Consider the following 72,089-nt stretch of genomic DNA (forward strand, 5'->3'; position numbering starts at 1 on the left):
TCTTAGAAACCGTATTTGAAGGAAACTCCAGTGAAAAGGAAGCTAGGCTTCAAAACCTTGATTTTGATTGGGAGAACCTTCGTATGGTAGATGAAGAAACATTTGATGAGTTTAATCACAAAGTCTCTGAAATTGTTAATGCATCTTTTGCATTGGGTAAAACTATTCCTGAAAATGACATTGTGATGAAAATTCTCAGATCGCTTCCATCTAGATACGAGTCTAAGAAGCATGCCATCGTTGAGGGGAATAACCTCAATAATCTTTCCAGAAACACCTAGGTTGGGAAGCTAAAGATCTTTGACCATGAGCATACATCCAAAGTCGGTAAGGATGTTGCCTTTAAAGCACAGAAGAGCATTAAATTACTTGCCAAAGGTAAAATTGTTCATGTCTCTGAGGATGATCAGTCTGAGAATGATTTTTCAGATGAAGACCTTGACAAGTCGGTCTCCTTGATCACAAGACAGTTTAGGGATCTTCTGTTGAAGAGAAGTAAACGGTTTTCAGGAGACAAACCTAGGTCATCAAACAAACCTCACGGTCGCGTACCTCCTAAAAACAGGGATGCTGACGAGGCTGATGACGAGGACATGCCTCAGTGCTTTAAGTGTAAGGGTTTTGGCCATTTTGCCAACGAATTCCCAAATTGTAGAAAATACACTTGGAACAAAGGTCTAGCTGTAACTCTTGATGAAATGTCTGAAACCTATGTTTCCGATGTAGATAGGAAATCAAGTGTAGGGCTCCTTGGTGAAAACATCGATTTTGATACTTGTAGCAATACATATATCAACCTCAATGGGTTCAGAGAAGACGGAAACCCAATCAATCTGTAAGATTCTCTAACTGGAAACCCTGTCAGTAATATTTCAGGATCTACTGTATGTCTAGCTGCTTGCACATCTCAGATGCCTGAATACTATCCAAGTTTGACGTGCTCATTTTGTTCGATGAAGGGACACAAACTATCAAGGTGTTACAAGTACAAGCACCAAATAAGGCATGCCAGCAAACTTCAACGAAGAGTATATCGATTAGCAAGGAAGCTGAAACTTGCTCAGAAGACCGCCGAGGTATGTAGGATCTTATGTTCGTCTAAGAAGTTGGTTTCCAGGGATAGAGTAAGACCATTTGAAAAGAAAGTATGGTCGAATCGTTTTGATAGACATAAGTCTGAAGATTCCTCCCTTGAGGAAAAAGATGGACAAATCGTTGTTCATCGCCACCCAACTTGATTGTGTTGTTGGGAAAATCTTGTCTCATGTGCCTGATCGAAAAGAGACAAGATTGAGTGTTGATTCAGGCTTCAGTAAAGTTTTTCCTTCTTTTCTTAGATTTGTTATTTTTTGTCTATCAAATAAAATAAAGGGTTATTATCGACAATTCTACTCTTTATAGGGTTTTAGAGTTGGGTGTATACGAACCTGTCAATAGGTTTCGAACCCTACATTCCTTTTTCCTTTTTGACATCCTATATAAGATTGCTTGTTGAGTTAAGTGATTCAATCACACAAATCCAGTTGTTTATAATTATTCTCAAAGCACCATGTCAGATGGAAAGGATGTCAACATGATTGTTAAATCTTCAATCAAGGAAAAATAAAAATCTTCTGTTTCTAAGTCCCTGAAAAGAAAAAGAAGGAATACAAGAAATCCCAGGGCTGTGCCTTCTAACTCTCAGAAGTTTTCCGATGTTCTTGATGAGTTGAAGGAAGTAAGAAAGGAGATTCGTGAAATAAAGGCTTAAATAGAATAGATCCTTGTATGTTATCCACGATATTGATCTTCATTGATCCATTTTATTATGTTTTACCGTGAAGGCTCCACTATGTGTCTTATGTTGAGCACCTTACAACTAAGTCGATTTACCTTGGCTTTGTTGGTTGTTCCATAAGATGCTATATGTCGAGCATTAGGAACTAAATTAATCAACCAGTTTGGTTATTTAGTTTGTACTCCATAAGTTTTCTTTCTTATGTCGAGTACATGTACGGTTAAGGTTGTCATATTCTATGATGAACTTAGTCGGGGTTCCATAAGTTCTCTTATGTTGATCCCAAAATAATTAAATTGATTATTTCGCTGATTAGTTTGGGTGTTTGTGTTCCAATTAGATTAATTATAGGTTCTCTTGTATTAATCTAGTTGATTTTTCATATATCCCACAAATTCTTGTGTTGAGTATATGAACGGCTATACTAATCATGTTCTATTGGTTAATGTAGTCGTATATTCCGTAAGGTTTTCCTTATGTTGAGTATGTGAACGATTAAGTTAGTCATCTCCGTATGATTACCTTAGTCGTAGCTCCGTAAGTTTACTTATGTTGAGCACTTTCAATTAAATTGATCACTTTTGTGGTTTGATTTAGTTGTGTTTTCAATTGAATTAATCATGGGTTTACTTGTGATTAATTTGGTTGAGCTTTGGATATAGAAAATCATTCCTATGGTTTTTGTGTCCAATTAAAAAATCCTTCTTTTCTTTCGAAATTAAGGTCGCTTTTGTTGTTCTTTCGGGAATGACATCTAATGGGGGAGAGTTCTTTTGAACTTGTGCTTAATGGTAATATCTTGCGGGGTGTGCGGCTGTGGAATTTTATAGGGGTTATCTTGTATCTTAAAACTCCTTGATGAATGCATTTAGCTTCGGATTTATGATTGCATCTAAATTAAGTTGGTATGTATTTTTCTTTTAGTCTATGAAATGTCTCTTGTGGAAATTTCATTATGATCCCGTTCTTGTACCTTTGCCAATTTTATTGACAAAAAGGGGGAGAAATAATGTAGTTCACACTACAAATACATATGGTTTTCGGATTATTGTGTAAGGGGGATTGGTTTCCATGATCGATATGGAGTATTGACTAAGGGGGAATGATACATATCACCGTAGTATTATTGTTAAAGTTGTGATACAATTGGACTTTGATATTACATAATAATACTATGACATTGTATAATAATGATCGAAAATCTCGATTTCTCTCATTGTTATAGCTACGGATCTTCAACAACGGTGATGCTAAACTTACAACCTTTGGGATCATTGGAGTACTTGGAAGGACGAAGATTTCAGGGAACGTTGAAGATTAGACTATGGAATAGGAGCCACTAAAGTTTATCTTTTTTGTATTCCATATGTATTAATAGTTTTGTCACTAAAATTGACAAAGGGGGAGATTGTTAGAGCATAGCTCGGTCGACCTCGCATGCGTTGCTATCTCAAGCATGTTTGACAATGTTAGTGATCAAAACTATGAGTCTTCATTTCTAACCTACATAGATAAGTCTCGGACTAGGATAGAAAAGTGTAGTTGAGCTCAAGGACTTCATGGTGATTCATCATACAACGATGAAGATCTATACAAGGAACCGTGAAACTTCATCAACAAAAAGGTATGTGGAGACTTGAACTTATCTATCACTCAAAAGTCTATCTATTCTATCTCCTACTTCTTATGAGACAAAAGTCGTATGATATATAGACTAGAGCATACACATTTGACATTTCGAGCTGAGCATTCATTGCTTATCTTTTATCTCGAAATCGTGTGTTGGTAAAGCGTTTCGGTTTGATCAAGTTTATCCTTACCTAGTGACGAAAGTTATGAAAAGTTTCAATCACTTTGAGAATTGCTCTGACGTGAATCGGTCTGTGAATAACGGCTACATAGCGTCCTCTGAGAATGTCTCAATGATTGAAATGAGAGTTTAGATTACATAACTATGTATTCCTTGAACCGAAGTTTTCGAACTTTGTTGATCAAGAGAAATCGAGAGGATTGTGGAATTGGCTTGCCAAGTCCAGGATCCCAGTCCGCAGACACAGTCCGCGAACTGTTGGAAGTTCTCGACCGAGAATTTCTGTTGGATTTTCCAAAACTCTTTTGTGTGCTAAGTCCGCAAACTCAGTCTGCGAACCCAGTCCGCGAACTGGCGGAAGTTCTCTTTCCGAGAATTTCTGCTGAGTTTGGAAAACTCAACCGATTAACTTAAGTCCGCGAACTTGTTTGTGAACTTAAGAGGTTATGATCTAAATATGTGCTCTGAACATGAAACATTAAATTACTAAGGAATGCTTTATGCAAACCATGGCTATAATGTTTATGAGCCGATTCAATCGAATCGAATTATCTTTGTTTCAATTGTGTCTTGTGTAGTTACATAAGATCTCATAGAAATTGAACAACTCTTTAACTAGTTCATTTGAGTCAATTGAACTAGTTATGGTGAAGAAGAACAAGGTTAATATGAAATGCTCATATGGTTAACCTTTTGGGTTACTATGTTGAACCAACATACACGTACACGTTTGGGCATGGTTTTCACAAACCCAGTAAACGTCTACCCAAGTGTGTGTGACAAGATAAGTTTTCGATCTAACAATTGAGAAATATTAGTTTGAATCTTAATCAGGTTTTCATCTAACGGTGAATATGGATTGCTTTGTAACTAAGGCAAAACCCTGATTTCAAGGTTATATAAAGGAGACATCTAGCATTGTGCAAAAATAATCCGCACACGTCTGTGTGCTACTAGTGCGCCCGCTAGAGTCGATCTCCATTAACCTTTGATTTTCTTCTCTAAAATCAGGTTTACAAATTCAAGACTTCATTGGGATTGTGAAGCCATACCGATACTACTTTTATTGTAGTTGTGTGATCTGAACTTGCATCTTCTATCGTACAAGTACAATCGATTGATTGGCTTGAGATCGTGAGAGTTCTCCGATAGGCAAGATAAAGAAGTCACAAACATCTTCGTCTCACTTTTTGTGATTCCTCGACAATCCGCTTGTGTAGTCAAGAAGGATTGTAGAGAGGTGATTGATTAATCTAGGTTGTTCTTCCGGAATATAAAACCGGATTATCAATTGGTTCCTGTTCACCTTGATTTTATATCTTAAGACGGAACAAAACTTAGGGTTTATCTGTGGGAGACAGATTTATCCTTTGTTAGACTTTTCTGTGTGAGACAGATTTGTTTATTATCAAGTCTGTGATTTTGGGTTGCAGCAACTCTTGGTTGTGGGTGAGATCAGCTAAGGGAATCAAGTGCGCAGTATCCTGCTGGGATCAGAGGCGTAGGAGTACAACTGTACCTTGGATCGGTGGGAGACTGATTGGGGTTCAACTATAGTCCAGTCCGAAGTTAGCTTGGAGTAGGCTAGTGTCTGTAGCGGCTTAATACAGTGTGTATTCAATCTGGACTAGGTCCCGGGGTTTTTCTGCATTTGTGGTTTCCTCGTTTACAAAATTTCTGGTGTCTGTGTTATTTATTTTCCGCATTATATTTTATATAATTGAAATAATACAGGTTGTGCGTTCGTGATCATCAATTGGAAATCCAACCTTTGGTTGTTAATTGATATTGATTGATCCTTGGACATTGGTCTTTGGTACCGTCCAAGTTATTCCTTGTATTTGATAAAGACTCGCTATTGTTTTTAGCTTGAGTAAAAATCAAATCAAGAGAGAGATATTAACACCTTGAGATACTTTTATCTAGATTGAGTCTGACAGTCTAGTTGATTCTCTAGGAAAGTATTTCGGAGTTACTCCGTACAGATTGCTAAGCGAAATATTGGGTGGTGTTGTTAGACCCCCGCCTTTTCAGTGATCCTCAAGACGGATTGAGGATAGAATTATAATTTAGGAGGGATTACTAATTTAAGGCAGTATTCTTATGGAAGGAAAATAGATTCCTAGGAGGTCTGGGAAACCAAACCAAAGTAAGGAAGTATACCTAGATAAGGAAATACTTCCTAAACAAGGTAATATACCTAGATAAGGAAATATACCTAGAAAAGGTATTATTCCTAGATAAGAAAATAGAATCCTAGAAGGTTTGAGAAAGCAAACCAAAATCTATAAATAGAGATGTTTATCTCATAGCCAAAACAATCTAAAGAGCGTGGTTTGTGATACAGACACACCTAGACTGGAGAGGGAGGTTTTTGAGACAAATCACCTATTGAGAAGTTTGTGAGGCAATTAATTATTGTAAAAGCAAGCTTATAAAATACTTTAAGGTTATTTACCTAGAGAGATTGTGAGCGTAACAAAGAAAGAATTGTAATAGTTTTCTTGTTCATAATCTAGAGAATATATATTTCTTCGAATTACTACTTTATGTTCTGTTTTTAAGTGTTTGTCTATTATTATTCTGAATTCTGCCTCTATAATAATAGTCACCAAGGTACAGAGATCATACGTATCAACAGGTACTTAGCCGCGACAAACAAAGAGTTTAAGTTCTATGAATGTTATTTACTAACGAAAGAGATGATGCCAGAGTATAGTCCCAAAGATTTATGTCATGATCCTCCTCAAGATAGTGATTAAGATTAATACCGCTACACCGACAGTAAAGTTTTTGTGGGTAAACCTCTGTTAAACCCTCCCGAGACTAAACTCTGTTGTTGGGGACGCCTTGCGGATTAAAGGATTGTTGCACCAGCTAAGTGCAGTCGCGATAGCTGCGAAAGTGATCTAGAATTAGAATTTAGTTATTAATCAGTGTACAACATTGTGTGTTTTTTAAAATTAATGAAGTTAGTTATGCATCTTACATGAGTTCAATGAAATTAGTTATTCTCCCTTAAATTTATAAATATTGATAAAAATATGAGTTATCGGTACGAGGCTTGTGCAAAACCCCGTTTACTAGATTGTTCACCCAAACATTCAAAAACAAAATCTTTGATCAAGGACCTACGGAAATGTATACCCGGTCCGGTGTAAAGAGAGTGTTAACAATGTTTAGTTAATAAAATGTAAACCTGCAAAGAGGTGTTAACCGAGTGTAAACCAAAAAAGGTCAAGGAACGGACAATGGCTAGTTGTTCCCCAACACTCCAAAACGGTTGATGACTAACCGTTCCAAGGAAACGGCTAACCACAATCTGGTTTCATGGTGAAAAACGGGCGATGATTAGCCATTTTTCACCTTTTGAAAAGGGGAAACCATTGCCCGTTAGGACCTTCTTCCCGCTGGATTCCCACTCTATAGAAAACATGAGCGGGAAGAGGGGGAATACACCACGGTTTTAGGGTATGGGAAGGTGCTAGGAAGCTCCATAAGAGCCAGTCTAAGAACTCATGTGTCATTCTTGTGAAGAGACTCTATTTCATCCATCATAGCATCTTCCCATATTTGACACTCTAAATTATGTACAACTTCAAAATAGGTATTAGGAATGCCTTTTTGAACAAACGTTGGTATGTCAAGGTTGTTTGTCATATTGTATTATCAAAACTCACAAGTCGCTTGATTAGATTACTAGAGTCAACTTCGTTAGGTTAGACTAGGAAGTTTAGAATTGTTGAGACATAAAAGTATTACTTTGAAGACCAGAAGATTCTGAAGACACATCGACAACAACGATAATATCACCCTTCCACTTGAGCTTAGTAATACATGACTTAACTTGTTTCCATTTATATATCATAAGCTTTCAAGTCATTTCTGATTGAAAATGTTAGAGCACTGCTTGGTCGAACTCGCAAGCATTGCTATATCAAGCTTGTTTGTCAAGTTTATGTAATCAAAACTATAAGTCTTGATTTCTACTCTACTTATAGATATATGTCGGACTAGGAGAGAATGTGTAGTTGAGCTTTAGACTTCACGACGTTCATCGATTGAAGACGAAGATCTACTAAGGAGAGCTTGGAGGAACTTCATCAACAAAAGGTATGTGGAGACTAAAACTTATCTATCACTCAGAAGTCTATTCTATTCTATCTCCTATTGAGACTAAGTCTTATGGCTATATAGACTTTTACATTATACATATTTGATATTTCGAGCTGAGTTTAACTCGCTTATATCTTTCTCAAAATATGTGTTGGAAGCTTTTTGCGTTAGCTACATTCATCATTATTCTTGACGAGTTTAGTTGGAAACAATTTATTTGTTGGAAACTAAATAATTAGTCAAAAGATGATCATGTGAAAATTGCCTTGAAACATCTTACATGATTTGTGCGAGATAGTCATTTGATATCGACTCAGAATATTTCGTATTGATTATTCGATCACTTGAAAATTACTTATAAGCTAATAGTTTGTCTGAGACAGCTATTGTCGTCTTCTAAGGATGTTTCAATGATTGAAATGAGAGTTTAGAACAATTAACCATTGTCTCGATATAGCACAGTATGCATACCAGTATGCAAACTGTTGTGGTATAATTCAGGTCCGGAAACCAAGCTTGCATACCAGTATGCGAACGGTTCTACCTGAGTTAGGTCCGGGACGACAATATGCATACCGGTTTGCGAATTGTCGGACAAACCCAAAGTCCGGAACTTAAGTTTGCGTACCCGTTTGCAAACTGAGTTGGTTTAAGTTCTAAAATATGTTAACTATGATTTAATACTCATTGACAAATATATATATATATATATATATATATATATATATATATATATATATATATATATATATATATATATATATATATATATAAATTAAGGAATGCAATCTTTGCAAACCGTGACGTAATGTTCATCAATTGATTCTCTTGAATTAAATCCGATTTTGTTTCAATTGTGTCTTGTATACTTCTATGAGAATACAAACAATTGAAAAACTATATGAGTAACACAATTAGATTCATTTGATTATCATTTAATCTAGAAGTGTTAGATGAATGTGGATAATGCAAAAGTGTTCATATGGATAACTTTGGTTAACTATTGTTGAGCCAACTCAATATACACGTTTAGGTACGGTTACCCATATCTAAATGAAGGTATATTTCATTTGTGTGTAACAAGCTAATACCATCTAACGGTGGAAAGATATTGCTTTGGTTTTAAGCAAACTTAGATTAAATCTTAAATTAGGATTTCATCTAACGGTGAAAATTGATTGCTTTGTTTCAAAGCTATCAAACCCTGGTTTGAAGACTATATAAGGGAGAACTCTAGCAACTGGGAAACCTAATCCCCACACCTCCTGTGGGATACTAGTTGTGTACTAGATTCGATTCTCCTTTAACCTAGGTTTTTCTAAAACCATTATAGGTTAACGACTTAAAGACTTCATTGGGATTCTGAAGCCAGAACCAGCTATTTTCTCTTTAGTTGTGTGTTCTGATCTTACTTGTTATATCATATTGAGTACTATTTTCTCTAGGATTGGCTCGAGATTTATCTCTGATAGGTAAGATATAAAAAGTAATCACAAAGCTCTTCGTCTCATTCTTTGTGATTCCACAATAACTTGTTCTACTACCATACAGTTAAGTTATTGTGAGGTGATTGATATTTCTAGGTGTAGATGGTGGATTTTCGATAAAGGGTAGAATTGTAAAACTATACTCCAGATTCTGCAACCGGATGAGTATTGAGACTCATGTCTCTCATTAAAGCATGAAATCTCATGTCTTAAATCTCTGACTGAGAAGGCAGTCTCTCAGAGTACGTGTAGATGTGTAGTCTCTCAGCTGAGGCCACGTCACATCTCATGAATACTGAGCAATTTCAGTAATTACTCCGGATCCGGAAATCGGATGAGTATCGAGACTCATGTCTCTGTGCATGAAAGCTCATGCCACCTCTGATGGAGAAAGTCTCTCAGAGAAGATGAAGATGTGCAGTCTCTCAGCTGAGGCCACGGCACATCTCATACTGTATAGAATCGAAAGATTGGGCGGCTCCTAGACAGCATGTCTGCTAGTATAGAGCAACAACGTCTTCGAGATGTAACCAGATTTTCGCCGACTATGCAAGAGGAATATGACACTCCAGCAAGTTCATATTGCTCAACCCTCAGATAATTAATGCTCCTAGACAGGAAGCCCTTCCAGTACAGAGCCAACAATTAATTAACTTAAATCGTCTGAATATCCAGCAATATTCTACGAGCCATCGTCTGAATATCCAGCAATATTCTACGATTCGTCAATTAATCGCATGATTATTCAGCAATATTCTACGATTCCTCGTTATATTTCGTTAATTCAATCTGTGGTTCTTCCCAGCAGAATTCCACAGGTTAGTAATAAATATTCAACGAAACAGGCATCTGGGCATCGAATAAGCCCTGACAAAATGGTGCAAGTGTAATTAGCAGATAATACACAGACCAGCATTTTGAATGCACGAACGAGCATTTTAAAAATACGAACGAACGAGGAACCTATGCAAAATAGGAAGGAAAATAATAATAATAAAATATTAAACAAAAGCGCCAGGGGACTAGGCTCACCAGCCGGCCAGTCATGCCGTGACTAGTCCCGCGCCCTTTATATTTTACCATATTTTTAACATTTTCACGATCTCATGAAAATCCTCTCGTTCGAGCAAATTTCCTTTATTTCAAAGAAATTATCTAAATCAAATGATTTTATCAAAAAATAATAAAATTAGGGAAAGGTGTCGCGGGACCGAGCACCAGCCGGCCATGTCTTGGCCGTGGCCGGTCCCACACTTCACGTATCCATTATTTTATTATTTCTCTCAAATTATGAAAATTCCTTGATTTTATGATTTTTTCCTAAAATCATGAAAATTACCTAATTTCATGTATTTATATCTAAATCACATGATTTTATCAAAATATAATAAAATTAGGGAAAGTGTCGCGGGACCGCCGGCTGGCCGGTCATGCCTTGGCCGTGGACGGTCCCACACCTCACGTCCCATTATTTTATTATTCCTTCTCAAATTATGAAAATTCCTTGATTTTATGAATTTTTCCTAAAATTACCTAATTTCATGTATTTTCTCTAAAATCATGGAAAATATTAAAAAAATTAGGAAAACTTGTGGGACCGGGCTCTAGCCGGACGGCCATGCCCTAGCCGGTCCCATACGCCCATTATTTTATTATTATTTGGTGTTTGGTTTCCTGATTTCATGAAAACTCCCTGATTTCAACAAAATATCTTGGTTTTCAACAAATCCCTTTGATTTTATGAAAAATTATCTAAAATCATCAAAATTACATAAAATTGGGAAGAGTGCCTTGGGGCCGCGCCCATTGGCCGGCCGGCCATGCCACGGCCATTTCCGGTCCCACACTCCCATTCCCTATTTTATATTTTAATTTATGTCTCTCATCTCATGGAAGTTCCCTAATTTCAACAAACTCTCCAGTTTCATGGAATTTCCCTTAAATCAGAGAAAAATACATAAAATCACATAAAACTGGGAAAAGCATGTGAGATCGCGTGTCAGCCGGCCGGCCATGCCCTAGCCGTGGCCGGTTCCACACCTTGTGATTCCTTGTTTATTTATTATTTTCATCATCTCATATATTTTTGCCGATTTCAGCAAAACCATGGATTTTGCATATTTTCTCCAAATGTTGCTCAAACGTGCATCAGAAAATATCAAAATTCTCAGGACTGAAGCACGGACACTATGGTGACACGGGCACATCCCCTTGACCGACCAAGGGTGATACTGAGGCTTGCAAACAGCTGGTCTCGCATGTTTTAATGATTTTAACCTAATTTGCTCAGTTGCTCATATTAGGTTCGAACTCTTTCCAAATAATTGGAAGTTCGCTCAAACGACCATCTACTGGTCTCACGACCATCAAGAGACGGTCTCATGACCTCTTGGTCGGCCCCTCATATTTTCTACATCAGGTTTTATGATTTGTTGCTCACACGAGCATTATTTCAGTAAATGATTAAACCAGCATTTAATCATTGTTTCACCAACTGGTCCTCAAGAGACTTTGGTATTTTTTGCTCATTCGAGCATCTGGGCGTTATATGGTGAACCCGTCATCCTATTTAGCCGGACCCGTGTTGATTTGCAATAAATCATCATTTCGATAAAATTAGGGTTTTGAATCCAGAGCTCTGCAGAAACGTGATTCTGTGCAGATTCGAACACTCTGATAATTTTATGTTGATTCCATGATTGATATTCATATTTATTTTGCTCGACCAGCAGTCAGTAACTTAAATTAATATTTTATTTGGTCCAGCTACCAACAATTCATCAAAAGAACAATATTTGCTCGAACTAGCAATATTCGCTCGAGCCGGCAATATTTATTCAATTAGCAATATTCGCTCAGACTAGCAATATTTGCTCAAATCAAAGAATATTGGTTCAACTACCAATATTCAACAATTTAGCAACACAGTTTTGCTCGTCTTAGGTTATAATGATACCTCGTCTCAGCAGACACATTAAATTCATGAGTTTCGAAACATTTGCTAATCATGTTCAACTCAGCGCTACATGGACTCATCGTCCCATAAAGTCAGCAACTGACTCCACAATCACTAGATTTCAATCGTGTCACATGGGGGGATATTAATTAAGGTTTTGGTTTGGAAGTCTACGACACGTGTGCTCACCGTCGACGAGAATGTGAGTAAGTCGTGCAATCAGTTGGAAGAGTCAGCAAAGTAGTGGGTGGAAAGTTAACCAAGTCTCCGCACGATGAGTAATTGGTTTTATCATGATTTCCCCATTTCCCACTCTCTGATTCCAACAACTGTCACACTTCATGGGATCATGGTGTTTTCAACTCCGGCATTATAAAATGTCTCTGAATCCTGATTGAAACAAAGAGGTTTTTTTTCGAACAATCGAACAACATTCGCCAAAACGAGCAATTTCTCATCAAAGTTCATACAGACAATCTTTCGTCTACACGAACTAACAGAAATTACTCTCAATTGAGCAAAATTCAATCATTCAGAGCATTTTCACGCTGAATTCATAACACACCTACAATCTCAGATCACCATTGATCTCACGCATTTCTCAGCTTCCTTCCTACAGATCAACCGATCCTCTTTTGTGACTGAATTGACTCTGGAACGACCATTGTTCTTGGTTTAGGCCGGGGTCTTACAGATTGATCTCTCGAACTTCAAGCACTCCCTTCTTGCAGTGCATATGTGTGAGGTTCAAAATTTCGCTTGGTTCAAGGAGTCTCCACACGGTCGACTCTTCAATTCCGTAAAAACCAGCAAATCGTTTTTCCCCACTCACAGATTGGCGACCGCAGTGGGATATTAATCTCTCGGTTGAAATCTCACGATTTCACAAGATGGATGGTCTTAGGTCTGGGTTAGTTACAGGTTCCAACATAAACGACGCTAGTACTAGCAACAACAACAATGACAATCAGAATATCCCGGAAACGATTCCGGCCTCCAACACTGACGGTGGTGACATTACTCCTCCTCAAGCTGAAGGTCATCCCCTGTTCGGTCGACACCCTGAAGAAGTCAGAGGAAATCCACCACCTACCATTGCTGATCTTATCAAAGTGCATGAGACTCTCGCAAAGAATCAGACAGACATGACTGCTACACAGAAGGAGCTGTGTAATTATCTCAAAACTCTTACTGATAAGATGACAGAAAGACTCAAGAAAAGGGAAAAGAGAAGGAGAAATCATCAGATGTTGCTGATCCTGAAGTAATCCCAATCCATACAGTGGATGATGATGAAACTGGCAAAGCTGCAGATTCATCAGCAAAGGAACCATCAAATTTCATTACTCAGGAAGACGTAGAGCGCCTTTTGGAGAACCGTGGAAAAGACAAGACATCACATGTCCATCGTCACCAAACTCCTTATCCTGCCGCTACGCAGAGGATTCCCCTTCCAAAAGGTTACATTTCTCTAACTTTCACTCTGTATGACGGAACTGGCAATGCTCGAGAACATGTCTCTCCTTTTCTCGAAGCCTTGGGAGAGCATGAACATAACCATGTTGTTCGTCTCAAAGAGTTTTCAAAATCCTTGAAAGGCAGAGCATACACCTGGTACAACAACATCGCACCGGGGACTATTAACAATTAGGAAGAAATGATCAACGCCTTCTACAGGAAGTACTTTTTCGTGTTAGAGCAAGTCACTCTCTATGATCTTGGAAGAATGTTCCAGAGGGTCAGTGAGAATCCCAATGATTACGTGAAAAGATTCAGAGTCCAGTCCCTGAACTGTCATGACCCAAATGTCACAGAGAAGCAACTGGTAGATTCGTGTATCAACGGCATGCTCCCGGTCTACAGAGCTCTACTGGAAAATCTTCGATTCCAGACTTTCTCAGAACTTCACGAAGCCGCAAAGAGATCAGCAACCACTGCACCTGCTCTGTTAGAAAGAGCAAAGTCCACAAAGACTGAGGAATCACGTTACACTCGAGGAAGTAGACGCCTGATCAACAAGCAGTACAACCTGCAACCCTCTGCAAACGCTGCTGAAGGGATAAAGCGCAAGGCAGAATCCCCGAACAAGCATATTGTGTCTCCTCCAAAGACGCAAAAGAAGGACAAGCCAGAGACACAGGCTCCTGGCCACCGCACAGAAGCTCCTGATGATGCACCTAATTTTCCTATCCCCATTGGAGAAGTGCTCGAACTATTAGACACTTGGATCCAAGATGGTGCAATCAAATTGCCATATGAGGAGAGACCCAAATGAGGAAGACATGGAAAATCCTCGTTACTGCCGATTCTACAGGTAGCTGCAAAGTTTTGAAACGCATATTCAGAGAAAAGGTTGATTCAGGAGAACTTAACCTTGGAGCCGAAGGAGTACACAGAGATCCTCTTCCTGTCACGACTTTCTCTATTTCTGAAGCACCAGTCAAGGAAGCAGTTCAGTCATTAATAGAGCATGTTTGCGAATTGCTCTATCTATCAAAAGCACAAAGAGGAGACATGTTCACGGCTTTGAACCACATAGTGTCTGGGAAATGCCTACTGATTCCAGAAGTACCTCCTGAACCTTCAGCCACCGATAAATAAATGTATGACTGGGGACTGGTCACCACCGTGCATATTAAAGGAAATGAGTTCAAAAGAGCATTCATTGATGTCGGCACCGCCGTCAACATCATCCCTTTGAAAACTCTCAGAGCTGCTGGCATTACTCGACAAGAGGCTACTCATGCTCCCATAACAATCAGGGACCACGAAGGAATCTCCAGAGATGCATACAGCTTCATTATTCTCAAAGTCACAGAGAATTTGGTCTGCACTGAGACCAAGTTTTACATAATTCGAGAAGATCCTGGATATGATATGATCCTTGGAAGAACTTGGATTCATGCTGGAAGGGTAATTTCAAAGCTTTCAACACGCTCTGTCGTCGACAAAGACTCCAAGTTGGAAGAGGAAACAGAGGACACCCCACCGTTCGAGCATCTGGAGGAAGTAAAAACCTTGATGGGACTTACGCAAGAACTTGGGGAAAATCCACATACCTTTGTCAAAAGGTTTCGAGCTCATGCAAGTCTTATTCCTTTTCGTGCTCCAATATTACCAATGTTCAAATATGATGCTTTGATTCAAGAAATTCTCCTTACAAACGATTTAGCAATTACCAAAATTTATGAATGGACAACTTCACCCCGCCAATATTATACCCAATGGTTGGGTTCAGAGCTTCTCCAAGTCGGTCATTCTATCAAGAGGTTTATTGTTGAAGACCTAGCTAAGCACGACAGACTGTATGCTGGGTACTCTCCTCTACATGAGTGACCATACGTGCCACAACCATGGAATCAGCAAAAGATATTCAAGGCGCGAACTACTAAGCCGAACAAATTCGAGGAAGGGAATTTGGTTCTCAAGGCGGCTAAACGAGATCTCCACTCCGCAAGGAGCTCCAATTGGGAAGGACCATTTATGGTTGCTAATTCCATAACTGGAGGATACTACAAATTGGTCAACATGGATGGCAGAACCCTGCCAGTAATTCACGAGAATTGGCTTAAGACGTTTGTCTGAAATTATTGGGTATTTGAGGTACTGAGCGTTTGAGTACTCATGATGTCTGGATTTAGGATTTTCTTTCATTGTATTTCAATTCCTCCAAAACATTTGCAATACTTGCAATCAGTATTTGAATTCAACAATTTATCAAAAAATTCAGTTCACTTTACTTAAAGGAAAATCTCAATAAAATCCAAAAGAAAATCCTTAACCATCTAGCAATCCAAAACCAGATAATATCAAAACCCAAATGAAAACCTCACATCTCTCAGAAGTTCAAAAATTCATGGGATTATGGAAAGGAAACTAAAGAAAACCATCGAAAAAATATTTCTGCTCCTCTGCCTCCTCCAAGACTTTCAGAGCCGCCTTTTCCACCTCCAGCTTCCTGATTAGATCAGCAACTTCATTCATCTTCTTCAACACGTCATCACTGGTAGGGAAGGGAACATCTCCCTTTACTGCTTTCCTGATAACTTCAAGTCTTTGACGGAGCCACTTCAGATTGAAGCCAAGATCTTCAGCATTCTTCAAGTTGTATTCCCAATCAAAGAGTACATCTTGAGTAACAACATTTCTGGAAGTAATCCGGATATCATCTATGACACGCAAGATAGCCTCCACTTGTTTCGTCATAAAATAACTGCGTTCTGGATCCCGAGTGACAACAATGTGTCCAGACATTTCCCACAGTTCCTTGTACATAGCAGCATATCTGATAGGAACGCTAAATCCTCCAACAAGATGGTGATACGGGAGTAACTCACCAAATTGAGGATCAAAGGAAATCCCTGTAGTCGGATACTCATGCACTATCATCTGGTTCTCAAATACTGGAGCAGCATCGGTGATCATAGAGACAATTTTAGAAGAAGTAGCTTCCGCTATTTCGGGTTCGGGTTCCACCGTCTGAGGCACAATTAGAGTTTCTTCTAAATCCACGGCATCAACGACCAGCTCTTCATCATCTTGAGGCACAAATATGGAAGTCTTGTCACCGACAACTCCTGGATTTCCCAAACCATCATTACTGGATTCATAATTCCCAACTTCGTTATTCGGCACCTAATGCGAAGATTACATGGGATTAGAATGATTCAAGGATGGAAATCCAATACGATTATAAATTAAGAAAGTAAGTGAACTAACATCATCTAGGTTCCTTATTATGCATCTAAGACGTGTACAAGTAGCATCAAAGTCATGAAACACGTTTTCAAAGAAACTCAGCTGAAGAAATTTTACACTGCCCTGTGTTCAATGACGAACTGGGAGCAATTGGTATGGAGTATAGAGTTGGGTCATATACCATTCTCTTCGTATGGAAGTTCTCCACAACATGTCAAAATTTCATGGCAATTGGGAGAAGGATCTAGGAGATGTGGTCAAACCATCGGGCAACATGCAATCTGAAAAAAGTTCTGAAAATCTCCTGGAAGTTTATTATTTCGTCTTTTTCAGGCCCTAAACGTGCTCAAAACTTAAAAGGTTTCTTTGACAAAGCTTGGAAATTTCCTGGGCTTGAGGATACATATGCATATATTGAAAATCCGTCTCCAGATGAAGATTTTACGGCGTTTTTGGTAAAAACCTGGGTTCTGAATTTTCTGACGACGAAGTTCGACCAAGTTTTTTCATATATACACATAGATTCTCATTCATTCATTCACAAATCAGCACTTTCATACTTCTATGAAGAGGTTACAGGGTATATACTTACTTTGGAGGTCTCCGAAGTACTCGAGGAATTATGATCGTCCGTATTAACGACAAGGGGTTCATTACTTCTATTTGGCTCTGAATCTTTGGAAGCGCCTTCATCTATATTCTCAGAGGAAGGTCGAACATCATCACTTTCCGCCTCCATGCTGACATCCTACTGGACATATTGTCAAGTAATTAGCAACTTCACATGAAACTTTTATGTCCGATGGTAAAGGAAATTACTCACGGCGACTTCTTCTTCAACGCTCAATCAGAAGTCGTCTGCTCAGCAGAAGAGAATCGAAGACCGTCAATACTAGGCGGAGCAAAGTCCTGTAACGAAATAACAAATATTGGTTTTGAGATCCTGATAATGCGGACACAGCGGAAAAATATCAACAACTCACCAAAAAGGCGACTGGGGACTTTATGGTGTTGGGAAACAACTTGCAATTCTTGCTCCTGCCTTCTCCACCGTGGGAAATTGCCTCCGCCTCTGATAAATTCACTTCAATTCGAGGTCTCACAGCACGACCCTCCTGCAAAATAAATTGATGTAGTAATTAAAGACGATTATACGAGTTGTATGAGGAATATGCAAAAGAATACACACTGGTGAACCTCCTGGATATGTCTTTCGTTTGTCACTACCAGAAATATTCCTTTGTCTGGGACGAGAGGCACTCATCTCAGAAGAAGGGGATCCTTCACTAAAGGTTGGGAGGCCGTCACATAATCATTAAGACGCTCAAGCTGTTGATCCCAGAATTCCATGTAACCTGGAGTCACGTACGTGGTTCGATCAATACAAGGGAACCAATAGGAGCTCCTTTCATCATGTGTGTGATATAAACAAGTCTTAAGTTGTTCCACTGATGGTCTTCTCCTTCTGAAGGTTGGAACACATTGGTCCATACCCATCTGACGGGCGGTTCTGTCAATATTATACTCCTCCATCGAAAAATCTTCATACGCTGCTGATATTATGTGACCGGGAGTACAACTCAGCATGAAAGATCTTTCGCCATCACTCAAATCAGCATCGGGTTTCAAATACTTACTTTCTCCAGCATTTAAAGTCTTCAACTGAGAAACATGAAGAGGAACCACCACCCAAGGACGAAAGTTGAACACAGACTCGTCATCTAATACGTCGATGAAGCGTGTCTTGGACTGAATTTGCTTCGTAGACTAACGCATAATCCTAGCGTTGTCTTTCTCATGGAAGATACGTCGAGCATCAACAGAGTTCAGACTTTGTAAGACACTACGGGGATGGGTGCATAGTTTCTGAAACGCTCCCACATCAGAGCTTGGAGGAACATCGTATTGGCGTAGCATTCAATCTTCATGAAGCCGTTCGAAACACTGGAGTCTACGACTAAAGAGTCCAGGTTAGAATATAAAGAACCCAAGAATAAGCTACCGAGCGGAAGTTGTTCACCTTGAGCCAATTTAATAGCGAAAGGAATTACAAATGGCTTCAACAAGGTCCCCGCATCTTCAAACACATCTCTGGACAGCCATAAGCAAAATAAAGCAGCAATACACAGCATACCGTCGAGTTCATCAAGAGGGGCGTCTTGTGGCCACCAATGTGTCAACCAATGAGCGTAACAACCTTTACCAAAAACCTTGTTGATTCTCTCCATCTCAACTGTCAAATTTTTGGAAACTGCTTTCTCTTCCGTCGTCCAAAGTTCTTCAGGAAAGTTACCTGTAATTGGAAGATGCAACAAAGCAACTACATCTTCCAAGGTAATAATGAACTCTCCCCAGCTGCATATAAACGTATGAGTTGGGATACACCAGCGAGCAAGAAGAGATGCAATACCTCGTGTGTCATGAAAGATATACAAATCTCCAGATGTTTGAACGGCCCTGGTAATTTGTGCTCTATCCAGCATAGCTCTAACACGAGCAAATCCCAGCATGTGTCTACACCATCCCGAGAACTTCTCTAAAGGGCGTCGAGAAAGTTTGAATTCAATCATTGAAGCCTGGAATAATCCTCGTTCAAGACAGAACCGAATAGCAGCACGAGGAGTCACCAATTTCTTTCGAGTGACCGTCCTGGGATTGATCAGAAGGCAATATACCGGGGACTTGAGACGATTTTCGGGCTTCTGAACCTCAAAGAAAGCGTCATCTATGTTTGGGACATTCTTGACTCCGGGTTTTTCGTCTTCCTCACCAGCGGAAGTCTAATCCGTGCATGTTTCCTCTATGGAGATATCATCATCTGCACACCTTTCATCTCTGGAAGCGTCATTGGCTGGAGAATCAGACATCCTCGCAAAGCTGCTGTGAAATCCACACAATGTTTCAGCATCCGCGAATTCAATAAGATGATTGAATCATGCAAATTAAAACGCCGGTGTCTACGAACGGTAAATCTTGAACTCTTACCTCTTTCAATTTCACTAACAATAGTGGTTGCAATACAAGAGTTAACACACGAAATCAATTCGTTCCTTGAAACCTGCAATAACGAACAACACTTCATTAGTTCATGGAAAATGATTTTCTCATAAAATCATGTACATAATTTTCATAATGTGAACATTCACACAACTGAACTATGATATTTACAATAAGACATGACTTCATCACAAATAAGTTGTATAGTTTGAAGGTTACTTAAAACCCATGTCTTGATTTTACAAAACAATAATTAATGCAATTTGTTCATATAAATTTTCAGAATTTATCTAATAAGGACAAATCCATGTGAATAAAATACGTCATCATGTTTCACATAAAATATGTCACGGCTACATGTAAAAAAAAAAATTATTTTCCTTCGTATTAGTGTTTTATTAAAAACGAAGGTTTATGCTAGTTTTGTGAAAGCTCACACCTATTGTGATAAAATACCAACTCTCATGAAAGCTCATAAATAAAGTTTTATCACTGGACATAAGTTTACATACATAAAAATATATATGTATATTTTCCTCGAATAAACATTATCCTTTAAAACGGAGTTTATTTCGGTTTTATGAAAGCTCACATCTATTAAGGTAAAATCTTGGTTCACATGAAAGATCATACACTAAGTTTTATCACTGGACCAAAGTCCACATATATAAAAAAAAATCTCTCATAAATCAGGGATTTTTATTAGTTTTCAAAACTAACGATCGAACGAACATACGTTTGATAAAACAAGGGTTTTCTACAAAACCCACATCAACATATACACATGTATAGGATTTTGATATGGTGAAAGCATGAAACAATCATGGAATCATCAAGCATCTAAAAAAAAAATTGGACTCACCTGGTCGACGCCGGACGGTGCTAGCTCCAGTCGGACGGACGGTGACGCTCCGGCGAAAATCCTTCCTGCTCCTGTCAAGCTCGGACGTGAAGGTGATAAAGAGGATGGTGGTCGTGGGAAGGAGAATAAAAAAAAAGAGAGAGAATTAATCCCTTTTATACCTAATTTTATTTCCAAAACCTAATTCCATAAGGATTTCCCTTTTGGGCCCGACCCGTGAATCCTAAACCAACCAAGGTTCCACCATCGAACCAGCGGTTCTACACGGTTTTATGTTCACTGGATGATGCTCTATTATTCCACAGAGGTTTCCGCTCAAACCATGGTTTGATCATTCAGTTGAAATCCGGTAATATCTTATCATATGACTAAGTTCAATTACTTATTTTTATTTATACCTAGAAAATCACCATTAAATGCTGACCGAGGAACATGACTGTTCCTCACTAAGCAGGGGACTTAATGTAGATGGTGGATTTTTGACAAAGGGTAGAATTGTAAAACTATACTCCAGATCCGGCAACCGGATGAGTATTGAGACTCATGTCTCTCATTAAAGCATGAAAGCTCATGTCATAAATCTCTGACTGAGAAGGTTGTCTCTCAGAGTACGTGTAGATGTGTAGTCTCTCAGCTAAGGCCACGACACATCTCATGAATATTGAGCAATTTCAGTAATTACTCCGGATCCGTCAATCGGATGAGTATCGAGACTCATGTCTCTGTGCATGAAAGCTCATGCCACCTCTGATGGAGAAAGTCTCTCAGAGAAGATGAAGATGTGCAGTCTCTCAGCTGAGCCCACGGCACATCTCATACTGTATAGAATCAAAATATTGGGCGGCTCCTAGACAACATGTCTGCTAGTATAGAGCGACAACGTCTTCGGGATGTAACCAGATTTTCCCCGACTATGCAAGAGGAATATGACACTCCAGCAAGTTCATATTGATCAACCCTCAGATAATTAATGCTCCTAGATATGAAGCCCTTCTAGTACAGAGCCAACAATTAATTATCTTAAATCGTCTGAATATCCAGCAATATTCTACGAGCCATCGTCTGAATATCCAGCAATATTCTACGAGTCGTCAATTAATCGCCTGAATATTCAGCAATATTCTACGATTCCTCGTTATATTTCGTTACTTCAATCTGTGGTTCTTCCCAGCAGAATTCCACAGGTTAGTAATACATATTCAACGAAACAGGTATCTGGGCATCGAATAAGCCCTGACAAAATGGTGCAAGTGTAATTCGCAGATAATACACAGACCAGCATTTTGAATGCACGAACGAGCAATTGAAAAATACGAACGAACGAGGAACCTATGCAAAATAGGAAGGAAAATAATAATAATAAAATATTAAACAAAAGTGCCAGGGGACTAGGCTCACCAGCCGGCCAGTCATGCCGTGACTAGTCCCGCGCCCAATTTTATATTTTACCATATTTTTACTATTTTCACGATCTCATGAAAATCCTCTCGTTCGAGCAAATTTCCTTTATTTCAAAGAACTTATCTAAATCACATGATTTTATCAAAAAATAATAAAATTAGGGAAAGGTGTCGCGGGACCGAGCACCAGCCGGCCATGTCTTGGCCGTGGCCGGTCCCACACCTCACGTCCCCATTATTTTATTATTTCTCTCAAATTATGAAAATTCCTTGATTTTATGAATTTCCCTAAAATCATGAAAATTACCTAATTTCATGTATTTTTATCCAAATCACATGATTTTATCAGAAAATAATAAAATTAGAGAAAGGTGTCGCGGGACCGTCGGCCGGCCTGTCATGCCTTGGCCGTGGCCGGTCCCACACCTCAGTCCCATTATTTTATTATTCCTTCTCAAATTATGAAAATTCCTTCATTTTATGAATTTTCCCTAAAATTATCTAATTTCATGTATTTTCTCTAAAATCATGGAAAATATTAAAAAAAATTAGGAAAACTTGTGGGACCGGGATCTAGCCGGCCGGCCATGCCCTAGCCGGTCCCACACTCCCATTATTTTTTTATTATTTGGTGATTGGTTTCCTGATTTCATGAAAACTCCCTGATTTCAACAAAATATCTTGGTTTTCAACAAATCCCTTTGATTTTATGAAAAATTATCTAAAATCATCAAAATTACATAAAATTGGGAAGAGTGCCTTGGGGTCGCGCTCATTGGCCGGCCGGCCATGCCGCGGCCATTGCCGGTCCCACACTCACATTCCCTATTATATATTTTAATTTATGTCTCTCATCTCATGGAAGTTCCCTAATTTCGCCAAACTCTCCAGTTTCATGGAATTTCCCCTAAATCAGAGAAAAATACATAAAATCACATAAAACTGGGAAAAGCATGTGGGACCGCATGTCATCCGGTCGGCCATGCCCTAGCCGTGGCCGGTCCCACACCTTGTGATTCCTTTTTTATTTATTATTTTCATCATCTCATGTATTTTTGCCGGTTTCAGCAAAACCATGGATTTTGCATATTTTCTCCAAATGTTGCTCAAACGTGCATCAGAAAATATCAAAATTCTCAGGACTGAAGAACGGACGCTATGGTGACAGGGGCACATCCCTTGACCGACCAAGGGTGGGCCTGAGGCTTGCAAACAACTGGTCCCGCATGTTTTAATGATTTTAACCTAATTTGCTCATTTGCTCATATTAGGTTCGAACTCTTTCCAAACAATTGGAAGTTCCTTTAAACGACCATCTACTGGTCCCACGACCATCAAGAGCCGGTCTCATAACCTCTTGGTCGGCCCCTCATATTTTCTACATCAGGTTTTATGATTTGTTGCTCACACGAGCATTATTTCAGTAAATGATTAAACCAGCATTTAATCATTGTTTCACCAACTGGTCCTCAAGAGACTTTGGTATTTTTTGCTCATTCGAGCATCTGGGCGTTATATGGTGAACCCATCATCCTATGTAGCCGGTCCCGTGTTTATTTGTAATAAATCATCATTTCGGTAAAATTAGGGTTTTGAATCCAAAGCTCTGCAGAAACGTGATTCTGTGCAGATTCGAACACTCTGATAATTTTATGTTGATTCCATGATTGATATTCATATTTATTTTGCTCGACCAGTAGTCAGTAACTTAAATTAATATTTTATTTGGTCCAGCTACCAACAATTCATCAAAAGAACAATATTTGCTCGAACTAGCAATATTCGCTCGAACCGGCAATATTTATTCAATTAGAAATATTCGCTCAGACTAGCAATATTTGCTCAAATCAAAGAATATTGGTTCAACTACCAATATTCAACAATTTAGCAACACAATTTTGCTCGTCTTAGGTTATAATGATACCTCGTCTCAGCAGACACATTAAATTCATGAGTTTCGAAACATTTTCTAATCATGTTCAACTCAGCGCTACATGGACTCATCGTCCCATAAAGTCAGCAACTGACTCCACAATCACGAGATTTCAATCGTGTCACATGGGGGGATATTAACTAGGGTTTGGTCTGGAGGTCTACGGCACGTGTGCTCACCCTTGACGAGAATGTGAGCAAGTCGTGCAATCAGTTAGAAGGGTCAGCAAAGTAGTGGGTGGAAAGTTAAACAAGTCTCCGCACGATGAGTAATAGGTTTTATCACGATTTCCCCATTTCCCACTCTCTGATTCCAGCAACTGTCACACTTCAAGGGATCATGGTGTTTTCAACTCCGGCATAATAAAATGTCTCTGAATCCTGATTGAAAAAGAAGAGGTTTTTTTCGAACAATCGAACAACATTCGCCAAAACGAGCAATTTCTCATCAAAGTTCATACAGACAATCTTTCGTTTACACGAACTCTTAGAAATTACTCTCAATTGAGCAAAATTCAATCATTCAGATAATTTTCACGCTGAATTCACAACACACCTATAATCTCAGATCATTATTGATCTCACGCATTTCTCAGCTTCCTTCCTACAGATCAACCCATCCTCTATTGTGACCGAATTGACTCTGGAACGGTCATTGTTCTTGGTTTAGGCCGGGGTCTTACAGATTGATCTCTCGAACTTAAAGCACTCCCTTCTTGCAGCGCATCTGTGTGAGGTTCAACATTTCACTCGGTTCAAGGAGTCTCCACATGGTCGACTCTTCAATTCCGTAAAAACCAGCAAATCGTTTTTCCCCACTCACACTTGGTTGTTCTTCGGGGGTATAAGACCGTGAAAAAGCGGGGGTCTAACAACCACACCCAATATTTCATTTAGGCATTATGTATGGACTAACTCCAATATAATTCCGTGAGAATCAACCAGACAGTCAGACTCAATCAAGAAAATATATCCATGAGTTATATCTTTGTTTCTCAATGTAATCAGCAAATCAAACAGATAGAATCCGTGAGCCTGAATATTATAAGAAACAACTTGAATGGTACCAAAGACCAATGTTCAAGTGTTAATAAATTTCAATCAACAACCAAAGGTTGGATTTACCAATTGATTGAACTACGCACAACCTGTGATATTTCAATTATACAAACAAACATAATGCAGAAAAGAAATAACACAGACACCAAAAGTTTTGTTAACGAGGAAACCGCAAATGCAGAAAAACCCCGGGACCTAGTCTAGATTTGAACACCACACTGTATTAAGCCGCTACAGACTCTAGCCTATTACAAGTTAACTTCCGACTGGAATGTAGTTGAGCCCTAACCAATCTCCCACTGATTAAGGTACAGTCGCGTTCCTTACGCCTCTGAATACTCGTATGCGAACGGTTTTAACTGTGAAAGTCCGGGAACTAAGTTTGCGCACCCGTTTGCAAACTGTTTCACCTGAATTCGGTCTGGAACAACAATATGCGTACCCGTTTGCAAATTATCGGAAAAGATCAAAGTCCGGAACTTAAAGTTTGCGTACCCGTTTGCAAACTTATGTGATTAAATTCTAAAATCGGTTAAGTATGATTTCATACTCATGAACAAATACATTTATATATTACGGAATCCAATCTTTGCAAACCGTGGCTAAAGTGTTCATGATCTGATTCTTTTGAATTAATCCGATTTTGCTTCAATTATGTCTTGTATACTTCTATGAGAATATAAACAATTGAACAACTCTATGAGTAACAAAATTAGATTCATTTGATTATCGTTTGGTCTAGAAGTGTTAAGGTAAACATGGTTAAGAAAAAATTGTTCATATGGCTAACTTCGGTTAACTGTTATTGAGCCAACTCCATATACACGTTTAGTTACGGTTACCCATATCTAAATGAAGGTATATTTCATTTGTTTTAACAAGCTAAGACCATCTAACGGTGGAGAGATATTAGCTTGAATCTTAAATTAGGATTTCATCTAACAGTGAATATTGATTGCTTTGTTCCAAAGTTATCATACCCTGATTTGAAGACTATATAAGGGAGAACTCTAGCAACTGGGAAACCTAATCCCTACACCTCCTATGTGATATTAGTTGTGACTAGAGTCGATTCTCCTTTAACCTAGCTTTTTTCTAAAACCATTATAAGTTAACGACTTGAAGACTTCATTGGGATTCTGAAGCCAGACCCAACTATTTTCTCTATAGTTGCGTGTTCTGATCTTACTTGTTCTATCATATTGAGTACTATCTTCTCTAAGATTTGCTTAAGATTTATCTCCGATAGGTAAGATATAAAAAGTAAAAAGCTCTTCGTCTCATTCTTTGTGATTTCACAATAACTTGTTCTACTACCATATAGTTAAGTTATTGTGAGGTGATTGATGTTTCTAGGTTGTTCTTCGGGAATATAAGACTAGATTATCAATTGGTTCCTGTTCACCTTGATTTATCAAAAGACTGAACAAAAACTTCGTATGTATTTCCGCAGGAGACAGATTTATCTATCAGAATAGACTTTTCTGTGGGAGACGGATTTGTTTATCAAGTCTTCGACTTTGGGTCGTAGCAACTCTTAGTTGTGGGTGAGATCAGCTAAGGGAATCAAGTGCGTACAGTCCTACTGGGATTTAAAGGCGTAAGGAATGCGACTGTACCTTAATCAGTGTAAGATTGGTTAGGGCTCAAATACATTCCAATCCGAAGTTAAATTGTAGTAGGCTAGAGTCTATAGCGGCTTAATACAGTGTGGTATTCAAATCTGGACCAGATCCCGGGGTTTTTCTGCATTTGTGGTTTCCTCGTTAAGGTGTCTTTGTTATTTATTTTCCGCATTATACTTGTTTATATAATTAAAATATCACAGGTTGTGCGTAGTTCAATCAATTGGGAAATCCGACCTTGTTGATTTGGTAGTAATTGATTGATACTTGAACATTGGTTTTTGATGTCGTTCAAGTTATTTCTCATATCAATCGGGCTCACAAATCCCTATTTGTTGGATTGCAGATTGTATTGAGAAATAAAGATACAACTCTTGGATATATTTCCTTGATTGAGTCTGATTGTCTAGTGGATTCTCACGGAATTATATTGGAGTTAGTCCATACAAATTTCCGAATGAAATATTGGGTGTGGTTGTTAGACCCCCGTTTTTTCAGTAAACATAACATGCAAAGTCATATATGTGAAACTCTAGTATAATAGACTTGATCATCATATTGTGATCAAAGTGTCAAGGAACAATATATCAATGGTGATAAGTTCTTTATATATTGGTATATTGAACTAAGAAGTATAATGCTTATCTTCGTAATTGCGACATCAACATGATCTTTGTAACTCGTTACTGAATGATGTAGTGAATATAGGTTTGATTTATACCTAGAAAACTATGTTTAATTACATGAGTTTAAGAAAGTAGAAGTACGAACTTGTTTCATAGTCGAAAGGAAATCAAAAGGATTGATGGTCTGGTTTTCGTTGAAGATCTTAAGTGTGGACCGATCCTAACCTATATAGGCAATCAAGGTAGAACTGGTCCCTACCTATATTAGGAGCTAAGGTAGAGTCGATCCTAACTTGCTGTAGGAGTCATGGTAGAACCGGTCCCAATAGGCAAAACTGATTTCTCTAAGTCACACACACTTTAGGGTTTGTGTGATTTGGAAATTGGGTTTGCAAAATAGGAAAGTTCAAGGTGCCGACATAATAAGTAATTTGAACATGTCTTTCTTAATTGTTCAAAGATATTCCTTGATACTCAAGGTGAGATCCCAAACCGAAATAGTAGAGATTCTTTTTGAGATTTTTGAAATTAATGTGTTTTGTTTTACCAACAATTAAAACGTATCTCTGGAAAGATATATTAGTTAAGCACTAGCTAATATTGAGTTGTCCATGGAGATTTCAGTTATACAGTTGGATATTGGTTGGAATTCATAAAACCAAATTTAGGTGCTTTATTGCATATCTTAATAATATCTTCAGTTATGGAAATTCCTTGGTGTCGAAACTACCTTGGTCTATAAATAGTGAAATTTGTTCTTCTTACAAACTTATCCTGAGCCAGGCTAACCCCATCTTTGATGTTTCTGGTATAGCCGACTAATAGTATTCTCGTAATACTATCTTAGAGAGGAGAGTAACCTAATCAGGCGAAATCTCTTACGTCCTCTAGTTTAAAGACTTCCTTGGGATCAAGAAGCATCCAATAGTACTTTTGGTGGGAAGCTAGAATCATATTGTTATTTTAGTTTTCGGTTATTAATTTGATTGACTAATGGTAGTTATCTCTTGATTTGCACCTAGTTTGATTATTCTTGAGAACCCCCTCTTCTAACATAAGGTCACTCGATGTAACACCCCGAATTTTTAGCATCGCGCATGCGCAAAGATGCACCATGGCATGAAATGAAGCTTCATCTCAAGCTTATGTCGCGTGAAGAAGACTATTCGCCTAGAGCCAATGTTGCATCATCATGGTGCATTGGATCAGTTGGGTAGATGGCCTTGGCGTTGCAGCGCAAACATTGCGCATTATGCGGACTATTGGCCATCATGCTGGATGAGTGAGTAATGCAAAATCATTGTGCAATACTAAAGTAAACTCAGCAATCATTGCCGGTAATTCAGAATTACATGGCAACGGCCATGAATAGTGAAGCAGACACGTCAGTCTTCTTCCTTTTTTTAAATTGTAGAGATGTCAAGTTAACATATATAGGGATGGATAGTTGGTTGAAGGTGCACATGCGGACCATGCACCAAGTAAGCTTCATAGCTTAGCCGAAAGGTATAAATGAATGCCTAAGCCTCATTTATATCTCCGTAGCCTTGCCAATGGGACATATGATGCGAAGGAATCATTATACCATGCCGCAGAATTAATAATGCATAATCGTTGTGCATTTTGACGGAACGACCTATACGGACTAGGCCATTACCATTATTGCTTGTCACGGCCTTGCAAACGCGTTGGCTTAAGTTGCTGCCCCTTCGTGGATGAACTACGGTCAGTGTTTGATTCCTTTAGAGTAGGGAAGGGTACGTAGGAAGACACAATGAGTTGCAGCATTTCTGGTCCAGCACTTTGTCGCTCATATCATCTAATTGTGAGATGATTGCAGCATACTGGACTCTCATATCATCTGGCTCGGTAGCACGACGCAAGAAATGATTATGGCCAAACTTGATGAGGCAAGTTGCATTCCATTCCTTGGATGTCATACTTCCTATCAAGGCATTCGACTTAGGCATGTACCAATGGCGCATTGGGTATGGCCTCGAAAGTAAGCTATATCGATATGAAAGTTAACGGAGCTTGCATAAGCCTAAGGAAAGTACGACATGAGCCTGATTGATGCACCCTTGGCACGAGCAAGGCAAGTGAATTCTCTCAGAAATGCCTAAGCTAAGTGAAGAAGGGGTATTAGGCCTGCAATGGCCTATGCGTAAGTTCAAGGCATGTTCTATGCCTACAATGGACTCGGAAGCCAGTGATGCATGTAAAGTGCATCGGCCATAGCCTTCAAGGCTTTAAACCTTTCGCAGAACAAGAGTAAGTTGGAAAGGTGTGGAATCTAAGTTAGTTGCATCATGCTCCACGAGCATGCTTGCAAGGGCAAATGAACGTGCATTTGCATATATTTAAGTCCCGGTACGTAACATAATAACGGTGCACCGGGGAAGTTATTGCCTGCGGTCCCAGGCACGCCAGGCGTAATTTTTGGGTCCGTCACACTCAAACTATATCAATAGTTTAACATTGACTTGTGATCATTCATTGTTAAAAGACTCCATTTTGTGTGTGATCGACCATTCGTCAAGAATCAAGTTTGTTATTGTGCAGGTACAGAAGACTATTGAAGATTGAAGACAAGAAGATTTTTCTAATTGGTTTTGTATCTTCGTGATTTGCATCAGGAACAAACTTGATTTGCTGGGATCCTACTATATCTAGTTTATCTTTTGATAGATATCATTTGGTGGTACTCTTCAGTATCCGAATCTGGTATTTCTGTTTGACTCGATCTGGTTAATTTGTTTAATATAGATCTTGGAAGATCTAAAACCCGACAAAGGAGTTTAATCTTTTTAAATAGAAAATCCTTTGTCACACTCAACCACAAAAATCTCTGGTTGCTTTTCAGAGATAGGAGAGTGGTTACCAAAAAAATTAGTACTTTACTGTTTGGATGACGATCGAAAGGGTTGAGTACTTAAAGTCTTCAAAGAGACTAAAGCAACTTAAGATAATGGACTCTATCTTAGAATTCACATGCATTGGCCAGATTGGTTGCAGGCGCATGGACACTAAGAAAACTAGATAACCAAGGGTAGTTTAATTTGTCTCAACTATACGAAGTTGGTAATGTCTTTGTATAGAGGCTTAATTCTGAAAGTATTCAAAACTGGACTAAGTCCCGGGGTTTTTTTTTTTGCATTTGTGGTTTCCTCGTTCACAAAATCTTGCTACGTCATTTACTTTAATTCCGCATTAAATTACACTTGTATATTAATCGGGCACCTGATACTGATCCTATAGTTAACTCGGTCTTGTACAGTAAACTATTATCAAATGATTATCTTGTTGTTGTATTGTCTCGACTTCTTTATCCATAAACAACCACACAAGGTACCGGATTTATAGGTTGATATAGAAAAAATTGTGGTGTACTTGATACCCTCGTCATTTCACTTAGTCTATGCAATTTTTGTAAAATCCCTTCCATTAGTTAGGCGACCGAAAGGAGTTCTTCTATACAATGAAGATTAGAGCTAAAATGCATGCCCCTTCTATCAACTATTTTAGATTTATTTTTCTTATCAATATCTCCAAAATTAAATAAAAATTCTTCAAATTGGAGGAAAATAATAAAATTGAATACTTAACTTATTATTTAGCTCCAAAATTTAACTCAAGCTTGATGTAGTTTAAAATATGTTATGGAAAAGAAGAGTTTGTGATAGTTGCAAATAATCCTGAAAGTGTCGTAAAAGCTTTTACCAACTATTTGATTTCTTAATTTTCAAATTCTTTCGACTCGAAGTCAAAAAATTTCAAATAGGAACAAAAATATTTCTATTCCACTATAAACTAATTATATATATTCGCAATTGATTACAATAACTCTAAATGACCAATAAATTTGAAGAAAAATTTAAAAATATTTGTAAAAAGTCCAATCTTCGGTTGGACCTGTCATGTATCCATATAACTGTAATGGGCTCGAGTCTCGTACCGAATAATTGTGTTGGTCTTGAGTCTTTTAATTTTGTCGATCTTTCTGTTAGTACAGGTAATTTAGTGAGAGTTTGGATTAATTAAATTAGGGTAACAATCCTCTAGTTTTACACTCGGTGACTGATGTAATAACACCAGTGAGATACATTTATTTCAGGGGAGAGTGTCCAATCGTTGTAATGAACTCCGCAGTTAATAAAAAAGCCTTATTTTCCTTTTGGAAGATTTCAGGCTCTGTTCACAGAGAGAAGATAGCTTTCTACCAACAATTTATTTAAGTCTTGTACCGATACAGTACAATGGTATCAGATATACTTTTGGAAACCTGTATCAACGATGTTAGATGGAACCAACAGTTAAATACGTTCGTGGAATTACTCAGGACAACTACAACAAAATCTCTGCTCGTAAGAAACTATTCGATGATTAATCCACTGCTCGTGTTGCTGCTGAAGCTTGCACAAAATGCAGATTTTGTACTTGTTTTCAAAGCAATGGGTATTACTCTACCATTTGAGACTGATCAAAGCATAGATTCTGGTTTATTTTATGGCTCTAAGCACGATTTTAATCAAGGGGTGAATGGATTTCGCGATATTATTAAAAAATACTTCTTATGGTAAGTTTTCTCGTGCTTCGAAGGTTGATTTTCCGAGATTTGATGACTTAAATCTTAAGGATTAGGCTCAAAGATGTGAAAGGTATTTTTTGTTTCATAGTTTTGTTGTTGCAGTCCGAGTTGATATGACTGCTATTCACTTTGATTCTATAATTGATCCATGGTTTTTGAATTATCATCAAGGTAAACTTAGTATGTCTTGAGATATATTTGTCAATGATTTGTGTGATAGATTTGAGGATGTAGATAATGATAATCATGTTGGTAGTTTTAACAAATTGTCTCAAACTAATATTGCGATAGAGTACTAATGATAAATGTTAGCATTTCGAAACATATATGGTAGCTAATAATCCTACTCTGCCTAAGAGTTTTTATACTAAGTTTTACTAATGGCTTAAAAGATGAAATATGTACAACTGTACAAATGTTTAATCTAGAAGTTAAATTCTAGAGCCTTCAACTTAGGTAGAATGCAACAAGCCTCAGTTGTTACTTCTATGAAGCAAGTAAAACATCCTTCTCGACCTTTGTATCCAACCCCTATTTCTATTCCTCACCATTCTTCAATAATAAAACCATTTTTTTCTCCTTCTTCTAATTTCTATAAACCTTCTGTTTCTTCAACCACCCTATTGTCACCCACCAAATGTGAACCACTCCTCAACAAATGAAAGCTCGCAAGGATAAAGGTTTATATTATAACTATGATGAGGTTTATAGACCATGCCATGTGTACAAGTCTCGGCAACTCTTTATGCTCGTTCCCAGGGACGGTATTGGGGTTGGTTTAGGGTGCTCTAGCCACCCCAAAATCTCAAGAATTCACATAAAAACCAATTTTTCATGCGTCTTTTTCGGGAAAAAAATAATTATCCCCCTTAAGATTTTAATGTTTAGCCCATAGTGTTGGTTTAGCCCACCTGGAGTTCCTATCCTGCTTCTGTCGCTGCTCGTTGCTACTGAAGAAGAAGTAAGTGACCAGAGTGACTTGTCACAGGAAAAAGTTTTGACAGACTCTCCTTCTAGTGTGACACTCCTATCGTTTCTCGGCCATCTAGTTAGGTTTTTCAAATATTTGTAGACGGGATTTACGATCAGGTAGTCAAAGTTAATTGCCAATAGATCCAACAATACGGATAAGGCTAACTTAATATTCCAATATTGATGGCGCTTATTTGCATTGGTGATCTTCTTTGACCTTGCACTTCGTATTTATAACTAATTAATGAACTACTTTCTCCAAGTTCCAAATGATTTCCCTGTTCATTCTAATTTCATCAATTAAGGTCTCTCCCGTTGAACAGAGAGGATTAGTGCGGAGATGACAAGTAAAGATGATATATGGGGACATCTGCATCGGTATATGTATTGACACGAACGGATGATGCTTTGTTACGACCACGTTCAAAGAGCAAAGAAAAAGTTCCTATCTTGTATGACTTTTACTGCTTTACACAACACACATACGTACGTACCCACATGTTTTGGAGACAAACGATGCTTTGAATTCTTGACACTGGTGGTCAGTGAAGTCCTAATTCTCAAATCGATCTTTTACTTATCTTGGGGTGTAGAAGAACTTTATTACGTACTTTCTAGTGGTGACACATGATAACTTCTCTCAATTTGTCTAGTAGTCGTCACTTTATACTAAAATGTCAACAGATTTTTCAGGTACAACAGTTAGTTCCACGTATACTCCTGCATGTATATATGTCTGGTAATCTTCCTTTGATCAGGGAGAGAAAGAAAATGAAGAAATATTTATCCCAACAGAGCCATATTGTTTAGTGTAAAGCTATTAAAAGGTATGATTAAATTAATTATCAGACTTTAATTACCAATCAACTAGTCATAAAGGCAAAGGGTGATTAATTGGATTCCCCCTCTTATAGCTGTTGGTTAGTTGCAGCATCTGTTTTGTATATCAAATCTCAATAAAGTAGTACAGATAGGAATCCAATGTTCATTAACAATCGATATCTGTATTGATTCTCCATATCATCATGGACCGGTTTGACGTGGATTAGCATTTTTTTTATCGCTTTTTCTCTTTCTCCTGTCTTCCTTCTTCATTCCCTGTGCTGTTTGGTTGTTCATGGGAGGAGATAATGAACTGCATGCTGATCTGATGATGAGTCACATGTACGTAAAAACTTTACATATTCGGTCACCAACCGTACCTGACAGAGAGTAGCCAAGGATGTTCCAAGAGAGTGCGCATTGTGGATGAAATTCCCTCCGCGCTCCACGGACCCCACGTTTGTTGGTGAATCGCAATCCTCTATCCATGGGGACTTCTAACTAGGATTGGTTGGTGCAGTGCCGGTGGAGTTCTCTTTTCTCTTTTTACTGAAACAACCGTAGGTGATGACTGATGAGTCTTCTAAATGTAAAATAATTAATTTTTATGGGAACCTATGTTTAATCAATTCTGTCGGAGATGGGTCTTTAGCCGAATAAATTTTGAAGATAAATCAAATCCAAATCCAACCAATGAGTTATAGCCTACTTGATCAATTCTGTCGGAGATGGGTTTAACTAAGAAGTTCGAGAGCCCATGGTCAATAACATAGTGACTTTGCTATGCTCCTCTGGTAAACTGCATCCTAAAATTCTAAGCTAGTAGTGAATTTGAAGGGGATGTATGCCTATGCATGCCTCGCCAATAACTGTACAAGTATTTAAGATGTCAACTCATCCATGCACCTTAGGGAGGGGATTTTAGTCAATGAAAAGGGTGAAATGGATTTGTTTGATATAACGAGCAATAATTTACCACAGTAAACAACCTGATCACCACTGCAACTGTTCCTAGTGATTAGATTTACAAAAAGCAAAAAGGAGCAAGTGAGGGGAGATACAAAGTGGAGTACCATATACATATACATTGTACGTAACAAGGAAGTATCGTTGTCTTGATATAAATAGAGTTGGCAGAGCATATCAATTGATTTCCCTCTCTCCCCTCGCCCCTTGAAATTTCTAGCAAAAAATATCCACACCAGCTGTGCTTCCTAGGAAGATCAACAATCAAGTGTTGGTACAAGTTATTGATATAGCCTACCAGAGGAGAATAATTACTCCATCTCAAAGCTCGAATAATAAAAACTACAACCGGCATCATCATCATGAACTCGTTGTCCTCCTTCAGCTCGTCTTGGTTCCTGGTCATCTTTATCCTAGTTGCCTCGTCCCTGATGCTCTCCTCTACAGGTGTTTCAGGTGCAACATTTACATTTATGAACAAATGCGACTACACGGTTTGGCCTGGAATCCTTGCTAGCTCAGGCAGCCCTCCCCTAGAAAGCACTGGATTTGAGCTATCTAGGGGCACCTATCGTACCCTTCAAGCTCCAACTGGTTGGTCAGGACGATTCTGGGGCAGAACACTATGCAACTTGAATGGATCTGATCAATGGGTTTGTGAAACTGGGGATTGTGGTTCAGGTCAGCTGGAATGCAACGGTGCCGGAGCTGCTCCACCAGCTACCCTAGCTGAGTTCACGCTCGGTTCAGGTGCTAGTACTAGTGGCGGTGATGATTTCTACGATGTTAGCTTAGTGGATGGTTACAATCTACCAATGGTTGTTGAGGCATCCGGTGGGTCGGGTAGCTGTGTGGCGACTGGATGTGTAACGGATTTGAACAAGCAGTGCCCAACTGAGTTAAGGGTGGGAAATGGTCAGGCATGTAAAAGTGCGTGCGAGGCATTTGGGACACCAGAATACTGTTGCAGTGGTGAGTATGGTAACCCTAACACATGCAGGCCATCAGTGTACTCACAAATGTTCAAGTCAGCATGTCCGAGGTCATACAGCTACGCTTACGACGATGCTACCAGTACATTTACGTGCATGGGTGCTGATTATATCATCACATTTTGTCCATCTTATTCAAAGAGGTAAAAGTTTAAGCAATTGAATTGAAGAGATCAGCCAGCTTACCAACAGTAACTTCATTTTTTGTTTCACAAAAGAGATTTTGCCTTGACAGACGATATTCTATTCTTTACAGGAAAACAAAAGCTTTTATGCTTCAGCAAAAAAAAAAAAAAAAACACTTTTTCTTCGAAATGTTTTATTCTTCTTTTTCATAAAGTTGGTTCGATTCTCATCTAAAACCCAAGTGAGGATCACTTTCATCATGACTAGCTACTTGTGGAGCTTGCTTTTAGTTTCTTTATTTTCTTTTATTGTTTTTAGGATTTCATTGCTGTTTTTCATTTTATGTCATTAAACTTTTTTAAATGTTAAACTAACAGTCAGAAATCTTCAAGAGATTCAACACCGAAAACAACAGAAGGAGAATCTGGATCAGGATCATCAACTCCAACCTCGACTCAATCAGAAGGAGAGATGTTAGCAGATGGTTCATGGTTAGCAGGCTTAGCTGCCGGAGATTCCACAAGGAACCTCGCTTCTGCAATCACGGTTGCTGCATCTACCACCATTCTCATCCTCACTTTCTTCTAGTTGCAGTCTTTCTTTACTCCTCTTTTTCTCAATACTCTTCAGCAGAAGCCAAGGGAGGAGGAGGAAATTATTCATTAGTTAGTGTCAATGATTTCTTACTGACTTCCAACCTAAAACTTAAAATTGCTTCGGATTGGGAGTTGGGTTTTTGATTTGTTGAGAAAGTTGACAGAATAACATATTGTAAACCACCATTTTGCATTTTCCCACACCTTTAATTTATTTAATGAGTGTCCCTAGATGTAATTATACCAAAAAAGGGAAAAAGAAAAAAGAAAAAAACTTGTACAGAGCTATTTTTCTTTTCAGAAACATTATGCGATTCGATTCGAACTGAATGGTTTGTGGATAGTGAGAGACTGTTCCGCCTCTAGTAGGATGGTGCATACGAAACTCACCAGCAAACTAAGCACCCTAATTCCTACTTGCCCATAAAAAAAAATTGGTGGTTCCTAATTTGCTTAGATTGCCTTGAATCCAGATTATATTATATGGTTGGTAGTTAGTACTTAGTAGTTCAAGGAACAAAAGCAAAGACTTTCCAAGCCTAACGTTTGGTCTGCCATGTATCTCAATGTTGGTGAATTATAAACCAGTGGAGTGTACTCTAAGCCTCATCATTACATTCTTCTCTTTCTGAAAACGGGATTCAATTGTTTAAAGAGTGGAGCCAAAAGAACCTTATATTCGAATGTCATCATTCTGAATGAACCTAACTTCCACAAGAGAAATTCAGCAAGATAATCTTACCTTTCGAGTCTCCAAAACCTATGTGTTATGGTTGCCTGCGGGACACCGGGCAACAAGCAAATGAGCAGAACTACCTTAAGAGCTAATACTCAACAGTGTGAATGAGATTCTGAGCCAATATGAATTTAGTTAAAGTAGTGAAATCGAAGAAAAAAGAATACTCTGAAGATGATAAAAACAAGAGTTTGTATGAAGGGTAAAGTTTATTTAATTGGCAATTGTTAAAAGATTTCAATAGTGGCATATTCCTGATAGGCCATTTCAGCATATAAATGTAAAAAACAAAGAAGAAAGAAAAGCAAACCGAACATATCTGTTCCTCAATATTCTATTTTAGGTGATCCATAGAGCATCAATTTTGTTTTTTTATCTGTTCCTAAATTCCCGCTAGCATCATCTTCCACTAGTTAGTGGAAGGCTATGGCCCTAAAACTTTGATTATTATGGACAGCTACAATCATCTTTTCTATTCTTTTATGTTATATATGCATTGAGAATAAGCACTATTATTTTGTCAAAAAAAGCTAAAAACATAGGATACATATGCAAGCAAAAGATGAAGAAATGAATTCATTATGCCAAATCCCATTAATGAAGAAGATTAAAGAACCTCATGCTGTGTCAAAACGATTCTTTAAGTGATAAAAAAAAGGCATAACCAATATGAATAAGATCAGTCAAAGACAGTTACTAAAATACTTCTTTCTTCTAATTTGATGAACCTTAAATTGCTAAATGGCTTTACATGGATAAGAAACCATTGAATTCATGTAGTGGTGAGCAAAGTGGGGGCAAGTTTTTTCAAGGACCCACCAGCCACTAGGCAAAGATGATAAATCAGTGCTTAAAGTAAATTCTACGGCGATGTATCCCTGAAAACGTAAAGGGCCCAGGCCTGAAGCATTGGTGAACTCCAAGTGATAAAACAACCTGGATATCAGACTCAACTTTGACTTGAGCAAGGAAAATGTTTCTGATATATATAAAAGTGGACCAGTTTAGTCTAGAATGTTATCCTTACCAGCACTGGGTAGGAGTGATCCTTTTCGTAGTTGGGCCAGGAGTCATCGCCATGAAGAAATTTTTGATGATGCTGCCAAACTTCATTGTCGTAGTTTTCAGTTATGCTGTAATGCATCCCAATCTCATTGACTTTCTCTAGAAACTTGTCCAACGAATTCCCTCTTTTGGGGCTCAAAAATATTGCTTCAGAATCCTTTGATGATCTTAGCAAGGCCCTGACTGTTTTGGCTAGGCCTTCATGGAACTCTTTGAAGAAGGTGCTGCAGAGGATAAATGCTATGTCAGAAGTTTGATAGAAATGCTCAGTCTTAGGAGAATAACATGAAAAAATTACAGGTACAGAACCAAGTTTTTTGTCATAGAGGAGAAAAGAGATGGAAAACGTGACAACTTTAAACATTTGCAAATTACAAACTCAAGTTATTAAAGTCTTCAAATATCAATATCTAAAATAGGAAAAAAAAATTACATTCTGAACTTCGGAGGTACATGAAATCAAAACAACATTTCAAAGAGTGACCACTTAACTAATAGGTCTGCAATGAGTAAGACCACCAAACAACAGTAAATAGCTACCCATCGGACAAAAAGTGATTTTTAACATGACAATTAGTGACCAACACACTTAACTAATAGCAACAGGTAAGACCAACAAACGACCCATCAGATGAAAGAGGATTTTCAGCATAACAATTAGAGACCTGACACAAAGTCCAAATACTAGATGGGACAAATGACTGGTATGCTATCCGATCAGAAGTGAATAGAAAATTGAAAACCTATTCCAGATCCAAGATTATGAAAGAACATAATGCCTCGAAAATTCATTTTTAAAATAAAATGAAAACTTCAAATAGAAGAACCTTTTGAGACTACGACTCAAGGCTAGGTAGTAACGTTTTTTACTCGATAAGTGTCTCTTGATATCTAACATAAACATATTTCGGTTCTAAACATCTAAAACTTATGTATCGAGTATACTCTATTCTCTTGCTGTTTTGGCCACTAAGTTAGCAAAAAAGCCACTCTGTTCCTAATTTAAGGCTGCATCTCCCCTTGCCATAAACGCTAAACAACCAGGTTCACCCCCGATAAAATCTTTCGAAACAAATCTTTTTTGTGTGTTCATTACTTCATCCTGGATATAAAAAGACCTAACTTCAACACATTCAACACAGGCATAATGTTCGGAATAATGAATTAAGCACAAAGAGGCTCCAGAGTAATGAAAGTACCAGTCACTGGCCACGATGATATCAAAGGTGTCCAGGACTTCTGGAACTTGCTCCTGATTCCAGTGCAATATCATAGACTTCACTTTTGTATCAGCAAATGCTGCAGAGTTGGCATTTATATTGCGCTGAATATCTGCATGTTAAGAACTTGATACAAAATGATACAACAAAAAGCAACTGAATGCAAGATAGACGCAAACAATGGGTATTAACCGCTGTCTGTATAAGCGACTCTGAAACAAGTAAACTACAACCACAACAATGAGATGAGCTCATGTATTATTGCCAGTGACAGTGAAAAAAACAACAGTAATCACTTGAATATATCATTCCATCGCAGTGCAAGTCCTCTAGATACCAGGAGCCCAGAGAACAGGGAGTTGCGAGCAAGCGTATGTAGAAACAAATCAATACACAAATTCTACTGAGGTGAACATATTCACATAGCTGCCGGCACTGTCATCAAACATTAATCATGGATTTGAAATATGGATATGAAACACCCGCAAGGCAGATTTTCGAGGCAATAACTGAAAGCAAAGACAAGGACAGAATACATGATCCAGCATATCAAATAGGAAGATATCCCATTTTTTGTGTCCTATCTTACCAGTCAACTAGATGGGATCACCAGAATACAGTACAGATTAACACTGACAGATATAGAGAGGATACAATTGACTACTTGAGGATTCCCATCAGATATTACAACCTCTGATGCATCGGTAGCGGCCGCAATGACTAACCCAGCCAATCCATAGCCAGCTCCAAGCTCGATTATTCTTTTGGATCTGTTGAAAAACAGCACAGTTTATATACACGTGAAATACGAAATACATTGCCAGCATAATAGAAATAAAAGAAGCATTAGGGAAAAGACAAAAGCATAAAAACATCCAAAGAACCTGAATTTATCTGCATGACTCAAGCAAAAGTACGCAAGAACATCTTCTGATGGCCAATTACCTACATAAGACAAACAAATTAATGTGAGCATTATGCATTGTGCTCCAATGTGAATATGACCAAGAAGTAAGTTAGAGTTTCATATTACAGAGAGGTATCTGAGCAAATCAGTGAGAACAAAAATGAAAAATATAAACATATTGAGGTTATCGATAACATAGGAAACTTACAAACAAGTCCGGTATTGTCAATGTTATATTTGTTACATATCTCAAAATCGTTGAGGCTGACATTGTTCTCAACTCTTTGGCTGCAAAAAATAAAATAAAATTACACATCATTTTCATAAGTAACACCAAATTTGATCCCCAAAGAAGCTTCAGTAAGGAATTTTCTATCTTAAGTTTAAAATTTTAGTGGATAATAACTCAAAATCACCTCATAATAAGCGTTGGAGCTGTATCCAATGGTAATGTATATGAGACATAAATGTCGTTGGATTTATCATCCAAGTGTGGTTCTTCTAGTGTTGATGTTATCTTGTTGTTGTTAATGATTTGAGATTTGATCAAGTTAAAACCCTGTCCTGTCTTCCTAGATATAAGCTTAAGCTTTTCTCCCATTTCAGATGTTGTTGTACTATCTTTACACAAATAAAAGCAAAATCCAAAAACAAACAAGGCACAGTTTGCATTGGTAAACAGAAACCCTAACCGTATACAGTTAAAAATGGAAAATAGACAAAGAGGGAAACAAATCAAACCTGTGTGTGAAGAATTATTTCCAGAGAGAAATGCCTTTCGAAGAATTCCCCACCTTAGAGACGGCTTAGATGATAATGAAGATGGTGGATTATCTTCTTTCTCGTCCTCCATTGTTTCGCCTCACTGTTTCTCTCTCCCTCTGCGCTTCTTCACAATTTTGAGCGACCTCATTTCTTTGTTAATGTTGCAGGGGAACAACAGACAATCCTGACCGTCTAATTAATGCAACCACAGGGTCAGTCATGTGTCCGGGGTTTGTTTGGCATTTTCTTGTTTCTTCTCTATGTTAATCCAAATGGATCTCTAAGAAGGCCTCCTTATTCATCTTAAGTTCGCCAAGAAATCTGTTATTCTGTACTATAATGTCTTTGCAAACAATTGCTCTCAATGCAAATTCACAATTTTCACAGTGTTTTAGCTTAAGTTATGGTAAAGTCAGATATTTGATTACACGTTTTGACAACATTTTACAAACAAATGAAAGAGATTGTCAAAGACAATACAAGCGGAATCAATTAAAGAATTGGGCAATGATCGATGAAAACGCCTGGAGCAGTAGGGCAAGAAGCTAAAGAACAACCATCCGAGCCGCTACCCCACCAATGGAGGCTGATACGGTTCAACCCAAGGAATGCGTGAAGCAACACGCCCATGAAGGCTAGACCAGCATCAAGTGCTCCAGAAAGGACGTAATTATGGCGCTTCCACCAATTACGATGGTACCTATATGCGACATATCCACTCAGGAATGCAACGATGATCCAGCTCGTGTAATTTACTGCGGTAGCTGGGGGCATGTTTACCATGCCGCCTAGAAGCACAGGCATGGTGATGAGTCGGATCCATTGCTGGCTAGGGAAGGCCTTGTGTGCTAGCCAAACTAGTAGAGGAGCTACAGCACCGGCTAAGAAGAACCAGTTGATAGCTGAATATGAACCCAGATCTCCAAATATGCGCCGAGGCCCAACCAATCCCCATATAACCGATGCGTCATAAAACACATGGTCAGATGGGCAAGTCCATGGGCTGCCTGCAGGTAGTAATGCTCTATCACAAATATCAGGAATTGTTTCCATGACCCACCATGCTGTTCCTAAGTGAACCACTGCAGATACCAGAGTTCCCACGACCTGATTACCATCGTACCTTTGAGTGAGAAAGAGTGCATAATGAAAGTACACGCTAAAGGAAATTACTGATGGGTGATTTACCTGAGCCATGAACATTGTTCTTGGGGGGATTTTCATGTAGTGTCCAAGTTTGAAGTCTTCCAAAAATGCAAGACCCTGTTTCATACTGATGAACCCATACACCTTGAAGCACATATTAGCAACAGGGCGCTCCGGGTAAATATAACCAATGATATACTCTGTTATGACATTCAAGGCTGGTGACTGTACTTCCATTACACATAAGATTAGATCAGATAGACATTTTATCGGCAAGTAAACTTATGACAGTACCTAAACCGATCATCGGAAAGCATACCTGATTCGTGGTGGCTCGTATTACTCCAATAGGAAGAGTGAAGAAAAAGGCAAGGGCACATGCTAGCAAGACAGCCCACCAAGGAAATTGGAGTTGGTCATTGTAATACTGGCAAGCAACAATTGTGGCAATGATGTTCACCAAGAGAATGCACCCAAACCACCATTCAGGGACTTGCTTGTATCTCCTCATTAGCCTCGTGTGAATGTCTACATTCTTCTCTTGCATAGCCCCTTTGGTCAAACCCCATATTTCACTGTACCAACCCATTCATACATGTCACACCAATTCAATCATAGTCTCTATACAATATTGAGGATAGAAAACCACCAATGACCAATGTAACCATATACATTTATAATTATGTATATATAGGGTGCTTGGTTCAAAAAGTAAGATTGAAATTTAACTTCATAAATTACCTGCCATGAAAGAGGAGAACATGCATAATTGTGGAAGTAAGGCACGCAAAGCAAATACCATAAGCCATGGCAAAGAAGGTGCTAATACGGAGAGGTCCTATGCGCTCATATGCATCAACGTCAAGGCGGAAATTGGAGTCTACAATTGCAGAGATGTTGTACTTTTGGCCAGTTGATGTGAAGAGACCATCAGAGAATATTGGGAAGGTCTTAGCCTGGTAGATATTGAGCCAGTAAGTGATTGGAGTTATGACATACATGACAAGTACGAAACCAACTGCAATGTTAGCTGTTGCAAACCATGGGCTAGCAAGTGGGCTCCCCAAGTAAGAAGATATAGAAGACCAATCAAGTCCAATAGCACCAACACCAAGCCCATGAAGTCCGGAACCAATTTGTTGGGCTAAGATAGAATTAGGAAATATCCAACAGATCCAGGAAAGGGAAGTCAGCATTGGAAAAAGGTATCCTGGAAAAACGTAGTAGGCAAAGCTGCAGACAAGTGCAATTAAGAAGAACTGATTGCGGGTGAGTCCTTTTCTTTCTCCAGAATTAGACCACCTGCCCCTCTTCTCTTTCTCATGTAAAGACCTGCCCAATATTCATAAAAATTGAAATTCCAGCAGGGACAAATTTGTTTGGGGCCGCCAGTAATACGGCATCAACTCACAATCCTATACACAGTATTGGAAGCTTACAAAGCATGACTAGTGCGAATTATTTCAGAGTAATGGAAGGTACCTGAATAGAGAGACCTGAACAAGATTCTGTGGCCACCACATAGCCGCTGGCTCCACCAAGTAGCGCCGGAATATTCCCGCCCATCCAAATCCCAATACCTAGTACCACCACCAAACGCACCAGACAACCTTTTCCAATTTAAATTAAAAAATTCTTAACAGTACCAACTAAATCATTTTCTAGCTACATTAATCGAATAATATTTAGTTGTTAGTGGAGGAGCCGATGAGGGATGTACCTGAGTGGTGACAACAATGATCAAAGAAACAAAGAATGTCAAATTCTTCTTGTAAAAGATCTTGACAGCCGTAATAATGTGGACAGCATAAACATTTCCAGCTCCGGAATTAGCAAATATAGTAATTAAGACATGTTCTTTGACATTAAACGGACCCGGATTAAGAGTGAATTCCCATTTGTTGCCTTTGAAGAACACCCGATCAGTGATGATAGAAGCCATAAGGTGACCAAGCGGGACAACTGCAATTTGAGCTGAAATTGAAGTGATGGACAATGGTTCTTTCCTATACCAAAAGAATTGGTTAAGGAACGATAGAAGCACGCAGGCTAAGGTACCCAAGACCCACATCCTGAATGTCAAGACAGGTAACGTCGGGTCGTCATCGATAGGTACCGTAAGCGCGACTTGCTCGATCGGTGAATTGCTTTCCGATGAATCAGAAACAGACGTCTCCTCCTGATCATTTCTAAAGTTTGAATTCGAAGTGGATGATGATGGTCGGTTGTGGACATCGTTGTGGAAGACCTTTGAAACTAATTAATAGGAAGAAACATAGAAGAACTAAGAAGGTATGCACATAAAAGGGAAATCATAAGATTCGACAGAAACTAAAAAGGTTTATCTAAAGCAAAAAAAAAAAAAATCCAGATTTAAGAGAACAAATTAAGAAAGAGAATCTGAGCAAGATAGAAAGAGAGAAAGCAGCCTTACTTAGAGGAGCTTGAAATTCGTTAGATTCCATTTCTGTTTGGTTTGTCTTTCGGAGGTTTTCGAGGATAAAAGTTAGTTGGGGGGCATGATTGGTGATGATACAACATCGTTCAAGCTCTTTAAACTCTCTCAAAGAAGAAGAAAATGGGGAGAGTAAAATATTTAGGTGGACTTTTGTCTTGATGAATGGACCGCGCTGCCCACGTGCTCATATCGTGTACCCGACCTGGATCACAAGCCAGGTACAATCCTTGAGAAATTTACCCCGCTATCTTTGTTTTTACTGTGTTTAGTCTTGTAAATTTATGTATTTTACTGGATAGTTATCTAGAGTTTGCCGGTGTCACTGTAATAAAGTGGTAAAGTCGCTGGTTGATGATACCAGTGACCTATTTATACACATAATCAGTAACCAACCACGTGTTAAGAAGTAGACGCATGTGCTAAATCAGCGTGAGGAGCATCAAGACAATGATGCCACGTCGCAACACTAGAAGAACAGGATCACCATCTCCTGCCACGTATTCATCATCATGCGGATCCGACGATGACAAATCGAGGGCTACCAAAGGAGTGAGCTACTGCAAAGTACCCTATCAGACCCATAGGCCTACTTTACTCTATCCCGAGACTGATCCAAAATCAAGGGCAGAGATTAATCTAACCGACAAGGATGTGACAGGGGCATCAGACAGTTGTCTGACGCGTGCGGACTGTCCAACCACCCGCCTTAAATGCTACATGCATAGGGTACGTGTCAAGTATCATGTGGAGGAATAAGCGACAACTCATCGTTACAACATACTACCGTTAAAGTCATCGGTGCAGAACGAAGATATCAGCGGGATTGGCACGGAGACCAAGGCGATAAGGATACAGCTGTTCCCATGAAGGCCCCACACGGAATCCTTATAAATGCCAAACTCCACTAAGAGAGAAGGGGTCGACCAATTTTAGGAAGAGTAAGAGATAGCCCAAGAGAGAGAAATTGTAAGAGTAAGTATGAGTTATATTCCCCTCTTAGCTTCGTCCCCCACTCAAAGTCACTTGATTATCTTTGTAACCTTTGAATACATAGTGAAACACCAACCCCGTGGACGTAGGCCTTAGTGCTGAACCACGTAAATCTGCGTCTCATTTATATTCTGCACTTAAGATCTTCGTACTTTAACATTATGCATCTTTTAATTCATCATAGGAATCCCTATGATGAGAAACAAGGACGAGCCCGAAGGCTCAGAGTTTCCCCTCTTATCGTATTATGCAACTTTAATCAGATTACTATCCTTTTGCCAGTTTTATAATGATTGTGAATTTGTTTGTGGATACGAGGATACCATCGTTATTTCCGTGTTCACAATCTGGCGCTAGAAACAGGGATTTTTGTCCCGGTAAAAGATTTATCTTTTCTTGTGATTCTACTATTTTGTCTCTCAGCGCTATTTTCAAATAATAGTGTTTTGAGTGGCTTATATTGGTTCTTCCCCAGGGCCCCTTTTAATCAACGTTTTCTGTTACAAAAACTCTTTGGATATGCGTTCATTTTCGCAAGGACCTTTTAGATCTATGTTTTCTTTAAGTATTTCCCAGATCCAAGACCTTTGAATCGACCATTCAACATCGTCCTATAATGCGGATTTTGGGCAGCTCGCCCTTAAAGTTATTTCATGAGAAAATATTTATATCATGTGTTTTCCAATAAATGTACATCGGATCTGCGCTTTCATGCATAAAAATCCTTGGATCTGTTTATTTCCATGAATCATTTTTAGAACCCTAGGTAGATCTATGTTTATGATTGTTGGATTTACCTCTTGCCTTGAAAATGTTTTTGGATCTTCCTGAGACGAAGTTTTCCTTGAAAGTTTTGGATGATTGTTGGATTTACCTCTATGTTTATGATTGCTAACAAATCCCTCGCGAATATTGTTTCTTCGACAATGTTTTATTTTTGCAGAAACAATCGAAGATGTAAAAAGCGAAAGCTGTGGGAAAAGCCAAGGCATCGTCAAAACAAACACCCAGGACGACTCCAGTTATGACACGTAGCAAACAAAAGGGCGAAAAGCTTAAAGCAACCAACAAGAAACAGGATGGAGCATAAAGCACAATGCCATTGGATGCCAGCGCAATAGCAGCGGGGGCGTTGAAAGCAGCAGCAACCAAAGCAGGAGCTTCCAAAGAAGCAGCGACAACCCGAGTCAATGAACAACGAAAGGGGATGGCTGAATCGATGATACAACAACCTATCTACGGGATGCCGCTCACCAACAAGCTGAATCAACCGCCGCTAGCCAACCAACCAGCACAACCGCCGACAGAACTCCCGGCCCTGCCCGCTGATCCACCGGTTCCCATAATACAGACTGTTGATGAAGATCACACAGTAGCCGCCGGTCGACAGATGCAAGTAGGAACCCCGAACCAGGGATCGAACCATTCCATCCAGATGATGGCATAACTTGAAGAGTTGAAGAAAAACCAGAAGGTATACGCTGATGTTGTGGCTCTACTTGCACAAGAGAATCAACAACTCAAGGATAGGATCGTTCAGAGCGCCGAACTAGGGAATTTGCACGATGAAGCTAATTCCAAAGCACCGCTGCCCAATCAGGACCGAAGGATGATAGTGGCCAATGTCAACGATCACGAACCATTAAATCGAAGGGCTGCCAGAGGAAACCGAACATCCGATCCGGATTATACTCCCGAAGACTCAGATTATTTCGATAGTGAGAACCGAAGATCAGGACGATCCACAGTCAGAGAGGACCACGAGCTTGCAATGGAGAATCTTCGTGCTGAAATGATGGTTGAGATCAAGGAGCTGAAAGCCCGACAAGGAGGAGGAAGACTAGAGGAAGTGATGAGAGAAGCCAATACCACACCTTTGACTCCACACTTAGCCAAAGCACTCATTCCCCAGATGTGTCATATCCCAGCGTTCGAGTGTTACGATGGATCCAGCGACCCCGCGGCCCATCTTCGGTATTACAATCGTATTTTAGCCAGATGGGATCAAGATGACGCAGTCCTCTGCAAATACTTCCCTTCAAGCTTGAAAGGATCGGCCTTATCTTGGTTCAATAACCTACCCCAAAACTCTATCGACTCCTACAGCCAGCTCACTGAGAAATTCTTGAGAACTTACATGTACAACAAGGCCGTCAACGCAGGAATGGACAAGCTCTTCTCATTAGCAGTCTCCTACAAAGAAACTATCAGGGAATATACCGATACGTGGCACAAGATCTGTCAAGCAATAGGAAATATGGATCCAGTAGTCAGTATCAATTGCTACAAGTGGGGAATGGATAGGATGAGCCCGCTGTTTGTTGAGATTCACGGAAGTGTCCCCACGACCGAAGGAGATCTTCGAGTAATCATCGAAAAACACGCCAGATTGGAGGAGATCCAGCGGGAAAATCATAGGGCCCAAACGCAAATATCTCAACGGACCAACTCAGTGGAGAAAGCCAGCGGATCCAAGAGAGGCAACTCAGCTGAACGTCCCAACGAAGATAAGAGAGGATGAAGGGATGATCGTCGGCGTGATGATCGTAAATTTGAAGATCAGGTATATACGAAGCTGAACACCAACTACACTCGCATCCTAAGAGAGATTAAGGGTCGTGAAAATCTAGAATGGCCTTGGTCCAAAAGAAAGCATCCCCCAAGGTCCGAGAAGTCAAGAAATTACTGCGAGTACCATTGTTTTAACGGCCATCAAACCGAAAAATGCAAGAACCTCAAGATAATGATCCAGAAGCTGATCAACGCTGGCGACCTCAAGCAGTACATACAGAAGGCAGAAACCGATGATAGGTCCAAATGAAGCAAGCAAGTCCAACTACCTGAAGGCAATCGAACACTCAATGCTATTTCATGCTCCGAACCTAATGGCCCCTCATCAACAGCCCAGATAGGGAAGAGATTGAGAAAGCAATTTGAGGACTATTGCGAGCTGTACAAAATCGATGGAGTCGAAGTTGATGAGCACGAACAATGGATGAACGCACCAATAACACTCGAAGCTGAAGATATTGAGGAATATATGAAGGACCACAACGATCCTTTAGTTCTTACATTACCAATTGCAGGATGCAACATCAATAAGGTTCTAATTGACGGAGGGAGCTCAGTCAACGTCTTATTTTATGATACGTTCAAATGGATGGAATTGAATGGTGAGCAACTGATGTCTTCCTACTATACCATCTATGGATTCAACGGTGCACCAACGAAGCCTCTATGAGACATCGTGTTAGAAGTTATGGCAGGACCAATGAAAGTAGATACCCGATTCAGTGTGGTAAATTCTCCTTTTCCCTACAACGCCATCATTGGCCGATGATGGGTGCAAAACTCAAAGGGGTGGCAGCGACATTCACCAGTACCTTAGATTCCCAACACCCGAAGGGCTAATGGAAATTAAGGGAGATCACGTCACCGCCCGCGAGTGCTAGGCCATACAGAACCAACTCAATAATGAACAACATGAATAGCGGAAGTCTCGAAGAAGCAGAAACAAAGCAGCCGCCAAGGACAAGGCGATCGACCTGTACCTTGAGGAAACCTCAGGCAAAACGCTAACGAATGGTAGCAGCGTCCTAATTTCCGAAGCAAGCACCACAACGGCTAAGGGGGCTGAAGATCCTACCAAATAGCAATTAAAGAACGTTCCTCTCTTATGAGAACCGAAGCCCACGTTCACATCGGTCGAACCCTCCAAAAAACATAGGAACTGAAGAGAACCATAAGATGATCAAGATAGGGACCCTGATGGATAAGGATCGAGAAGAGGCCTTAATCAAGCTGCTTAAGGATTATGCAGACATCTTTGCATGGAAACTGAGTGACATGCCCGGGATCGACCCAAAGATCATATAACATGAACTTCGGGTAAAGTCAGGCACGAACCCCTTCAGGCAGAAGCTACGTAAGATAGCACCGGAATACCACCAAGCGGTCGAAAAGGAGCTAACCAGGCTAATGGAGGCAGGATTCATAAAGGAATCCAGATACCCTACCTGGATCTCGAACATGGCCATCGTACCGAAAAAGAACAGAGGGGTGAGGATATGCATCGACTTCACCAACCTCAACAAAGCCTACCCGAAGGATAGCTACCCGCTCCCTAGCATCGATCAACTAGTAGAAGAAGTAGAAGGTCACGATGAGTTATCTTTCATGGGTGTAACAGTAAAGCAGTAGAAGGTCACGATGAGTTATCTTTCATGGATGGACTTTACTGTTACACCCGCATGCCCTTCGGACTAAGGAATGCAGGGGAAACATACCATTGGATGGTCGATGTGATCTTCAAACCATGGATCGGGAAAAGTTTAAAAGTTTATGTTGATGATATGCTCGTAAAAAGTAAGCTGCGCAAAGATCACCATCAAGACCTGAGAAACATTTTCGATGCCATGAGGAAATACAGCATGAAAGTGAATTCAGAAAAGTGTACATTCGGCGTCACATCAGGGAAATTCCTCGGATATATAGTAACGAAGAGGGTCATCGAAGTCGATCCTACTAAGATCCAAGCCATTGTAGAAATGTCGTCCCCGAATAACTTGAAAGAAGTTCAAAAGCTTAACGGATCCCTGGAAGCACTTGGGAGATTCATTGCCAGATCGTCGAACAAGTGAAAGCACTTCTTCAACATCCTCAAGAAGGGGAGTAAGTTTGCATGGACCGCTGAATGCGAAGAAGCCTTCTAGAAGATTAAAGAGTACCTGTCCACGATCCCGATCCTTCAGAAGCCCGATCCCGATGAGGTGTTGGCCCTGTACATAGCAGTGACCGAAGATGCAGTAAGCACAGTCCTGGTAAAAACCAATACGAAGGTCGAGCAACCAATCTATTACGTCATCAAGACTCTCAACCCGGCGGAGAGAAACTACACGAAAATTGATCAACTCATACTAGCATTAGTATGGGAAACCCAAAAGCTGAGGACCTATTTCTTGATTCATTATGTTCGTGTCCCATGTAAAGCGCCGCTGGGAAAGTCGGAAGGATAGCAAAATGGAATTTTTTCTCAAAAGTGCTGGGAAAGTAGGAAGGATAGCAAAATGGAATACTCATCTTGATCAGTTCAATATCATCCACGAGATCCAAACTTCCCAAAAGTCACAAGTATTAGTGGATTTCTTGGCGGACTTACCTCTGGATAACGACGAAGAAGTGAAGGACATACCAGAAGCAGAAGAGGACGGAAAAGATCCAGTTGATGTACTCGAACCCTCAAGCCAAAGAAGATGGTAAGTCTTCGTTGATGGGTCAAGTAATAGAGAAGGTGCAGGTATTGGCATCGTGATCACTACCCCAACCGGAGATAGGATCGTTCCCGCACTAAGATTAGAATTCAAGGGGCATACAAACAACATTGTGGAATACGAAGTTGTAGTACATTCCCTTTGTTTAATAATAGAAATGGGAATAACCGACGTACGCCTAACAAGTGATTCGCAACTGGTCATTCGGCAAATCGAATTGGAATATAATGTTTATGACGAGACCCTCTCAGCATATATGGCTTTGGTCCAAACCTTAGCATCCCAGGTACCCAACATCAAGTTCCGACATCCATGTAGAAAAGACCTCAGGCATGCTGATGCCTTAGCATACATATCGTCTATGTTAAAGGATGAAAGAGTTAAGGCCATCAAGATCACAAGAGTGTATGAGCCGTCGATTACTCCACAACAAGCCTTCGCTACAAATCGTGAAGACGATGTAAGGGAGGACATTGCTGACGATGATGTGGGGGAAGATATCGTCGATGACTTCATAGAAGATGATATCTTATCAAGAGAAAACGAGGACGAAGACTTCAAAAACGAAGAAGATTGGAGAACCGAGGTTCACCTGTTCCTTGAAGAAGGAACGCTGCCAACAGACCTGAAGCAAGATCGAAAGGTACAATCAAAGGCAGGAAGATACGATGTTCGTGACGGAGTTCTTTATAAGAAGTCTTTCCTCGGTCCTCTGTTGCATTGTTTATCCAGAGAAGAGGGTCACCGTATCCTGAAGGACATCCACTACGGGGACGCAGGAAACCACAGCGGGATGAGATCACTAGCCGACAAAGCTAAGATGCAAGGGTATTACTGGCCCCAAATGATACAAGACGCGAACAGGATGTCTAGAAGATGCGAAGAATGCCAGCGTTTTGCTAAGAGAATCCATGCCCCGGCAACGAAGCTAAATTCAGTAGATATCCCCTGACCATTTGCAAAGTATGGAGTAGACATCGTCGGACCCCTGATCGAAGGATCAGGAAAAAGACGATTCCTGATCGTAGCCACGGATTACTTTAGAAAGTGGGTGGAGGCCAAATATCTAGCCAGGATCAGAGACGTAGACGTATTCACATTCATTTTTCAAAATATCATTTGCAGGTTCGGCATTCCCGCAGAAATTGTCTCCGATAATGGTAAGAAGCTGCAAGGAAAGAATATATACATGCTCTTTGATACCTTCAAGATCAGGAAGAACGAGTCAACTCCCATCTACCCCCAAAGTAACGGCCAGGCCAAAGCTAAGAATAAGACTCTTGCTCTTATCCTCAAGAAGTCATTGGATGAACACGAGGGTCGATGGTGTGAACAGCTGCACAATATGCTATGGGCTTACCGAACCACACGCAGGTCCGCTATAGGTGAATCTCCATTCCTCCTCACTTATGGGGCCGAAGCAGTCATTCCGACAGAAATCATCATGCCAACCACGAAGACCAAAGCATGGGAAAAGAACCTAACAGCGGATATGATGTTGGAAAGGCTCGATGACCTGGAAGAAATGAGGGAGACAGCGCTACAAAGAATAGAGAGTTACCAACAAAGATTAGCAAGAGAATACAACAAGAAGGTCAAACTTAGAAATTTTGTAGAAGGACAGTATGTGCTAAGAACTATACTGCAATATCAACGAGAGAAAAAGTGGGGGAAATTAGCACCAACATAGGCAGGACCATTTATCATACATGACATCGCAGGGAACGGATCTTACTATCTGCGTAACCTAAAGGGAGAAATCCTCAGGCACCCCTGGAGTGCAAAATACCTCAAGCCATACTATCCATGAAGCAACGCAGTTTTGCATCTGCGTGAAGAGTACCAGAAGAAGAAGACGTCGTACCCGCTCGACATGTTTCTATCTCTGGACGAGGAGTAGCATACCTCACCATATCAATCAAAACAAGTTTTTCTTTCACGACTGTACTATTAGGGAAAGTAATTACATACAATCTCTCATGACTCCCCTATCAGCGTCTATGAGTATAGGACCATGGGGAAGGATTCCAGTAGAAATAGATACCCAACCAATCAATAAGGCAACAATTCAGCGGAATGGGTGCATGTAAATAACTCAATAACGCATCACATATCCGGGAACGCTGCACTAACCCCCACCGTTCGGTAACCCTCTGGCCCAGGGTTAGCCGACGGGGTGAAAGGTCCAAAGTCAATAATGAAGGTACTTACCTTCGTCATTGCCACCGAACACTTTGTGTTGTTTTACCTTTCTATTTCTCATTATTTAAAACTACTCACTCTAATAATGTTAAATGAACTAGCAATCCAGACAAACCAGAATCGTAGACACCAAAAATAAACGATGATCTATTCCATGAAAGTCGATTACAAGCTCAGAGAATTAAACAAGAAATACAAAAAATATGCCAAAAAATGGCCCTGAGCCGAGTAATCAACAGAGATCAACTTTCTATGACAAACCCAGAGACCTACTTCTCCTTGGAGGACTCAACGGGATCAGCTGGACTTTTCTTCTGGGACTAAGGGACACTTCCCCCCGAAGAAGGATCGGAAGTGTAGGTGAAAGTCTCAGGCATAGGACGACGGATGTACTTCTTAACAATGTCGTGCTCTTTCAGAAGGCTCTGCTCGATCTTGGTTAAAGTCTTGTTAACCTCTTCAGCAAGCTGACAACGAGCCTTATATGCGATAACGGTGGCCTTGAGCTCAGATTGCGACAATGAAGCTTTCAAACGCCCAACCTCCTTGGCTGCCTCCTTTGCTACTTCGTCTCGAGATCCAGCCAACGCCTCATAGTACTTGGTTTGACCCTGCTGATACACTAAGGAAGATTGAGTCTCTTTAAGATTTTCATTTTCAAGGCCAAGATGTCCCTCGATCTCTTTAAAAGAAGAAACAGAATGGTCAGGGGAAAAGAATTACGAACCCATCCACGACCAAACAAATATATACCTTCGATACTAGCCGAAGCTATTTCAAATGCATTAACTACAACATCTCGAGCTTCATCAAGAAAATCATATTCGTCGGAAATTTTCTTATAGTCCACTCGAAGGTTTTTGAGAGTAAATGATGGGCTGTCGTAGACACAACAAATTAATAAATATATTTCCCACAATTAACTGGTAATATAGCGGTAGTAAGAGATCGTTCCCACGGAGAGCTGTGTAATTGATAGGTTATTTGATCAGAAAAATAAAGTAAATAACAAAGGGGGGTTTTGGTTTAAAGATAAATATAAAGACAATAAGATGAAAGGGATGATCAAGGAATCCTTCGCCGTTACCAAGCGATAACTGGATTAATATACTTATCTATCTTTCGTAAGAACCATTCATCACCAACCGTAGAATAACAGCTAGATCAGTGTTATCCCCAAAACTCCTTCAATCACTGGATACGGAAGTTCTCGACTACCAGATTTTGTCCAACGAACCACCAAGTAGTAGATCACTCAAGGTGTAATCCAATTGAACGCCTTAAGATTTGTGAATTTAGGTTGATCCCAGTAGTTAAACTCTTAGATCAAGGTTTACTTGCTGGTGTTGTCTTCACACACGATTGCTCCACAGAATCCCTCTGTAAGGTCTCGTGATTTCTACTTGTGTAGAGAGCTAATCGACGATTACTTATCTCATAACTTCTACTAGCAATAGAACAATCAATAGACTAATCTAGCATACACTCCAAATCAATCTAAGAATCACTCATAAACCCTAGATATAGTAAAAACAAACGATGATAATAAAAACTCTCAATATATTTGTATTATTAATAAAGCTTCACGCTTAGAACATTGAATTCATCCTTAATCAACAAAGGATTTAGCTACTCATATTACAAAGAAGATGGATAATGGTGGTTTCCCCCTAAAGGGGTAAACCCTAGGTTTTGATGTAGAACTTGTGATATGAGATTCGATGATAGATTAGATTTTACATAACCTAATACCTTTTTATAGGTTTACATTGCTTGGTCTCCAAGTATTTAGTTAGGTTTAGGAACCCGACCCGAAAACACGAACTAGCGAAACCAAACGTGCCCTTAGGTCTTCCAAGGAGTAAATACACGTTTCCCATTAGCTAAGTACGCGAACCCAATCCGAAAAATTCAAATTCCAGCAACTATTTTCGGAAATAAGTCTGTGAACTCGGTTCGCAAACCCAGTTCGCAGACTTCACTGTCTTCGGTATTCAATGAAAACTGTATTGGCCACAACTTCTTCATATGAACTCGGAATGACCTCATTCTTTTTGAATTCTTTTTATCTTTCAATTCTCTTCAATATGATGATGAGAAATCCTTAATTTGAATGAGTTAAGATCGGTCTTTGGCCCTTCTCTTGATTATGTGTGTTTTGCTCCTTTTTGTTGCTTTTCTTCCACTTCTCTTGGACTTTGGCACTTGGATACTTGGAATACTTCTCTTCCTAGATATTTTCAGCACTTTATAGCTCCTTTTTGGATGATTCACCTAATAGAGGCAAACAAGAGAAAACAAGATTAATAATACGAAAATATGCAAGAATAATAGCTAAAACAAGTATGGAATGGACACTAAAATCATATGAATTATGCACTTATCAAATTCCCCCACACTTAGCTTTTTCTAGTACTCGATCAAACTAAATAAAACTAATCCTAAATACAACAACTCCATGTCGTGAGGATACGGTTACTCTTAGCATGAATAACAGGCCTTTAAACCCCTAGGTGTCCCTAGTGGACGAGTTATAGTTTCGTGAGGGTTTACAAGAGGTATACCCACAAAACCTACTCCAATTTCTCTCCTTGGAAGAACCACTAAGGATAGACACAAAGTAATAGCTAAATAATTAGCTTGCATATGTTCTTTAGCTACAAACATCCCACATACATTTCAATAATCACACACAAGCAATTACTTACGTGTGACATTCAACCTGATTGCAAAACTATACTAAGATAGTCATCGTACTTGTTGCAACGTTTGCCACAACACTCGCATACTGAAATCACATGGATAGATAAGAAAATGGAAATAGAAAAGTGAAGTGTGCAAATGTTGACTAAAGTGAAAGATGTTACCCATAATACTTGTATGGATGTCGTCAAAGGATATAAATTTATAACGCAATAGTTGAGAGAAGCACCCATTTAACTTGACCACATGATTAGATACTCTAAGCGCATGTTCCTTTTCAGCAAGTATGTGATAGTTGCCTTGGATCCTGCACTCCACGCTTGCTTAGGCGACGGAGACATGGACAACGTTTCACACATACTGCTATCAAAGTGTCAAGAACCTCATCAATAGTATTTTTGACTTGATATATAATGATGATATGGTTTTTGTTTTCGTCGACTATGATTAGTCCGAAATTCCGGACCTATCATTTATTAGTAATGTCGATAAAAGAAGAGGAGCCTTATTTATATATAATTTTTTTTTCTTTTTCGGCTCACTCTTTACTCTTTACGAGTGTAAGACAATTGTCTTATGGGGCTTTTATATACTCAACCAATGATTACCTAGCTACAACATCCATGGCAGTATTAGGATCCCACCAAATCACTTTAGAGAAACATAAACTACAAAAATAAAAAGAAAGTGATTCAGTAATGATTAATTGCGAGGATGACTCTTTAAAACGACTATCATAACTTAGTTTCGCATTCAATTATGAACGTATATATTTAAGGATTGTGGAATTGATAAAGTGGAACTCAATCTATAGCCGTAAGAACTATTTCAACCTTAAAAAGGTTTAGAGTGTCATCCTAAATAGCTCATAATTAACTCCAAAAGATGAAGTCTCAACAATGCAAGAAATCAAAGAGTATTATTTTTTTATTTTGTATGCAAACCAAACATGCTTAGATACTCCCCCACACTAAAACTCAACATTGTCCTCAATGTTCAAAACCGAAAATTCTGATTTCTGACATAACAACCCTGAAAAACTCAAAAACTGTACAAATGGGTATGGAACTAGGAAAAACATCCTAAACGAAAGTTGTTCGCCTAAGTCTTTTTTATAACGTGTCAAAATGGAACAGTGTTTCAATAAACGGTCTGACTTTTGTGGCCTCCGGACTGACTGACATGCAATCTGAAAAAGTTCTGGAAAAATACCAAAACTCAAATGTCCAGGCCAATCGGTCCAACTTAACAGACTCCGAATTAAGATTTTCTTTTTGTAAAAGAAAGGTGAGTCTGTCCCCTTTAAAAGTTGGGGTCAACCACTCATATCGGACTTCGTATGAAGTCTCGAGAGCTATTTTAGTGACAACTGCACAGTCAGAATTTTCTGACGAGAATTCGTCAAAACTTTCATTATAGATATAGGACTTGTAAAATCTAAGATGGGAATGCAAGATATGATATTCAAAACTAAGAAAATTAAAAACAAAAGGGATAGAGATACAAAACCGATGGGTTGCCTCCCATTTAGCGCTTAGTTTAATGTCCTCAGCCCGACTTGGTCATTCTTTTAATTACTCCTCCAAAGGGAGATAATCATGAAATTCTTGCACATCCATATCCACATAAGCAATGATTTCATTATATGGCTTCAATCTATGGCCGTTCACCTTTAAATTTGTTCCATCTCTAAGACTAGAAATTTCAACTGCGCCATGAGAATAAACATCAGTAACAACATACAATCCAATCCATCTGGACCTTAGCTTACCAGGAAATAGTTTAAGACGAGAATAAAATAAAAGAACTTTTTGCCCCACAACAAAATTATTTCGAGAAATCATCTTGTCATGGAAAAGTTTCGTCTTTTCCTTGTATATACGAGAACTCTCATACGCATCATTGTGTATCTCCTCTAGCTCATCAAGTAGTAACTTCCTTTGTTTCCCTGCATTGTCATAATCCAGGTTGCACATATTTATCGCCCAATATGCCTTATGTTCAAGTTCAACCGGAAGATGACAAGCTTTTCCATAAACCAACCGATATGGAGACATACCAATCGGTGTTTTGTACGTCGTTCTATATGCCCATAATGCATCATTAAGCCTATAACTGCAATCTTTCCGTGTAGTTTTTACGGTTTTCTCAAGAATGGATTTAATCTCACGGTTTGAGATTTCGGCTTGCCCACTAGTCTGTGGGTGGTATGGCGTACCAACCTTGTGTGTTATGTTGTACTTCTTGAGTAGAGCATGGAAGGATTTCTGAAAATGCGAACCTCCGTCACTGATAACCACTCTTGGTGTACCATGTCTAGAGAAAATATATTCCTTCACAAACTCACAAACAACTTGAGAATCATTAGTAGGGGTGGCTTTAGCTTCCACCCATTTCGTAACATAATCCACAGCAAGAAGTATATAAAATTTTCCATTAGAATTCACAAAAATTACCCATAAAATCAATTCCCCACACATCAAATACTTCAACATCAAGAATTGGTGTGAGTGGCATTTGATTTCGAGCACCTAGATTGCCCGTTCTTTGACATCTATCACAAGATTTGCAAAAAATATATGCATCCTCAAATAAGGTAGGCCAATAAAATCCACTTTCAAGTACTTTGAAAGCGGTACGTTTATAACCAAAGTGACCACCACATGCATAAGTATGACAAAAAGTAAGAATAGATTGAAATTCAGAATTAGGTACGCACCTGCGGATGATTTGATCAGAACCGTATTTCCACAAGTAGGGCTCATCCCACACATACTGCTTGGCTATTTTCTTAAGCTTAAGCTTTTTAAAATTAGACATTGTACTAGGTACTTGTCTTGTAAGCAGGTAGTTTACTATATCCGTGTACCAAGGCGTTGAATCATCAATTGAGAAAAGTTGTTCGTCTGGAAAATGATCTTATAAAGGAAGTTCTTCTTCGGAAACAACAAGTCTGCTAAGGTGATCAGCAACAGTATTTTCGACACCTCTTTTATCCTTGATTTCATAATCAAATTCTTGCAACAGTAGTATCCACCGTATAAGTTTTGTCTTAGCTTCTTTCTTCTTTAGTAAGTACCTAAGTGCTGCATGATCAAAGTATACAACCACTTTTGAACCCACCAAATAGGATCTAAATTTTTCTAGTGCAAACACTATCGCCAAAAATTCTTTCTCGGTGGCAGAATAGTTGATTTGTGCATCGTTTAGGGTCCTAGATGCATAATAAATCACATGAGACAGCTTGTCTACTCTTTGACCCAAAACGGCTCCAACTGCATAGTCACTTGCATCACACATTAATTCAAATGGTAAACTCCAATCTGGTGAATTGATAATTGGTGAAGTTGTCAACAATTCTTTCAATTTATCAAAGGCATCCTTGCACTTCTTGTTGAAGTCAAAAATAACCTCTTTTTGCAATAATCTGCACATCGGCATTGAGATTTTGGAGAAATCCTTGATAAACCGCCTGTAAAAACCTGCATGACCAAGAAAAGAACGAATTTCCCTCACCGAAGTGGGATATTGTAAGTTTCTTATTAAGTCTATCTTTGCTTTGTCAACTTCAATCCCTCGAGAGGACAAAATATGACTGAGCACTATGTCATGGTTTACCATAAAGTGACATTTCTCCCAATTAAGAACAAGATTAGTGTCTATGCATCTTTTAAGCACAAGTTCAAGATTTTGTAAACAAAAATCAAATGAATCACCATAAAAACTAAAATCATCCATAAATACCTCAATAATGCGCTCCACATAGTCAGAAAATATATTGACCATACACCTCTGAAAAGTTGCAGGTGCTTTGCAAAGACCAAACGACATTCTTCTATAGGCAAACGTACCAAAAGGACAAGTAAAAGTAGTCTTCTCCTGATCCTCCGGCGCAATAAAAATCTGATTTTAGCCCGAATAACCGTCTAAAAAGCAATAATGTGAGTGTCCAGCTAACCTCTCTAACATCTGATCAATGAAAGGCAAAGGAAAGTGATCCTTTCGGGTTGCTGTATTAAGCTTTCTGTAGTCTATGCATACTCTCCATCCTGTTTGAACTCTTGTAGGAACAAGTTAATCATCTTGATTTCTAACAACAGTGACACCTGATTTCTTAGGCACCACTTGAACAGGGCTAACCCATTTGCTGTCAGAAATTGGGTAAATCACCCCCACACTTAGTAATTTGAGGATCTCTTTCTTCACGACCTCCATCATTGGGGGGTTAAGCCTACGTTGAGCATCACGTACTGGCTTAAAATCATCTTCCATTAGGATTCTATGCATGCACATGGATGGACTAATGCCTTTAATATCAGCAATTGTCCAACCAATAGCCGTGTTGTGCTCTTTCAGAACCCCAAGGAGGCGTTCTTCTTGTATTGGTGTGAGGTTCTTTGCAATAATCACCGGAAGTTCTTCTTTATCACCCAAGTATGCGTACTTTAGGTGGTCTGGAAGCGGCTTCAATTCAAGTTTCGGTGCCTGCACAATAGAAGGTAAAGGAACCTCATTAGTTATGGGTAACGAAATATAAGAAATATTACCCGTTTTTGCTTCCGGTAGTGCTGTTAAGGCACCACACATCTCCACTAGATCTTTGGATATCCCAATGTCCATGTTCGGTTGTCCATGAACGTCCAAATCAATGATATTCTTTATCACAACTCCAAGTTCATCTTCAACATTCAATTCAAACATTTGTTGCGCTAACGAACCAATAACATCAATGGAAAAAGATGAGTGAACATCACTAGGGTAGCGCATGGTTTCAAAGATATTGAACCGTATGATCTCCTTATCAAATTCCATAGTGAGTGCACCACTATCAATATCAATCTTCGTCTTTGCAGTTTTCATAAACGGTCTCTCCTAAGAAGTAACGAAGTAGATGAACAATTATCTCCATTGTGCATATCCACAATGTAGAAACCAACCGGAAACATTAACTGATTCACTTGAACTAACACGTCCTCTACGACTCCCTTAGGATATATATTCGACTTGTTAGCTAATTGAATAGTGATTTTTGCCTCTTTTAAAGGTCCGAGATTGAAAGAATCATAAACATCGGCTGACATAACACTTATGGATGCTCCCAAATCAAGCAAAGCACGCTCAAATCGTCTCTTACCAATGGTAACGGGAACTGTAAAACCACCAGGATCTTCACACTTTGTAGGCGTCTTCTTAAGTAACATAGTTGTAGCACTTTAGCCCACTTGAGTGATATCATTAGCAATCAACCTATCCTTCCTTGTACACAAATCCTTCAAAACCTTGGCATACCTAGGTACGGTTTTGATGACCTCAATAAATGGAATGTTGATGTGTATCTTGCTGAAAATATCCATGATCTCCTTGTCTTGAGCTTCTTTCTTGGATTTGGCAAAACGACTAGGGAAGGGACGTGGTATGGTAAAAGTTGGAACCGTGTCCTTAGGCTGGCCGTTTGAGGTTGTCTTTTCCTTTGGAACGGTTTCATCCTCTACTTCCTTTTCAATGTCGTTACTAACCTCTTTTTGTTGATGTGGCTCTTCAGTTTGTCTCCCACTTCTTAGAGTTACTGCATTAACGTGCTCTCTTGGGTTCACAAAAGGTTGTGATGGAAACTTTGTTGAAGCTCGCGCTTTCATTTGATTCATATCTGTCGCCATTTCCCTCATTTGAGTTTGCAAATCTCTAATAGCGTTATCAGTTTTCAACTGATTTTGATCGACTTTCTATATGAACTGATCAGTTTTTTGCTGACTTTGTTGGAACAAAAAGGTAATACCTTGCATCATAGCACTCAGTTTATCATCAATAGAGGAATCCTGCTCTTTATGTTGTTGTGGTTGCTGTAAATGTTGTTGAAAACCACCTTGTCTTGCATATGGGTTAGGGGCTGCAGCTTGTTGGTTAGCGTAACTGAAATTAGGATGATCGTTCCAACCAAGATTATAAGTATTTAAGTATGGATCATACATTGGCCTTTGATTGGGAAATATAGCATTTACCTCAGCATCATCTTCATATGTAGGAATAACTGTAGAAGCTATCCGTTGAATTGCCCTTTCCATGCTCCCCATCCTTTGCTCAAGGTATGATGATGAATCACTAACTTCATGCACTCGCCTAACTATTGGTTCATCTCTTGCGTAGAATTGTTGCGAGTTTGATGCCATACTTTCAATCAACTCGGTAGCTTGATCTACCGTCTTGTTCACTAGTGCACCACCACCCGCGGTGTCAAGAAGAGATCTATCACTTGTTTGAAGACCTTCGTAGAAGTATTGGAGTATCATAACATCATTGAATTGATGGTGTGGACAGCTTGCCACCAATCTCTTGTATCGGTCCCAACATTCATACAATGACTCTCCCACATTTTGCTTTATCCCACAAATTTCCTTGCGAAGTTGAGTAGCCTTTGATGCGGGAAAATATCTCTCGAGGAAAAGTTTCTTCAACCCATTCCATGTTGTGACACTTCCGTAAGGCAAATAATATAACCATTCCTTAGCATTGCCTGCCAAAGAGAACGGAAAAGCTTTCAACATTGCTCCATTCTCATTAGTCTCCGGTGGAAGCATGGCCATGACTATGGTATAGAAGTCCATAAGATGTTTGTTTGGATCCTCGTTCACCATGCCATGAAACTTTGGTAACTCTCTAATCAACCCCTGCTTGATCTCGAAGGTTGAGTTAGTTAGGATACACCATTGTTGCGTGTCGAGATTGTGAGAAGCTAGGTCCTTGAGTGTACAATCACCCATTGAGTCTTCGTCTATGTCCGAATCTGCGAACTCACTTGATGAAGAAGGAGGAAGCGGAGTATTAACCGCTCGAATGAAGTCTTTTAGTTGAGTGTCGGATCGAAGACGTATTGGACTCGGTCTGCCCTCTTTAAGCATTCACCAAAGATATAGTACCTGAAACAAAAATCTAGAAAACAAAAATTATAAACTAAAAAGAAATAACAAAATAAAAATAAAAATAAATAACAACTAAAGTTACCGACTGCTCCCCGGCAGCAGCGCCAAAATTTGATGGGCTGTCGTAGGAACAACAAATTAATAAATATATTTCCACTAATTAACTGGTAATATAGCGGTAACAAGAGATCGTTCCCACGGAGAGCTGTGTAATTGATAGGTTATTTTATCAGCAAAATAAAGTAAATAACAAAGGGGGGTTTTGGTTTAAAGATAAATATAAAGACAATAAGATGAAAGGGATGATCAAGGAATCCTTCGCCGTTACCAAGCGATAACTGGATTAATATACTTATCTATCTTTCGTAAGAACCATTCATCACCAACCGTAGAATAACAGCTAGATAATTTTTATCCCCAAAACTCCTTCAATCACTGGATACGGAAGTTCTCGACTACCAGATTCTGTCCAACGAACCACCAAGTAGTAGATCACTCAAGGTGTAATCCAATTGAACGCCTTAAGATTTGTGAATTTAGGTTGATCCCAGTAGTTAAACTCTTAGATCAAGGTTTACTTGCTGGTGTTATCTTCACACACGATTGCTCCACAGAATCCCTCTGTAAGGTCTCGTGATTTCTACTTGTGTAGAGAGCTAATCGACGATTACTTATCTCATAACTTCTACTAGCAATAGAACAATCAATATACTAATCTAGCATACACTCCAAATCAATCTAAGAATCACTCATAAACCCTAGATATAGTAAAAACAGACGATAATGATAAAAACTCTCAATATATTTGTATTATTAATAAAGCTTCACGCTTAGAACATTGAATTCATCCTTAATCAACAAAGGATTTAGCTACTCATATTACAAAGAAGATGGATAATGGTGGTTTCCCCCTAAAGGGGTAAACCCTAGGTTTTGATGTAGAACTTGTGATATGAGATTCGATGATAGATTAGATTTTACATAACCTAATACCTTTTTATAGGTTTACATTGCTTGGTCTCCAAGTATTTAGTTAGGTTTAGGAACCCGACCCGAAAACACGAACTAGCGAAACCAAACGTGACCTTAGGTCTTCCAAGGAGTAAATACACGTTTCCCATTAGCTAAGTGCGCGAACCCAGTCCGAAAACTTCAAATTCCAGCAAATATTTTCGGAAATAAGTCTGCGAACTCGGTTCGCAAACCCAGTTCGCGGACTTCACTGTCTTCGGTATTCAATGAAAACTGTTTTGGCCACAACTTCTTCATCCGAACTCGGAATGACCTCATTCTTTTTGCATTATTTTTATATTTCAATTTCTCTTCAAGATGATGATGATAAATCCTTAATTTTAATGAGTTAAGATCGGTCTTTGGCCCTTCTCTTGATTATGTGTGTTTTGCTCCTTTTCGTTGCTTTTCTTCCACTTCTCTTGGACTTTAACACTTGGATACTTGGAATACTTCTCTTCCTAGATATTTTCAGAACTTTATAGCTCCTTTTTGGATGATTCACCTAATAGAGGCAAACAAGAGAAAACAAGAGTAATAATACGAAAATATGCAAGAATAATAGCTAAAACAAGTATGGAATGGACATTAAAATCATATGAATTATGCACTTATCAGTAAATTGACACTCGTCCAACTCTACTGCTTCATAGAGTCTAAATGGTGGAGACGATTGATCTCGGTACTCATTTCCTCTATCCCCTTGGTGAGTCTATGCATGTTAACCTCAAGATCTTTCTATGAGTCAACTAAACGGGCAACATCGGCGCGAGAAGCAGACAAGGCCTTGCTGAGAGCATGTGCTTCTACCCTAGCGTTGTCTCTCTCACGAACAAACCGATTAATATACCCTTGGACATCAGTACCATGAGATGATCGAGCCTGACGAAGCTCCACCTCTAAGTCAGCTATCTTTGCTTCTAATCGACAAACTTCATCTCTCGCCTCATGCAAATATTGATGAGTCCATTCCATGACACTTTCATGCTGAGTACGAGCCTCAGACAGAGAATTTCTCAAAGATATAACATATTCCCTCTGCTTGCACACATCAACCAACATCTTGTTGTGTTGATCAGCGCGACCATTCCACTTGTCGACTTCCTTTATGATCTTTGAAAATAACTCCTTCATCCGAGAAGCTTGACGAGCTCTCTCACCTCGGAGCCATATTAATTCTCTGGCATCGCCCGCTGAAGACAGGGTTGTCTAGCTCAGAACGAACACTAAAAAGACGAAGACAAAGAAAAGACAAGGAAACAAACCTTTGGACAATGTACCGGCAGACGACGCCTCTGCTCGAACCTTCTATAACTCAGTCTTAAGAGAAACCACTTCCTGACGAAGCTTTGTCTCCGTAGCACCCAACTGTTGTTTTCCCTTCAACTGCTTCTTCAGCTCCGATATCTCTTTATCCTTAACTGAAATGATTCCTTCATCAGAATTCAACTGGTCATCCCTATGGCGTATCTCGCCTCCAGCTTAAGGGCCTTTTCCCTAAAGAACTGGTACAAATTATGGTTGCAGTGCTCCCTCCTCAGCATCTGCGTCAACAATATATATATATATAAGGACCAACAATCGAAGGATACAATACCAATCGACTAGGAAGAACTTACAACAACTTACCTCAAGAATGCGTTGCTGAGGGAAACCATACTGATACCCATTAGCTATAGCCATCATATCATCAATTGATGAAGGGGGATCAACCAACAGACTAGTCGAAGTAGTACCCAAATCCTTTTCCCAGAGCGTCGCGACTTCATCCTCAGACGACAGCTTCATCCTTTGACGCGTGAAGGCATCAAAATCTCTTTCACCAGGAACAACGGAAGCAGAATGAGGAACGCACATCAATCCTTTCTTCATCAACCAATCAAAGGTGGCATCGTCCCCCTCGTGCATCACGGCCTGTACGAAGCCCTCAGAAGATGCACCAACGGTGGTACCTTTATCAGCTGCGGTCTCCTGACCCGCGGATTTTTTCCTTTCTTCGGCCTCTCTGGCGGCGCGAGCCTCAACATCCTCACCATCAGAACTCTCTTCTCTCCCGAACCTCTGGTCACCATTGTCCTCGGCAACAATATCCCATTCATCATTCGGAGAAAGCAGGGAGAAGTCTTCGGCCATTCCCATAGCTGCACCAATATCAACTTGACTCCCAGTGGAATAAACCTTCCCAAAAGAGAATTCTTGGTTGTGGTTCGCTTGTTAAAGATCAGAATCATCATTCCTTTGAACATGAGTAGGACCGGTGGGAGGATCGTTCATTGGAACCTCAGAAACTACTTTCTCTCCATCGTCTTTGTCATCAACATCTTCGTCATTTGCGTGGCCGTGTGGGGAAGTATCAGTGCATTCCTCATCATCGGTAACCTCCTCTTCGGAATTTACTTCATCGTTCACCGGGATGGTAACCTCAGGAATTTCCATTTCCTCCACGCCGGCGGTAGAAGACTGAACGAGACCAAGCTTTTTCTTCCTCGTAGCCTGCAACAAGCACATAATCAGCGTCTAATTCCAGGGGAAAGTATACAAGCACCAAGCATTATTATATGGAATTATACCTTAACAGTGGCAGCACCCTTCGGAGGAAGAACTGCATCAGAACTCTCCTCTTCATCAACATCGGCGGCATCAACAGTATAAGCAAAATTCATACCAGCAAAATTCAGCTGCCAAGGACAGAAGTCACCATAGCGGGACGTAGCACCATCACGAGGCTGGCTACCAGCAATAGGGCGCCATCCATGTAGATCGGGCACCCAACCATGAGCCAAGGGGACGATGGTTCGGCCCCTGGGCTCATGGTTGGCATGCCACTCATAGTCGTGATCACGTTTGAGACGCTCGTCTTTTGAGAAAAGCTTCGGATTTCCAATTCCTTCAGTACCAGGGACGAACCTAAGCTTCGAGTCACTCACTTCACTTAGAAGACGAACCTCACCTTGGGAAGCTGCCATTGTACAAAAACCAACACTCCATGGTTTCTGATTCCTACCATTGACATAATCCCCAAAAGAAGCATTGAAGTTCTCTGGGGTATACCAGTCCTTCTCCGCAGGATTAGGAGTATAACAAGCCATCATCGTCTCACCTTTGCTCTGAAGGTAGCACTCCTTAAGTGTTCGAAGGTAGTTCCGCTCAACTGAACTACTGATAGACGCTGGGTACGAGAAGTGGATCCCTCTCGGTTTGCCAAAGCATCATAGTAGAAAGAGTCACCTGATTTATACAAAGGCAGCATAAGACCAGCTTTGAAAGCCCCCACTGTCGTCAGCAGATAGAAAGCATCATATTTGTAGTTTACGACCATATCGTAAGTGAGATTATCCCCTTGATTGTATAATTTAACATCGAAAACTTCAAGACCATGCTTCGCCTTGAAAATTTCTAGATCAACGTGACTATAAGAAACCTTCTTCTTCTTCTTCGAAACTAAGATACTTCGGATAACTGATAGACACATTTTTGTGTTTAATTTGATCTCAATACTATATATTGTTGGCACTCGAGTTTGTACTAATTTTGGTGTTTTATGTGTTTGTAGGCACCTTTGGAAAATAAACATTTTTTTGGAAAATTCGGCTCGAAAAGTTGGTAAAAGCCCCGGAGGACACGTGTTATTCGGACTCTCACCGTTGGATAAGGGGCACCTCAATTACTAAGGGGCACCTCAATTACTAAGGGGAACCCCAGGTCACCTCAAAGGTAGCTGCTATTCGCACCCCAGTTCTGTTTAGGGGGGAGGACATCTTCTTCCCAAATTCAAAAACCAAAAATTGGCGGGAAAAAAATACTATCAACTGGCAGATGTTTTGTTGGAATTTTTGAACGTGTTCTAGGGCGATTCGATGGCTGATTTTTGGTAGGAAGTTGTGATATATCCTAGCAAACACGTTTTGGGCTTTTGGTTCGATCAAATTTGGCCAGAATTAGCTGGATAATTCACGGAATGCAAAACAGGGAAACACGGGTTGAACACGGGATTGGAGAAGATTTGAGCGTGTTCTGCTCATGCATGAGGGCTCTAGCAACATTGTGGGTCGTGTGTAAACATTTCTAGAGTGACCAGGATGGAAATATACACGTGAGAAGCTAAATCAGGAAAGAAAATATTCCCAGAATATTTTTACATCAAACCGAGTTAAGAGAGAATTATCTCGAGTTATAGCGAGACTTCTTGATCCTGTGGAGTATATATAGAGTGTCGGGGACTCATAGAAGAGGTGTCGAGAGTCTGGGGTGCTGAGGAGAGCCAGAGAAGAAGAAATTCGAGTTTTCCCAAACTCGGTTTCTGCTGCTGATGATGAACATGAAGAACACGAAGAACGGACCTGCAACAGCAGTCGTTTTTCTACAGTAATAACGACTCACACCTGTGGGTCGTACATCAGGCAGACTTATTTGCTACAGCGTTTGCGACACAGCTGCAGCAGTCTTATTTTATCACTGAGGGTCGTAGTTCTCTGGTTTGTAACAAATATAATTGTTACAAACCCGGTTTTATTGTATTTCTCATATTCTCATCATTTGTAAACCATTTTTGAGCATCAATGAAATTCTTTGAGAGGTTTTCCAACATGATGAGCGGCTAATTCTCTCGTAACCAAGGCAATGGATGAATCTATTCACACATGAACAATGGGTAACTATGTCATTTTCTATAATATTTAATTATAATTCACTCAATCACTGCTTTTGCAGAGTTCTTAAAAGTTTACATAATTTTCTTCAATAGTTGTGATTCAATTAGATATGTTATGCTTTGGTTAGATAATCTATGCTTAAGGGATACAATTAATTTTTGAGAATATGTTTGATTATTTGTGGATTAAGAAATAAAGGATTAAAAGGATAATTAGAGTTATGAAATATTTGACATCATTCATGTGTAATTGTGGATTCTAGTGTCTTGGTTACCTCTCGCCCACTTTGTTAATATTTTTGTATATAATTTTATTAAATCTTTAAATTTAATCTTCACAAGTCCGAGAGTTTGAACCTCATTACTACAACATCAACAAAAACATAATCATTTTGGCGCCACCGACGCGGATTTGTGCTTAGGTAGAATTTGTAGGTTTTTTTTTTATTTCATTTGTTCTTTTTACGTTTCTTTGGGTGTGTCTTTGTATTACAGGTTTGAAGTTGGATACTAAAGACTTGGAATCAAAGCTTAAAGCCAAAAGAGAAGGAAAAAAAAAAAAAAAAAAAAAAAAACGAAAAAAAAATTAAAAAAATAAGAGAGAATTTATTTTATTTTTTTTAGAGACCTTCCATTTTTTGTAATTATTATTATTTTTTCTTTTCTTTTGCACTTTATTTGGACTTTGGACTTGGACAATTATTTTTTTTAAACCCTAAGGAAGGGTACATTAAATATAAAACTGTTTGCAGGGAAGGACGACGATTACAATATCGTCTCGGCCCCTCGGGTTCGCACATGACATAGGAGTCGTGGCCCGAGTCGACTTCAGCGGTTCTTCGCCCGTCTGGTACGGGAGGTAAGCTTTCGAAACACCCGCGAATCCCCTGTCAGCGGGTTTATTGTATGCCTTAAGGTGAATATATGCTGAGGATTTGAATGCGGTTGTTTTAATTTCCTAGTAAAGGGAAAGGCCTGACCAAATTAAGATAAGGACTCGGATTTCATCACCGTTTCCTTCTTGCCCGCCTTAGGAAAACGAAACCGAACGCGAACCTAAGCTTAAAATTTTGACTAGAACGAGATCTATAGGGTAACGAGCTTAATAGGAAAGTCGTTCGAAAAATATTGGTTACTCTTTTGAGCATACTTTGAAGTTTATGATGGTTTCTGCGAGTTGAATGCGTGACTGCGCCGCCTTATAATACCGGTGAGACCTTGGGTATCAAAGCTCCTCGCAGCTTCCCTCGTCTCAATTCAACTTACTTAAACTCGGATTGATTCGAAAGAGGTTTGCTCAGATTGTAACGAATTCCTTTTCGAAAGATTAGAAGATGGTCTAGAAACAATTTAAGTGGAGCCATCATGCTTGTTGTCTGCTAGATTTTATAGGTTTGATTTGGTCGAGTCAGCCTTGTTTGTGATTGTGTAGAATTCCCTTGCGGTTAGGATGTCGAACTGGTATTATAATAGCCAATACAATGAGTATCCGACTGAGCAGCTTGGACATTATCCTTTTTATGACCATAGTGTGAATAGTGATTGGGAACGCGAAACTTTTGAAGGTTATGGTCCATACCATTGTGAGCCCAATTACTATCCATATACCCACAGGTCATATGAGCAAAACAATCCTTCTATTTCTCTAGAAGAGTCTCTCAAGAGTTTCAATGAGTCAACACGGAAGTTATTTATGAAAGAGACTTATAATATTCTTCTCCCAGAAGAGTCCGTAGAGCGGTCAACTAAGATATCTCTAGAAGAGACCCTCAAGCAATTTACTGAGAATACAAATAGGATTGTGGAAAAACTTGCTCAGGATAGTCTTAATTTCCAGTGTAGTTTTCCCAATACCACCCTCGAAAATAAGGATAGTTTTTATTCACATAATCAAGATGACGAGGTTAGAATTGGTAACACTACTTGTTTTGATAAGGTTCGATCATTTTCATGTTATTATAGTGATGATTATGATGAGGATAGTATTGATGAAGAACATGAAATATGTAGGCATAGTGATCAGGAATTGGTTACTCTAATTGAACTTTACAATGATAATATTATTTCTAGTTCAAATTCAAATAATTTTAATAGTTATGCACCTATTCAAAAGGACGAGGATTTGATTAGAGATACCCTCGTTTTAGACGATGTAGTATTTCCTGTTTACAAAGCCGATAATGATTTAGAGGAACGAGTTTATTCTGAGAATAATGTTTTAGAGTCTAGCGATTTAGAAACAATAGTCTTAGATGAAGAAGATGAACTCGTAGAGATGAGTGAGGATGAACCTGACTTAGAAGAATCAATTGACCATTTTCAGGAATCTGATGACCTAGAAATTAGGGAAGTTATGACTAGTCTTTCTAGAGACACAGAAAACTCTAAGTTCGGGGGGTGATTATCATTCTCCATGTGCTTTAACTCTTAGAAAGTTCCCTCGTGTAGGACTTGACATTTATGCCTCAACCATATTACAAGATTATCTTCATACATGTTTTCCCGAACCTAATGATGTACATAGAGAAGCTCAGTTGTTAGAAACCCATCCTCTGGTTGATGTGGTTAACCCAGGCTATGATACCAAGATTGACTTTGTTTTCCCACCAAAAACTTTTCTTCCAATTGTGGGAACATATGATTTTCAGATGTGCCGGATATTAAGTTTTTAGACTAAACCTAATTACTTTAGGATATTAGGGTCGACACATTTTCTTAAGAATGACCATTATTATGGTCAACTTTGTGAGTCAAATCTAATTGACTTAGAGGATCCCCAATTATTCAGGTTGTTATTATGTGCTTCTAAATTTTTATTTGAGTTTTTACAGACTCTAGGACCTAATAATTCGGATCTCACTTTTGAGGAGTTGCAGCCTAAAGAAATTTATTTAGACCCTTTTATAGAACCTGAACCTGAACCACAATTAGATGTAGTTGTCTTAATCAGGAAAATAGGTAAGTGCATGCTAGTCTTGTTCATTTTCTTGGTTTACTGCAGTTTCCTTTGGTCAGCTCTATTTGGTTTTGAAGACCCGCAGTTATTCCGGCTACTGTTATACGGTTCGAGTTGACTAATCCTTTCCTAAGTCTGGCTGAAGACTTTAAACTTAGCACTTCTTGGGAGGTAACCCATGCTCATGCAACATGGTAATATCTTTCCTTAACTCTTTTTCTTCAAGTGGTAACCGTTTCTCCTTGTTCATGCTTTTAATTTTATCTTTAGAACATGAGGACAATGTTAGATTTAAGTTTGGGGGTGTGGGAGAAACTTTTTAGTTGCACTTTTGAAACTTCTAGCGTCACATGGTATCCGGTTAGCTAAGTTTACATACTGTTTCTCACCGAAAATATAGAAATTGGAATGCTAGGGATAACAACTTATTGAGACATTAGAGAAAAAGACATTGAGATCCTTGAAATTCAGGAGAGAACTTGTTCCTTTTAGAGGGTAACCGTGATGGACCTAACCATACATGATGGAAAGGCAAGTAGGTCAGGGAAATGCCATAAAGACAAAGCAACCTCACAATGTAGTCTTAGTTATTGGATTGCGACTCTCTCTCAGTAGAAACTTATCATCATCAACAAGCGGAGCGACATCAAAATCTATGAAGAAAGTTGAAGACGTTTTAGGTTTA

General features: G+C 39.3%; 3 protein-coding genes across 7 annotated transcripts; 1 reads left to right on the forward strand and 2 right to left on the reverse strand.

Annotated features, from left to right (window-relative positions):
• Positions 1–34,257: 34,257 nt before the first annotated feature.
• LOC113357170 (calmodulin-lysine N-methyltransferase-like) lies at positions 34,258–41,295 on the reverse strand. Of its 3 annotated transcripts, XM_026600466.1 has the most exons (9): positions 41,077–41,295; positions 40,752–40,956; positions 40,544–40,623; positions 40,313–40,373; positions 40,083–40,198; positions 39,408–39,540; positions 38,171–38,432; positions 37,150–37,184; positions 36,839–37,035 (listed from the first exon to the last, which is right to left on the reverse strand). In XM_026600466.1, the coding sequence occupies exons 1-9, from the start codon at positions 41,186–41,188 to the stop codon at positions 37,020–37,022; spliced, it is 1,020 nt and encodes a 339-aa protein (XP_026456251.1). In that variant the 5' UTR covers positions 41,189–41,295; the 3' UTR covers positions 36,839–37,019. The 3 variants fall into 3 exon arrangements, with proteins under 3 accessions (XP_026456253.1, XP_026456251.1, XP_026456252.1); XM_026600468.1 differs by lacking the exons at positions 36,839–37,035; positions 37,150–37,184 and adding an exon at positions 34,258–34,276 and having other exon boundaries at positions 41,077–41,294; XM_026600467.1 differs by lacking the exons at positions 36,839–37,035; positions 37,150–37,184 and having other exon boundaries at positions 37,766–38,432; positions 41,077–41,292.
• On the forward strand, positions 34,701–36,695 carry LOC113357171 (thaumatin-like protein 1). 2 transcript variants are annotated; one of them, XM_026600470.1, is made up of 2 exons: positions 34,701–35,828; positions 36,204–36,695. In XM_026600470.1, exons 1-2 carry the CDS (start codon positions 35,056–35,058, stop codon positions 36,397–36,399), a joined length of 969 nt encoding a protein of 322 aa, XP_026456255.1. In that variant the 5' UTR covers positions 34,701–35,055; the 3' UTR covers positions 36,400–36,695. The 2 variants fall into 2 exon arrangements, with proteins under 2 accessions (XP_026456255.1, XP_026456254.1); XM_026600469.1 differs by having other exon boundaries at positions 34,886–35,828; positions 36,189–36,658.
• A 149-nt stretch (positions 41,296–41,444) lies between the features above and the next one.
• Positions 41,445–44,815, reverse strand: LOC113357169 (oligopeptide transporter 7-like). Of its 2 annotated transcripts, XM_026600464.1 has the most exons (7): positions 44,681–44,815; positions 43,967–44,502; positions 43,729–43,826; positions 42,988–43,578; positions 42,566–42,821; positions 42,289–42,471; positions 41,445–42,207 (listed from the first exon to the last, which is right to left on the reverse strand). In XM_026600464.1, exons 1-7 carry the CDS (start codon positions 44,709–44,711, stop codon positions 41,593–41,595), a joined length of 2,310 nt encoding a protein of 769 aa, XP_026456249.1. In that variant the 5' UTR covers positions 44,712–44,815; the 3' UTR covers positions 41,445–41,592. The 2 variants fall into 2 exon arrangements, with proteins under 2 accessions (XP_026456249.1, XP_026456250.1); XM_026600465.1 differs by lacking the exon at positions 44,681–44,815 and having other exon boundaries at positions 43,729–43,856; positions 43,967–44,109.
• Between the last annotated feature and the right edge of the window lie 27,274 nt (positions 44,816–72,089).

Source organism: Papaver somniferum, chromosome 3, assembly GCF_003573695.1.
Source record: "Papaver somniferum cultivar HN1 chromosome 3, ASM357369v1, whole genome shotgun sequence".
NCBI lineage: Eukaryota > Viridiplantae > Streptophyta > Magnoliopsida > Ranunculales > Papaveraceae > Papaver > Papaver somniferum.

Excerpts from the sequence above, each read along its gene's own strand:
- LOC113357171 (XM_026600469.1), top strand. The coding sequence starts at position 35,056 with ATGAACTCGTTGTCCTCCTTCAGCTCGTCTTGGTTCCTGGTCATCTTT. Across the intron at positions 35,829-36,188 it reads TGTCCATCTTATTCAAAGAG|TCAGAAATCTTCAAGAGATT; the intron begins GTAAAAGTTTAA and ends TTAAACTAACAG.
- LOC113357170 (XM_026600466.1), bottom strand. The coding sequence starts at position 41,188 with ATGGAGGACGAGAAAGAAGATAATCCACCATCTTCATTATCATCTAAG. Across the intron at positions 40,374-40,543 it reads TGACAATACCGGACTTGTTT|GTAATTGGCCATCAGAAGAT; the intron begins GTAAGTTTCCTA and ends TGTCTTATGTAG. Across the intron at positions 37,185-38,170 it reads ATCACTCCTACCCAGTGCTG|GCAACCATAACACATAGGTT; the intron begins GTAAGGATAACA and ends GGTGTCCCGCAG.
- LOC113357169 (XM_026600464.1), bottom strand. The coding sequence starts at position 44,711 with ATGGAATCTAACGAATTTCAAGCTCCTCTAA. Across the intron at positions 44,503-44,680 it reads CGAATTTCAAGCTCCTCTAA|TTTCAAAGGTCTTCCACAAC; the intron begins GTAAGGCTGCTT and ends CCTATTAATTAG. Across the intron at positions 42,472-42,565 it reads TACGAGCCACCACGAATCAG|TCACCAGCCTTGAATGTCAT; the intron begins GTATGCTTTCCG and ends ATGGAAGTACAG.